This window comes from Grampus griseus (genome assembly GCF_964374135.1).
Source record: "Grampus griseus genome assembly, chromosome: 15".
NCBI classification, from domain to species: domain Eukaryota; kingdom Metazoa; phylum Chordata; class Mammalia; order Artiodactyla; family Delphinidae; genus Grampus; species Grampus griseus.
This window is the reverse complement of record NC_139009.1, coordinates 4,785,523-4,857,611: the sequence shown is the minus strand read 5'-3', so window position 1 is coordinate 4,857,611 and position 72,089 is coordinate 4,785,523.

Below are 72,089 nucleotides of genomic sequence, written 5' to 3'. Positions count from 1 at the left end.
AAAAGAAACAGACCTATGGAGTTTGTCTTCACTGTTGAAGAATGATTAGTGAAGATTAGTTCTATCATATTCTAAATGTCATATACATAAAGATTTTGCATGACATATTTATCCCAGGACTTTAGGACTGGAAATGATTTCTCTCTCCTGTGAAATAGAATGCATTTTTTAATTAAATAGTGAGTGTTACATAATTCATGACATTTGATTATTTGCCGTGGTTGATAGGAAGCTCAATACTCCTTTTCTATCTTTATCATCTTTTCTTCACCCCTTATTTTCCCTTATTTTTTTTTGTTTTCCTTCTCTTTCTCCTTCTCACATAGTGTTGTTGCCTTTAGGAGTTTTAATCATAAATGTTCTTTTTTTTTTTTTTTGTGGTACGCGGACCTCTCACTGTTGTGGCCTCTCCCGTTGTGGAACACAGGCTCCGGACACGCAGGCCCAGCGGCCATGGCTCATGGGCCCAGCCGCTCAGCGGCATGTGGGATCTTCCCGGACCAGGGCACGAACCCGTGTCCCCTGCATTGGCAGGTGGACTCTCAACCACTGTGCCACCAGGGAAGCCCTGTTCTTTTATTGTAAGTAGCCTTTGTGAAAATCAGGTATAACCAAGTCAGATCATGTATAAATAAGGAATAAAAATAAGTGAAAGTAACTTCAAGATTTATGAAACTAGGGAAAGGAAACTGGTGTATTGGCTTTTTGTCACCTATAGTAATTGTGTGGGGTTCCAAAGCTTGGCATAAATCTGAAAAAAATTACCAAGTCTTCCTATTAAAAAAAAAATTTTTTTTGAAACTGCACTCCATCTCTGCCTATGTGTGGGAGGGTCAGGGGTTGATATGACTCTTTAATCCAGGACTGACATACCAGAAAGTGGATTAGAGGAAGGGCTTTTTGTTTACATATTTTGTTACTATGATGTGGAGAGACTCAAAACCCAAAAATAAATGTTATTTTATTTTATTGAAACCTATTTCCAAGGAACTTCCAGGTCGCTCTACACAGTTTTACAAGTTTATTCTATGGGGTAAAAAAAACAAAATAAAATAAATAAACAAAAACCATCAAAATTTCCTTTCACATGCTTGCTGCCATATTCTCTTGTGATAAGTCCTGAAACCCCATGCTATTGTTTCTTGGGTATTTTTTAAGCACAGGAGTCCCATTTGCACAGAGATCTAAAATGCTCACCATCAGGGCTGAGCGATTCCTCACCTGAGCTCTCCTCTGTCTGGGTTCACTCAGGAAAGATGGAAGGAGGAAGTAGCTGTGTGACCTGAGAGACTTGCCATGTCACAGTATCGGTTCCAGCCTCTCAGCTCCCTCATTCTGGGCCCTGGGGGAATGACAGGTCGACCTGCCACACCTGTGCTCAGGTGGAGCTCCATAATGCCTTAAAGGGCCTCTCACCAGTCATCCAACTTTGTGCCCCTCTCCAGGGAGGCCCAGACACTGAGGAGAGAGCACCTTATCTTGGGCTCATCACTTTGAAACAAGAGAGCCTATGTCAAACAAATAACCCCCAGGGATGACTATTCATACATGTCCACAATTGCTCTGAGTTTGGCAGCATTTCCAGGGTTAGGCTTGCTAGGACAATCCTGTGCCCACCGGCTTCAACCTTCCTCTGCAAAACCAGAACAAGATGTAATGGGGGTAAGATTTGTGAACTCTTTTCTCTTTTCTGAGGTACTTTTTATTCCAAGTATATTTCCTTCTCTGAGATTCACAACTCATGGAATGAGTGGCTCTCACTAATTTACGGGAGTGAAGGAGACAGCCTAGAACAAAAGTTCATTGGAAGACAGTCTTCGTTCCCCAAAAAGGGGGAGGGGAGTTGTTCTAAATTACAAAAACTGTTTTTAATATGACAAGGGCAGAGCTATGAGGTATGAGCAAAGAAAAGCTTTTCCATCAAAGGGGGAAATATTAAAAGTATAGGCCATAGGTAAGAATGGTAAGATTTGCCATATGTAAGACTTGGTAAGAGGGAAGATTCCTCACTCCAGGGAAGAAAGTTTGTGATGTGACAGTGCATTTGCTCGGGGGCTGAAACATACAGACCACTAGAAACAGCCTCATTTTGTGGGGGAAGGAGGCCTGGATCTCTGAGGCACAAATGGAAGAAGAAAAAATGGAAACATAACAAAGAAGAATGTGCTCTATCTCCTTAAGGATGCTTCTCTTCCACGATTGGCTGTCATTTTTCTTTTGAGCTCTTAACCTACCTTGCCCTGAAGCTGGAGAAAAGGAGTGCTCCTGAAACTCTGTGGTGCTTACCTTGTCTGTACAACACTTTGGAATGCAGACAGTCCTCATATACCTTGAGCTTTCCATTCTGCTTTTCCCTGCCCTGTGAGACGTGACCAGAAGGTGTTTCATAGGACACCTCTACAATCCTATCTTCTCATGACTTTTTTTGGTCTTGTTCTTGTTAGTTTCTTTTGTTCTTGTTAGTTTCTTTTGTTCTTGTAATTAAGCCACAGAACTAAAAATAATCCAAAAGAGTGGAAAACATTTAAGAGTTGTACTAGTTTGCTAAGCCTGCTGTAACAAAGTATAACAAAGTACACAAACTGGCTTAACTAACAGAAACTTATTACCTCACAGCTCTGGAGGCCAGAAGTCCAGGCAGGGCTTGTTCCTTCTGAGGACCACGAGGGAGAATCTGGACCATACCTCCTCCCAGCATCCAGAGGTTTGCTGACAATCCTTGGTGTTTCTTGGCTTGTAGAGCATCACCCCGATCTCTGCCTAATGTTCACATGATGTTTTTCCTATGTGTGTATCTGTGTCCAAAATGCCCTTTTTCTAAGGACATCAGTTATATTGGATTAGGGGCCCCGTATGACCTCATCTTAACTAATTGCATCTACAATAACCTTATTTCTTAATAAGGTCACAGTCAGAGATCATGGAGATTAGTACTTTAACAGATGAATTTTGGAGGAACACAATTCAGCTCATTAACAGTTGTTTTGGCTTATTTTTAACTTTAGTGTAGATTACAAGAAAATACAAGTAAAAGAAAATTTTGGTCCTGATATTAAAGGAACATTAGGAAAGGTGCACAATTAAAAGAAAATTTGGCTTACAGCCTGTCTGTAAGGAACAGAAGATGAATTCATCACTCTCCTGACCTTCCGTGGCTCACTAAAATCAGGACGTTGAAGCAGCAGATCCCCAGTCACCCCAAATGAGGTCCAGTGATAGGTTACTCTTTTCTGTATTTTATAATAACCTTGTTCTTATTGCTTTTATTCTTAGAGCTCCATTTTCCACATTCAACTATGAGAACATGTGAAAGAACAGGTATTTCCTCCTTCTCAGTAGCAGAAGCTTCAAAAGGGAGATTTACTTTGCATCTTTGACAGATACAGTGAAATATATCTCTCAAAAAATTAAAGGGATATTCTCTTTTTTCTGTACTCAGGACCAATAAAGAAAGCAGGGGAACCCTTATTTACATAAAACATAATAAACTTCATTTGTGGCACAGATAATTTTATTGCCTTTCTTGATATTTCACAAAAGTTAGAGTAGAAACAGCCAGCACCAAAAATTCAAGAACATTTTCAATTTGTGAAACCCTGTAGCCTCTAAACAAAGCCTTCCAGGAAAAATATTAAAAGTCTGTTCTCTTCCACGATAGCTATATTCCCAAATATATGTTTTAAAAAATAAATCTCAGAAGGCAATTCTATTTTATTACCAAAGCATTTCTTATGTATCCATCTGAGGAGATGCAAGTAATATTTACTACATGGTCCTCTGCAGACGGCGAAGTTCTATACAGAAGAGATAAATATTCCCTGCCTTGTAGAAGTGTACATTTTCTGTGTGTTCAAACTTTGATAGATAACCTCCAAGCCAGGCCTTAGACACCGACATGTGCTTGATAGAACTAAACAGTCACTCTTATTGTGACCAAGGTCATGTTCCAGGGAATCTGTGGATCTCAAGCAATTACTGGGTCTGGAGAAAGAAGAGGAAGGGGATCAGGAGACAAAGTGATGATCCCATCTCTGCGGCTTCCACCTCTGATACACCCACTTCTCTTCTCTGAGTTGACTCTTCCAAAAGAGAAACAGCAACACCCATCATGTTTAAGGCCATTCCATGTTTACAGTTGTCTGCATGGTGAGGCTGGCTCTAATTTTTAACTTGTTTTTAGCAAACCACTTCCTTATATTTTCCATAGATTGAACCACAATCCTGTTAAGAATTAGATTCAACAGTTTTCTGTTTGCTGATTCATTTTTAAGGGAAACAGACTAAGGATATTTCTTACACTTAAGACATCATAGTTTAGGAGGAAATAGACTTTCAAAGTGACTTTTCTGTTTTATTTTTCTCTTAAATATGTGAGTGGCAGCATTAAATTGCTAACGAACACCATGCCTAGTCAGATTTATCTAGCGGCAAAATCCCTTAAGATGCCTCATCCTGTAAACATCTCAGAAAGAAAAATCCAATCACAAGTCAAAGTAATGTGTCCAAGGGGTGCCGTGATTCCCCTAGATTCTAAGGTCAACAGTGTTCTCCTCTCCGACTCTTTCCCTTCCGTCAGCGGGAATTACAGTCTACGGGAAAAGACTGGCAATCCTTCGATCTCAGTGCTACAAAATCAGTAGCTTTGGAAACAGTTTCCTCACTTGAGTATCACAAAAAGCTCCCCAACTGACAAATCTTCCAAGTTCATCTCCAAGCAGATAGCACGACGATGCTTGAATCAGCACTTTGCTTGGCATTTGAATAGACTTAAAAATAGGTGGATCAAGGAAAGGGGAAGCAGATTCAAAAATGCAGAACCTGATAAACACCACTGGGGGAAATTAAAGCTAGAAGAAGAGAACAATAGTTGTTTTGCTCTGGTCACCTCATCATTCCCTCAAAAGGGAAATGGAAATGTGTTTATGAGAATCCATCCTCTGGGACAAAAATCCCTGGACAAAGCCATGAGATTCCCAAGGGATAGTAAGTTCCAGTCAGTTTCCTGAATCAGTTCCACTTCTCCCCTGAAGGTAACATTCTTCATTTTACAGTCTACAAATAGCAGTTTCTAAATAAACATTACATGAAGGGATGGGGGAATGGACAATTGATACATGAGTTAATTTGAGACTATCTCTGAGGTTGATGTATAGTAATTTTACAGTAGCATAGGAAGAAAACAGACATAAAATCCTCTTTAAACAAAATGCATTTGAAAGAAATTAAAGCACTAGTGAATATAAGAGAAGCTGAACTATTCTGTGGATTACATTTGTCTTTTAATCCACTTTGTCCTCTACATGAAATGTAGCATACAGACATCTGCCAATATTTTAAAGGCTTCTTCTGGTGCCTGAATTATAGTTTTAAATTAGACCCTAGAGCTGCGTTCTAATGCATTACTTTCATTTACTAAAGCATGCATACAGTCTCATTCTGCTCCCACAGCATCCTTTATTTAATCAGTCTGAGAGCAGTACAGACCATCTCCATCTCCACGTGAATCTCTGCCAGACACTACTGACTTTCACATGTCACCTCCCTGGCAATACATGACCTCCTTGAAGGAAGAGAACATAGAGACATAACTGAACAAAAGATGGGTGAGGGGAAGAAAAAAAAACTTTTGATAATCAGCAGAACGTATGCAAATCTTACTCTCTGCAAATCTGACTCTCTGCATCTGATGTGATGCACATCATAGAAATCGCCACAGTAAACTCCCTTAACCTTCCTTTGTAAAGGTCAACACAGTGATTGATAGGTTTGACACAAAATTGAAGGTCGAGGGTAAGAAAAGCAATCTATGATTTGTTACTTTTACAAAGGGAAAGGTATTATATGTGCTCTCATGGCAATAGCAGCAACGACAGCGGACGTTCCTTTTGAACCTGTTTTTTTTTTTTAATAGTTGGTTTGGGTCTTGGCTTTGGTGTGTAGACGGAAGACAAATTGGACAACCAGGAAGAGATTGGAATCTCCCAAAGGGCAGAGATGCAGAGCTTTGGGAGGCAAAGCCATCACAGGGTAGTGGATTTGAACTCAGGAGGACTCTACTATCTCAGTAGATGTTAATTGTTCCTCCTCAAGCATGGATGGTGTGAATTACATGGACAGTGGGGGATGGCAGGACTGGGTTCCATTCCTGATGCAGCTACTTGTTAACTGTGGGACGCTGGAAATGAATGGACACTCACTGATCCTCAGTTCCCTCATCACTGAATTCTATACAGGAGTAGAGACCACATCTCCTTCATAGGCTCTGTAAAAATTAGATGAAGTAGTGATTTAAAAACATTTGACAGGGTAGTTTTGTATTTGGTATTTGATAAATGTTAGCTCCTCACTTGGGAAGTCCTAGAGTATGCTGAAGCAGCAAACCATTCCAATTCTCTGGTTCAGAACAACAGGAATTTGTCTCTTTCTTCTGCTACATGTGCTAAGAGGGTTGTCAGGGTTTAGGGAGGTGAAGATGAGATTCCCCTTTCAGAGCACTCTTTAGTCATTGCAGCAGAGTGAAGAAACATGAGAAGATTGCACAAAAAACTTACTATCTCAGGCAAGAAATGACATACATCAACCACTTTTGCTCACATTTTATGGGTGAGATATAATCCTTTGACCCTGCCTAGCAGCCAGGAGGTCAGGACGTGTTGGGGGAAGACGGAATATTTGATGATCATTCTCTCAGCCATGGATGATTTTTTCTCATGAAGAACTCCTTCCCATACTATTTATAAAAAGTATTTTTAAGATTGCCTTAAAAGCAAAAAAAGTACATTTAATAAATAATATATGACATTTTTCATAATATAGGTATTGTCAGCACACCACCACCTACCAGTTTATCATCAAATAAAGAATTTGACTAAACTGTGTCACCATAATTTCAGTCAAAAGTAAAGAAATATCAGCTCCTTCCTCACCTACAATACGACTCAGTTTTTATCTACTTTGGCTGTTCAATGGATACCAAAAATCTGATTTCCATTAGTCTTCCTGAAAACATGAAAATAGCCCTCATACCTCCTTTGCCAATTTTTGTCAATCCAAGGGTTTCAGGGAGTCTGGGTTGGAAAGCATGCCATTAACCACATAGTGACCCCAGCCCCCTGATAAGTCTGACCCCCTTTTCTGACTTGGTCTTCACCTCAACATCTGTAAAATAAGGTATTTATACTGCATATTCTAGGGACTGTTCAACCTCTAATATCAGAGCATTCTACAGTTATTTTTATTTTTTTTTGCGGTACGCGGGCCTCTCACTGCTGTGGCCTCTCCCATTGCGGAACACAGGATCCGGATGCACAGGCTCAGCGGCCATGGCTCATGGGCACAGCTGCTCCGTGGCATGTGGGATCCTCCTGGACCGGGGCACGAACCCGTGTCCCCTGCATCGGCAGGCGGACTGTCAACCACTGCGCCACCAGGGAAGCCCTACAGTTGTTTTTAATAAGAATTTCTGTCTGAAACGTATAATGCTGATGGAATTTCCTCTGGCTTTCACCAAATGTGTTTGATTCCATAGGGACCCAAGAGATCTATCACCTGCTTCCTGCCAGATTAACCACTTCTGATACCTATGATGTGTCAAGCAGTGACCATTCAGATGAAAAGATGTTTACAAATAACTTCAAAAACAGCGCTCAATACCACTGACAATACATACTGCTATTCTTTGCTGTTCACAAACTTGAACACTTGAAGTCATGTCTTGGCTTCTCTTTGGGACACTCTTCTGTCTCTTAAATAAAACTCCATGCCTTAAATGCTTTCTGGTTATCATAAGAGGAAATCATGCAATTTGCCCAAGGAATTCGGAGCCTACATTGAGTCAACCAACATTTCCTAAGATTTCACTGTTGCAGGCCTCCTGTTAACACAGGGATAAGGAGGTAAATAAGATAAATCTTCTCAAGGAGCACACTGTCTACTCTGAGGAAGAAAAATTGATGAAAACAATTACTATACAGCATGAGAAATATAAAGATGGAGGAAGAAAAGAGTGATGTGTGTTCTTTGGAATCAGGAAGTTTTATGTTACCCTGGGGCATAGGTGCTGTGGTTCCTGAGCAATAAGAGTGAAGGAGTATGGGATGACAATTAATTCAGCATCATCCTGTCCCCTGTAATCAATCATGTCATTGACACCTGGTCACATTTCAGGGCGTGGAAAGGAATCTCGCAGTGATTAAACACATTCCCCTTAAAATCACTATTAAGCAGATATGTAGGATATTTCGAATAAAATATGTGTCACAAATGCTAATTTTCCCAAGAAATAATTCAGAGATTCTTGGGTAGGGGGGATGGATATCTTGACTTTCAAACTGTCTTCTTCTCTTCCTTTGCTAACTTATGTATTTTTCTTCCTTATGTTCCCCCCTTGTGATTTTGCAGATTTCTTTCTTCATTCCATTACCTTTGCTTTAATCTGCCTATTCCTATAGTCTTTCTTTTTCCTTAGATGAATTTCCTCTCAAAGGCTCTCCTTAGATCACCTTGCATTCTAAATATCATCTAAATATATCAAGTGAGTTTTACCCTGATATTGCAAAGAATCGTGAATGAAAGTTAGCAGGCATTTCTCTGCTTGCTATGAGCTTTTTTGAAACACAAATTCATTTATTAGGGGCAGGGGCTATTGCACCAGACATAATATGTATCCCTGGAATGTCGATCCAGGTGCCAGAGAATTGCAGGCCAGTAGGAAAATGGTGTAATCTGTGATTCCATCTGGCCCATGAATTTCCAGTGGCCTTGCTTATAGATTGTCAGAACTGTTCATTAAGTTTGTTGTGAAACCAAAGGCTTAATATCTGTAATTTAGAGGGTTCAATAGGCAGTTAAATTGAGTGAAACTATTTTTGAATGACTACTCCAGTTTCAGAGAAATAGCCGACATTGCAGCTCAGAAGAGCTACATTTGAGGCAGCACCAGGAATTTAAAATTATTTATAGGCCCTTTAGAAAAAGGCTTTGCTATGCTAACTTGAGAAACTTTTTTTCTCCTTTTATTTTTTTTTTTAAACAAAAGCTAGAATGCTGACAAAAGGAAACATTTCTAATGCAGACTGGTTATTAGCCTCAGCCACCTAACTTTAAATGTTTCAAAGGTGGGTTGTGTTTTCTGTTTTTGTCTTTCCCTGTTCAATCTGTGGTTATCTTAAAATGTACACGCCATGCTGAAATGTGTTTGCATGTAATGTGCAATAATACAGTGCACTTGTCTTATGTTCTGGCATGCGGCTATGATGTGCTGAATGGGTGGTAAAAATGGAATTCCTAATATGGAGGTCCTACTGTGTCACTTACAAGCAATCCCTTGGACATTTTATCAGTAATGGACATAGTTATCCACACCTGAAACAAAAGAGAAGATTCCTGAACTCAAAATTTGGCACAAACAGCAGATGAGAATATGACATTTGTCCAGGTGCTTAACACGAAAAGAAGATGCAGATGTCAGGGTGATACCCAAGAACACATGGGTGTGGACGCGTGCCATCCTGAGGGGGAGGCATGGAGAGCAGCGGGTCCTCACGGGTGCTGGGGTCACTGGCTGCCTGGCACTCAGAGGGCTTCCCAAGAGGCTCAAACACATTTCTACAATGTGCACAGGGGCACCAGGATCTCATTTTTAAAGGCTAGATAGATTTTTATGTACTAATACCAGGAGGATTCTGATTATAGTAAACATTGCTAGTTCCCTCCCCAAAATCCATCTCTCCTTCTCCCTCACAGACCCAACACGAGTTTTCTTCAGAGTGGCTGTGTGCCAGGATAAAGGTATAAAAAATTACATTTTACCTTTCTTTCAACTTAGGCGACACACTTATGGCAAAGGAGATGTACGTATAAGTGAGCTGGGAATTTCTGGGAAAGTTTTACTTTCCTGGAATAGATGCCACCACCTTTTTCTTGTCACTTTCATCATCTTCCTTCCTGGAATGAGGGCATGAGCTGGAGATAGAGCATTCCTTTTGCCATCAAGAGGCAATCAGGAAGATAAAAGCCACAAATAATGATGATAGTGCAGAAGCAAGAAGGAGCCTGGGACATTAATGGCATTGTAGACTTTCTATTGTGACAGAAAGATGTGAAGCCAGCACCGCTAATTGTGGTGCAAAGAGTCTCAGTTAGATTTCAGATTCAAATGCCTTCTTAGGAATTATAAGAGTATGCAGTTTCTGTGGAGCATCTCCAGCACAAAATTCAAGTAAACAAGCAAATGAATAAACTGAAGGCAAAATACAAAAAAAAAAACTGTAACCAAAATGTTCAAAATGTTAAGTGTAAGTAATCAATCATTTCTGATAAGTGAAGAGATATAAATTAGTGTTTAAGCTATAATTACAAAGGAACACCATTCTGTGATTATTATTTATTCTGGTGTATTAAATTTTGACCAGATATTGCTGTTTGGTAACTAATACAGAAAATAATGAAATGAATTTAAACTTTGTCCTGCAGTGAATGCCTTTTTGCAATTGTATAAGAAAATGAACCTTGAGATATTTTCATATTTTCTAAGCACTCATACAATTTTACTTTTGCATTCTTTTTCACAGATGCCTGCATTTATAGAAATCATTTTCAGTAATTATCTGATCACTCAAGTTCATTATGTCCTAACCTATCACCTCCTCATTGAGTTTCTTCAATTCCCACCCATCACTCAAATGACTGATCTAAAAGAACACAAGTAGAGTTAAAAGAAATGCTTTTCTTGAGCAAGACACTGTCACAATATTTCTGTAAAAAATTTATAAGATAGTTTGGGAACCAGGACATGTACAAATGAAAAAGTAAACTAGTAATACACCATGGTACATGCTAAAAGTATGCTGATAATAACACGGGATTTGAAAGGAGTCAAAGATTTCTGTGCTTGAGTTGGAATTTTCAATAAAGGGCTATTTAAACAAGGCCTGTAGGGGTGAGGGGAGTGACTGAATAGAAGAGACTGTTCTCTAGGGAGAAGGAAACAGTGTCAGCAAAGAGAGTGTAACAGGGAACAACCAATTTTGACTCCATGTTGGACCTGTTTCTTTGACTTAAATGTTGCTTTTCATTGTTTTTGTTATTATAATCATACATAATAGCCTGCCTTAGGGAACCCTGCCCCTCTGCCTGAATGTTAAACTAAAGTGCCTTTGCTCAGGTCACAGGGAGACAATCTGACCCTGCCCACCTGTGAATGGCTGCAGAAAAGAAGAAGTTAACACATCACCTCCCTGATGCTGGCCAAGCCAGGCAAAACCAATAGCCTTTTTACTTTACTTCCTCACCTCCTCCCGCTCCCTGTTCTATAAAAGAAACTGGCATCCAGACCCCAATAAGATAGTTTTTTGGGGACCCTAGTCTGCCATCTTCTCAGTCTGCTGGCTTTCCAAATAAAGTCGATATTCTTGCCTCAAAACCTCATCTCCTGATTTATTGGCGTCTCCTGATTTATTGGCCTGTCGTTCGGCTAGCAGAGCGTGGTTGGACTCAGTAACAAGAGGGCACAGGTTGGACACAGGTGGATCTCCACAAATCATCTGTTTGACTGCAGCACAAAGGGCACGGACTGGAGAAGTGGAAGGAGTAGAAGAGCTTTGATGGACTCAGATTATAATGGTCCTTGGATAGTATACTTAGGAGAATGGACTCTGTCCTATAAATGGTGAGGAGCTTATGTTTGTATAGGATTGCCTCTGATTTTACAAGAACATAACTTGCTTTTCATCCTTAAGGAAAGTAAAAGTTTATACGTAAAATGCACACAGTCTTAATGAGATTACTATATTACAGACACCTGGGTGTCAGGGAAGACATTTTGGGGTCCTGGTTACCCCCAGTAATAATGAGAGTGATATCATTCCACTGTCACTGCAGTAGTCTCAGAGGGACTGAGTAGAGAGTCAGGACTTCCACCATCACCTGAAAGAACGAGGCCCACTCCCCACCCCATGGCAGTGGAGGCCACTTTGGGAAGAGCAGCAATGTGCCCTCCTCTTTCCACCCAGGGTTGTATCACAGAGACCTACTGGAGAATGAACTCTCATTCTCACCCAGTGCTAACAAGGAAGCCCCCCTTACTGGATATCAACTGAGGCTAAGTATAGCCTGGACTTCCACATCCACCCGACAGTGGTAGGGCACAGCCCTTTTCACCAAACAAGATTCTGTAAAAGGAGGCCTGCTAAAACCTAACACGTAACTAAGATCCAGAGTTTTAAACTGTAATGCCCAAAATGTCCAGGCTTCAATAGAAAATCATTTTTCATCCTATGAAGTAGGAAGATCTCAAATTGAATGAGAAAAGACAATCATAAGACACTAAAACCAAGATGATGCAGATGTTAGAACGATCTGACAAGTATTTTAAAGCAATTATCATGAAAATGCTTCACCAAGTAATTATGAATACAGTTAAAATGAACACAAATGTGGACAATCTCAGCAAATAAATAGATGCTATAAAGAAGAACTAAATGGAAATTATAGAGCTAAAAAAAATTTCAGTAGCCAAAATAAAAAACTCAATAGATGGGTTATAAGAACACACTAGGGAGGACAGAAGAATCAATAAACTTAAAGATAGACAACACAAATTGCCCAATTCTAACAACAGAGAAAAAAGTAGACTAAAAAAAAAAAAAGGAACACATATCAGGAATATGTAGGACTCTAACAGAAAATCACATATTCATGGAACTAAAAGAGTATTCAAATAAATAGTGACTGAAAAATTCCCAAATATAGAAATAAACATAAATCTACAGTTGCAAGAAGTTGGACAAACCACAAATAAGATAAACCTATAGAAATCCACAACAAAACACACAATAATTAGGCTTTTGGAAACTGAAAACGAAGGAAAAAAATCTTTGAAATTGACGGGGAGAGATGACACATGACCTACATGGAAAAAACAATTCCAGTGAGAGTGGATTTCTCAGCATGAACTGTGGAGGCCAGGAGGAAATGGCACAGAATATTTCAAGTGCTGAGAGAAAGAACTGCCAACTCAGAATTCTATATTCAATGAAAACATCCTTCAGAAATGAAGGAAAAGAGAAGACATTCTCAGATAAAGGAAACTCAGAGAACTTATCACCAGCAGATCTGCTCTAAAAGAATGGCTGCAAGAAATTCCCTAACAAATAGAAAACATGTGATAAAAGAAGTTATCTTGGAGCATCAGAAAGAAATAACATGGAAAGACCAAATATATTGGTAAATGTAATAGAATTCCTTCTCCTCTGAAATTTTCTAAATTATGTATGTAAAGGAAATATTTATGACAATTATTATAAAGGGGAGATGGTAAATGGAGTTTAAGGGATGTAAGAGTTCTACACTTTCCTCAGACTGGTAAAATGTTAGCACTAGTAGACTGTGACAAGTTATAATATGGTTATACTTAGAGCGACCATTAAGAACTATACAAACTTTTATAAACTGAAGCACACTACAAAATGAAATTCTAAAATATGTTCAAAATGAAATTCTAAAATATGTTCAAGTAACTCACAGGAAGGCAGAATAAAGAATATGGAGATGTGAAAAATAGAGGGAAGAAACAGCAAAACAAACAAATCAAAAATCATTTAATTTAAATGTAAATGGTCCAAAAATACCATTTAAAAGACAGAGAATGGAAAAATAGTTTAAAAAAATTGAACTAACAAAACACAACAAAATCATGACCTAACAACATGCTGTCTGTAGGAAACTCTCTTTAAATACAATGATGTAGCTATGTTAAATGCAAAAGGATGAAAAATGATATACCAGGCAAGTATTAATCAAAAGAAATCAGGAGTGGTTTCATTAATATAAGATGAAATAGACATTAAAGCAAATTATCAGATATAGAGAGAGACGTTTTGTAATGATAAAAAAGTGTTATGAAATGCATGTTTGTGTTTGCTCCAAAATTCATATGTTGAAACTCTAATCCCCAATGTCATGGTATTTGGAGAAGATGACTTTGAGTGGTAATTAGTTCATGAGGGTGGATCCCTCAAGACAGGATTAGTGATTTTATCAGAATAGAAAAGTGAACTTACTTCTCTCTTCTCTCCACCATATGAAGGGGCAGATAGATGTTATCTGCAAACCAAGAAGAGCGCTCTCATCAGGAGAATAGTTGAGTGCCTTGATTTTGGACTTCCCAGCATCTGGAACTGTGAGAAATAAATTTCCATTGTTTAAGCCACCAACTCTGTGCAAAATAACTCTATTTGCAAAATAATGTGAATGTAACTGAAAATCAACAATTCAAAAATTATAGTGGGACATTTCAACACTCCTCACTAAATAATTGATAGAAAAACTAAACAGAAAATCAACAAGGATATAGACAATTCAAAAACATGATCAACCACCAGAATCAAATTAAGATGTTATGAACATTCCACCCAACTATAGAAGAATAAACATTCTTTTCAAGTGCCCACAGAGCATATAAAAAGATAGAAAATATGATAGGCCATCCATAAAATAAATCTGAATAAATTTAAAATAATTGAAGTCACATATGGGTTCTCTGACTATAATCAAACTGAAGTAGAGATCAATAACAGTAATACAACAGGAGAATCTCCATATGCTCAGGAATTAAACAACACTCTAATAAATAATTTATATGGCAAAGGGGAAGCTTCAAGGGAGATAAAATAATGCAATAAGCTGAATGAAAATGAAAATATAGCATATGGAAATTTGTGGGATACAGCTAAAGCAAGCCTGAGAGGAAAAATTATAGCACTAAAAACTTCTATTAGAAAAGAGAATGTCTTAAATCAATAATCTAAGATCCCACTTCTAAAAACTAAAAAAAGAAGGGCAAATAAACTCAAAGCAAGAAGAAAGAAGGAAGGAATAAAAATAAAATTAGAATCAATGAAAGTGAAAACAGAAACATAATACAGAAAACAGATATGCAAAACTGAAACACAGAGAAAATTTATGGGGAAACAAAACTGGTTCCTTAAAAAGATCAATAAAATTGATTTGTCTCCAGCTAGGCTGACAAAGAAAAGAGAGAAGACACAAATTACTACCATCAGGAATAAAACATAGGATATCACTACAGACCCTGTACACATCAAAAAGATAAAAAGGGAATATTACTGTCAACTTTACACAAATAAATTTGATAAATTAAATGAAATATACAAATTTTGAAAACTGTAAACTATCCCAACTTTTTCAATATGAGACCAATAATTTGAATGGTTCTGTGACTATTAATGAAAATTAATACATAAATTAAAATATTCCAAACAAGCAATTTCTAGGTCCAGATGGTCTCACTGCAGAATTCTAATGGAAGTTTAAAAAATTAACACAAATTCTACACAAAATAGACAAGGAGGGAATACTTCCCACTCATTCTACAAAGCCAGTATTAACCCAATGCCAAAACCAGGCTCAGACTGCACCAAAAAGAAAACTACAGAACAATATCCCTCATGAATACAGATGCAAAAATTCTTAACAAAATATTAACAAATATATTCTACAGTATGTGAAAAGAATTAGGTATATAGATGGATTGGTAGGCTTAACAGTAAAGTTATCAATTTTCCCCAAGTTGACATATAGGTTTAGTGCAATTCCTATTGTAATCCTAGTAAGATTACTTATAAGATAGACATGATTAATCTAAAGTTTGTATGGAAAAACAAAGGAATTAGAATAAACAATTTTGAAAAAAAGAAGAGAAAATTGGGAGGAAGTGCTCTTCCAATTTCAAGATTCATGATACAGTTACACTAATCAGGACTGTGTAGTATTTATGGAGGGTAGACATAAAGATCGTTGGAGCAGAATAGAGTACATAAAAATAGCCCCACACAAGTACAGCCAACTAAATTTTGACAAGGGTGCAAAAGTAATTCGATGAAGGAAAAATATTCTTTCAGTGAATGGTGCTGGAGCAACTGGATATCTATGGGCAAAGAAAACAAACAAACAAACCCTTGATTTAAACCTTTTTATACAGAATGGGTCATCATTAAATGTTAAATGTAGAACTGTAAATCTTTTAGCAGAAAACACAGGAGAATGTCTTCAGGACCTGGGCTTGGTGAAGTATTCATGGATGTGACATCAAATGCATAACCCATAACAGAGAAAATAAATAAATTGACCACAGTAAGATTAAAAGTATTTGTTCTGTGAAAGACCCTATGAAAAGGATAAAAAGGCAAATTGCAGACTGGGAGAAAATATGTGCTAACCATATCTGACAACGGCATCATATTTAGACCATATTAAGAGCTCAAAACCTAACAGAAGAAAAAAATACAATTCAATTTGAAAATGGGCAAAAGACATGAGGATACCTGTCAGTGATAGCAAGCAATAACGTTAAAAGATATTCAACATCTTTTGCACAGCACTAGCCATTAGGGAAATGAAAACTAATACCAGAAGAGATATCCCTACACACCTATTAGAACACATAAAATAAAAATTAGTGACAATACCAAATGCTGGTAAGGATATAGAGAAATGGAATCTCTCATATCGCTGGTAAGTATATAACATGATGCAGCCACTCTGAAGACAGTTTGCCTTTTTATTTTATTTTTTAAGAAAACTAAACATGTACTTACCATTTGAACAAGTAGTATTTTGGATATTTATTGAGACGTAAAAACATGTCAGCATAAAAACCTGAATGTGATTGTTCATAGCAGCTTTATTTGTAATAGCCAAAACTGGGAAACAATCCAAAGCTCTTGAATAATAGCTAGATGGTTACCAAAGTGCTTTCTCCATACAGTGGAATATTATCCAGCAAGAAAAAGGAAGTGACTATTTACACGCATTAAGTTGAATGGATCTCAAGTGCAGTATGCTCAGTGATAAAAATCAATCTCTGTGTGAGAAAAGGTCACATACTGTGTGATTGCATTTATATTCTCAAAATGATAAACTTATAGAGATGGAAAACAGATTAGTCCTTGCCAGGATTTAGAGGCTGTGTATGTGGTAGAAGGGGCTTAAGGGATAGGACTATAAAAAGGTATCATGAGGGAAATCTCTGTGGTGATGGAATAGTTCTGAATCTTGACTGGGCTGGTGATCATACAAATCTACACATGTGAATAAAATGGCATAGACCTATACAGACACATTGTACCAATATCAAATCTTACGTCGGATACTGTACTAAAATTATGCAATATTTGCAAATTATATGCAAATATATGCAAATAACCATTGGGAGAAATCATTAGGTGAAGTGTACACAGGATCTCTCTGTACTAAGTTTTGCAGCTTCCTGTGAATCTATAAATATTAAAAAAAAAAAAAGCTTGTGAAGGGAGTAGGACAGCTGGCTCATGAACAATAGAATGGATGCATTGATATGTTCTAATTCAGGACACAGAACCCTATCCTCTTACAGACAGTCTGACATAGATGCACAGACTGGTGAGCTCATTGTGACTTGACCTGAATGGAGCATGGACCTTCACGCTTGGGTGCTTTAGAACCACGGCCAGATGCACAGCTCTGACTGCTGAGTCTTTCTGATGACCTGAGAGGTGCCTGTGGGTTGAGAGCTGCTGTCAACATATGACTCCATGCTGCCTGGTCTGATGCCACCTGGGCTGCCATGGCATCCATCATCTGTATGGTTTAGCTGGGATTTGACTCAGATTTCTCATTTCTCTTCAATTTAGTTCAATACATAGACATTGAACATTGACTACTCTCCATCAAGCACTGTATAAGGCACCTAATAGCCCGCAGCCACTTGCAGAAGCAGTACACTTATTAATGGGGGACCCTGACTCTGGTTCCACCACCTCAGATTTGATGTCCTCCGATGTTGTTGGCATTTGGTCAAACATCAATCTATTCCTTACCAAACCAAACAAAAACAAAAAAGTTAACTGAATTTGCTTTAAGATCTGAAACAAGCCACAGCTCATAAAACGTTTCTGTTCATCTTTGACTTTAGCACAAGTGACATTCCTCATGAAATACAGAATGAAAAACCACAAAAAATGCACGTAATTTTGACCTAATTATAGTTCAGAAAATCCTAAAGAAACTCTTCAAAATAAGGGATCAAACTATATGCAAGATGTTAATCATCAGTAGTAGAATATAAAACATAAACTACATATCCACAAAAAGAATTGTTACAAGAATTATGGCACATTCCCAGTTATGGAAACTATGTAACAATATACTAAAACATTGAATGAAAAAATGAGGAAAATTTTGTATACAATATAATTGTATATATGTGTATATGTATATTTTTTTTGAGTGGGAAAAAGACTGGAAGAAATATATGAAATTTTAATGGGTTTTGTGTAACAGTAGTGGAATAATGAGCCTCCCAACAGTCTTTTCCTTTTTCTACTCTCTTTTATTTTCTATTATTATTCATGAAACCAACACACAATATAGTAATGCAATTTTTAAACATAGCAGATAAAATTAAGTCTCTTGATTACCATCCCTAAATTTATTCCCACTTCTTGACAGATGCACAAACACACATAGACACACATCCTAGAGGCAACTTCTTTCAACAGTTTGGTATGCTTGTTCTTGAAGTCCCTTTTGAGTGCATTTATAACACATATTATATGTTTACATAAATGACACCATGTTATGTAGATTGTTTTGTTACTCGATTTCTGTACTTGACACTGACACTCTATGTCAATATATATCTTTATGTTGAGATCTGCCTCATTATTTTAGTTGTCAGATCATATCCTCTTCTAGATCTTTTAACCATCTCTCCACTGTTGGACATTCAACTGCTTCAGTTGTTTTGCTGGGACAATATTCTACAGTGGACACTCAAGTCTAAGTATAAATCTCTGTGGTTCACAACTGTCATGTAATGTGGTTACATTAATTTTATAATGAAAAACACACTTTAAAACAAAATTATTTGATTATATTAACAAAAAGGAAATCAATCATGCATTCCATAAAGCATTAGAGGGGAAAATGTACTTTGGATGGGAAATTCTAATTATTGTATACTAGATGTGAATCCAACTGACTCTCAAGTGTTTTCAGTATCATTTAAATATATTTTAATTTGAATTTTAGGACAATGTCTTCTGCAAAGACAATGCATTCATCTCAGGAACTTTCAGTAGTAAAATTAACCCAGAGATATGGTTTTGCCAAGAAATTTAAAAATATATATATTATTTTCCTCTTTAGATTCTAGTAATGGTGATTTTTCTTATTTGTCTATAGTTTTGGATATGTTACTCTATTGTATTTGTAGAGACAGAGAAATCTATCTAATTGTTGGTCATCAAAAAGACTATATTTCAACCTTCTAAGCTCCAGGCATATTAAGATTTCTAGAGCTGAAGTAATTTTATAATTAATCTTGCCTTTTCATCTACTGACCCAACTGTAGGAGACATTTCCCAACAAAGATTAATAATCATTTGGAGAAATTTTAAATTATTCTTTTATCTAATGGACACAAAAATGACTTTAGTGATAAATGTGTTTAATATAAAAGAAAAGAAATTGGAAAATAGGTATGTTCTATCATAAATTATCTATAAATTAATGCACACTCAGTGCCTTCCTGGTTAAGACATCTACAAGACTATTACATGAGTCTATAACATGAATAAACAGACATTTATTGAAATAAGATAGTTCAGAACTAGCTAACTAATAAAATATGAAAATCTGAGCCTAAACTTACAGAGAATGATATTATTTGGCTTACAATATAAGCCAGGTAAAAAGATGAAAGTAAAGGCAAGTTATGAATTGCACAAAATCCGTAATAGATCATTTTCCATCCCAAGTTCTAGTGCATTGCTTATGCTCTCATCAAATCATGCCTGGATGATGACAATGACCCTTGGAGGGATCTCATTACCCCTGCTCTTAGGCATTCAAAATCTACACATAATGGTAAATTTGTTCACGTGACCTACATAGGATGCAATTCTCAACATCTGCTCAAATCACAGCAGACGTGTGCCAGGGCTTTCAGCAGAAACTGCAGAACCCTTAAGAGGACCACCAGCTCCTTGAGAATCCACGTTGTCCCAGCTCCTGGCCACACTTCTTCCTCTTGCCTGCCGCCATGCAAGTTATGCACCCCAAACCTGGATCTGCTTGTAGCTTTCCACCTTCTATGTTCCCTCTCCCTTTGATTTCACTTAAGCCCTCTCCAGCTCAAATGTCCTTTTCTTGCTGCCTCAGCCTGGTGAGTATTCTCTCCAGCCTTTAAGACTCAGTCACTGCCTCCAGGAAGCCTTCCCTGACCTTGATCTCCAGGCTGGGTTAAGTGCTCACCACAGTGATTACTTGTGCATAGCCTACAGCACTGTGTTTACAACACTGCTTTGTAGTACATATGTGTCTGACACCTGTGATTATAATTCCATGTATTTAAACCCTATAATAAGTGTCTGGCATCCAGTTATAATTCAAAAAAAATGTTTTTAATTAACTCATAATGAATGAAAGAGCTGGCTACACATAGATGCTAGAGCTTTTTTCACCGTTTTTGGTGTTTTCCAAAGGTTACGAGTCTTTTCAGACCTGGCTCAGATTGTCCGTGCTCTCTGGTACCTCCAAGGCTATTTTAGTCCATAAACATGGAACTTCTCTTTTCTGAATTTGCTTTCTTCTTTGAGTCTGAGCCAATTTAGCAGCTATCCACCAGAGCCAGTTCATGCTTTAGGAACTGTGCACACTGTTTCTTAAACTATTGGTAGCTTGAAATGAGCCATCATAGGAGTATTTACACCATGGAAATTGGCAAAACCTACAAATGAGGGGTTTTTGGTTTTGGGGAAGCAGATGTTACACTTGCCAGCTCAGCACTCTGTGTGTGTGTGTGCATGTGTGTGTGTGTATATACACACGTGTATAATTTTACTTTTACTTTATATGTATTTTCCCACACTAACAATACTGTAAGTCCTAAATGACAGGAAATGTATATTTTCTGTTTATATAAAATAAACTATGTGCTTACTTATTTCTAGAATATGTTTTACCTACATCTAAAATATGTTGTCTGGCTAAAATATTGGCTTCAAAAATCTAGATGTAAAATAAAAACAAGAATATGTGATAGCAAGAGAAAATACATGTCACAGACATTCAAATTCACATAACTACTGTGATTAAATATTAAGGATTAAATATTAAGGATTAGATATTAGCTCTGTGCCTCAAAACAGCCAAAAGAGAAAATGGCATTTTCCATCTCACTTTATTATCTGCTACCAAATAGTGACTAAAAGGGTAATGCAGACTGACATTGAGCAAAAGCATACTAAAAAGTTATTTTTAATTAATGCTGGACAGGCAGAGTATTTTCACTCAGTCTTCACAACCACAGAGGTAATTCCGATTGCCATCTTGCAATCAGGAAGGCCCTGAAGCTTAGAGAGGTTACGTGCCTTTTGTCAGGTTCACACAGGTTAGTCCGTGTGTAAGTCACTATGAGTGGTTTCCATGACTCTGATCCATTGTTCCCAGTCATTATGTTGTACTCACTACCTTGGCTACTATGACAATGTCATCATGAACATTTTATAAACCAGACAAAAATGCCTTCTGTATAGTGATTATTTACAAAAAACACCCTAAAAAAGTATCATGAGTTTCATAGGCAACTCAGGGAAGACAGTCCTGCCAGGACTCTCTAATGAGGTCCATGTGCACAGCGGTCCTGGGGTTTAACCTCATAGGAGGACAAGATGGCAGAGCTCTGAAGCCATCATTCACGGGTCCCTCCTCACACGAACTTCAAATGCTAATTGCTCAGCTTGACTTTTGGCACCAAGGTGAGAGTCAGTCAGTTCAAGGTTAAAGTTTGGGTGGCATAAGTTTCAGTTAAAAAATGAAACACAAACAAACATTTTATGTACAGGCCAAATGTACTCATGGTAAGAGTGTTTCAGTGTAATGCATAATTTGAACCTAATAAGGTTTCATTTGGATTGGACTTGATTGCTTTTGAGTCTCTCACTGCTTTCCTGCATACAACAAGTAGTAGAATGGCCCAAGCTTATGAACACCAAGTTTTGTGCTGGCTCTTCAGAGCTCTTGCTCAAATGATTAACAGATACCTACATGTAGTGGATTGAACACAAACGCTAAGTTCCCCCTATTGATCCTGTCCCATACAAGGTGCTGAGCAAACAAGATTCAGTCCCTGTTCCTCAGGACTCAAGTCTCATCAGAGAGAGAACCGCAAAAGAAAATAAGCTGCAGAGTGGAAAGGACTATGGCAGGTCCATATTCAGGATGCTCTGGCAGCCCAGGGTGTTAATGTGGTGGGGTGGGGACAGGGCAGGTATCCTATGGAGATAATGGAAGACTTTGGTGAGCTCTCACTGAAGATGGATCCAGAAACTAACTTCGACTTGTTTGTCGTTTTCCTGAACATAAATATTTTTCTGATGATTGATAATCACGTGAACTGGATGAAACAGGTTGTACAACAATAAACCTAATTCTTATAATATAATAAAAGGTACAAAATGATGTGTGCATTAAAAAGGTGCAGGGAAATATTTATGGTCTTCCTGTGTAGTCTACATGATCCCAGAGGGAACTGAGGAAGCTTCCTGGAGGAGTTGGCATTTGAGGACGGTCTAAAGAATATCATATCAGTGCATGCAAGAAACTCGAGAGCCAGGGTAATGTTGTGTCATAAAATAATGTTTAAAGATGAATAACTGGAATGATAAGCATGGAATTAAGATAAAGGCATAGATGCAAAGACCAGGAATGAATATGATGAGCACAGTGCTCTCAAGTGTTCCACACTAAGGATGTCAAGAATATCTGTTTCCGAGTTACACAACTTGGAGTCCTTATGTTATGTACAATTTGTGATTCATGTTCTCTGCTACCAACTCCAAATCTCCTGTCCCAAATTCCAAATGATAGACATTCTTGCCACTCTTCTTTTAAAGCATCACATATACCACCTTATTACTATGTCTAAAGTGATCGTGTAACTGGTTTGTGTAACTGGTTGTTACCTCTGAATATCCTGGGCTCAAAGATGATGCTTGAATGTTTCCAGAGCCAAACACAGTGCCTGGCACCTAAAGGGCACTTGGTAAGTTTTTGTGGTTTGGATGCTATAGAATGGTTCTTATTAGGTTTATTAAAATTCATAAAATTACTTGCAGATGTCCATCACCACACCCTTATTGAACCACTAGGGATTCAGGATGTGGCCCAGAACCACACATGAAGGTTCCTTGACTAAACTAAGTGACTGCATGAGAGAAGCAGTCTTTCATGCTTAGCAGGGATTGGACCAACAAGCCAGTTGCCATGTGGTGTGACTCAAACTACAAAGGACGTTTGGGAGTGTCTGGATGCTCCCTTGTCTTCACAATGGGTGTGGGTATGTCAAGGTAGGCATCCACCACGGCAGAGTCAGGTGCTCTGACCCTAGGGGTCGTAGGAGAAGGGTTACCACTATGTGCTAGGAGCATCGAGCAGAAATCACCTACTGATTCCGAGCCAGGAGGTTCCTCCTTCCTGAGTCCTCCCCCCAAATCACTTACACCTGGATGTCACTAAGCCCAGCTCCACTCTTCATGCACTTTTCCTGCCCTTCTTCCTGGAACTCGCAGGGCGTGCTGGCATCGGGCCTGCCTTTAGGCACCCTAAATAAGCTGGGATGGGTCCTTTTGACAATCACCCAGGCCAAACTGGCACCTGCGATCTGAGTCACTGCCTCTTCACTGTTTATTAAGTGGTGACGGTGACAGCTGAATAGTGAAGAGGAAGGGCCCCTTCTCTGTGTGTTCCGGCAACGTAATGCTCCAGTGAAAAGGCGAGAGCATCATTAACATGGGTGGTGGAGCTGAGGGAGGAGGGGCCGCCGTCATCACAGGCCAGAGGACGAGCACAGGAAATGATGCACAGTGGGGTGGCCTCTATAGGGGCTACTTCATCCGGGGCATTAAGAGGACAGGGCCAAAGGCAGGTGTGGCTTTCTTCAGTTCTGCGTGGAGTCAGACATGTCTGGCTCCTAGGGACCAATTTCTGGATGTCAGGAAAATATCAATACCTGTGCATGCACACACACACACACACACACACACACACACTTTTGAACAGCACATATGTTTGTGCTGCAACCAATGCCAAGTTCTCAATGTAAAAACACTTGTAAAAGAAGAGGGCTACGGCAGGTGCCTGGGGATTTAGACGCTGAAGATCTGACATCAAGCCTGGAGTCCTTAACTTTGCACTATGAAATTTTATCTTGGATAAATCTCTTGGATCCTCTGTGTGCAAGTTTTTTTGCACACAAAATAATAACCCCTGCCTTTGAGGATGGTTGTAAAGATCAATGAGCTAATTCAGGCTTTCTCAGCCTCAGCACACTTGACATTTTGAGCTAAATAATTCTTTGTCTTTGCATTGTGGGGTGTCTAGCAGAACAGTCGGCAGGGAGGCGAAAGGTAACAGTGAGGAGGGAGTGATATTTACACATCATCTAAGTGGGCATACTGTACATTAATAAACCAGTGGCCAGTTTCAAAGTTATGGGACAGGAAATTAGATTAATCCAGCATGAGACATTTTGGCTGTATACTACTGTGAAAACGCCATATTAAATTAAACAAATTCTGTTCCTTTCTTCTTAGTAAAGGGGAGGGAAAAAAAGAAAATGAGTAACACATTAAACTGCCAGGATATTAATTATACAGAGCTACATATTAAATGTTATGCTTCTAAGGAGCTAATTTTCTTCACAATGTTATTATTATTTGTTACTTGTATAGCACCGTTGATGTAAACATACTGTTTTATAAATTCCCCCATAAAGTTTATTGCTCTTCTGTGAGTGTGCCATATAATTATGCATTTACCTTCTAATAAGCAACGTGAGAAGCACAACTCACTCACAGCAAAACCCCATTGCATTCTCATCTATCAGACTTTCTAAAAATCTCTGGGCAGCCACTACAGTCGGTTGTGCTGTGCTAGAAACAGAATCAATATCATCTGAGTAAATAAGAATCTTAAGAAAAATCTATTTTTGTTAATTTTTTTTCTGTTTTAAGGAAACAGGCCACTCTTTCTCAGAAAGAGTTTCACACCGTGGGGTATTTTTTGGAGGAGGGTATTTTTGGTTTTTTGTTTGCTCCTCTGCGGGGCTGATCTATCCCTGTCAAGTCTGCAAGGCAAGTTGTGTGTGGGTGGGAAGACAAACCACACTGAACGTTCTCGGCGCCAGAGTTAGGTCACCTTAAATACCACATGGCAAGTTTCTTCACAAGGGAAAAAATGCAACAAAAAGGAACACACACAAATAATTGAAATGAAATGTGAACTACGGTTTTCTAAAAGCTTAGATTCTTCAGCTCAAATCACTCATGTCAGCAATAGCCCTGCCTTCCCCCTGTCAGCCCTGGGCAGTTGGAAGATCGGGGGCTAGATGTAGGGTGCACTCTGGGGCCAGCAGCTGGACTCCCTCTGATGAAAGAGCCATTGATCCACCTTATGTGATTGGCCTTAGACCTTTCCTAGCTCAGCTACATTAGCAGAAAGATCCTTGGGGAGTGCAATTTCATCACCACATTGGTCAAAAATATTAGCAACTTTGTGGATTCTTCCTTCATGTTCTTTGCATGGTTTGGAGCTTTAAGCACCTAAGAGCCTGGAAATGTTTCTTTAAAAAATGCATCAGTTGTGTGTATTAAACATAGCAGCAGGCAAGAAATCATCTTCCACTTGCATCAATAGGATTGTAATCCTCAAATTTGACTAGAAAGGTAGCTCCACTTATTTATTTGCCAACTAAAGAATCTCTCACCATCTGTCTCTACAAAGATTGAGTCATTAGCCACTGCAGTCACTGACCTTAACATACCCTGAAAGGAGTTCAGGGTGGATATCAGGAATGAGGCACTCTGTGCCCTGGGGAAAAAAAAAATGGCAGAACAGGCCTTCAGATAGTTAGATATTTTCAGGAGTAAATTTTATGAACCCTATTTCTTTCATCTTCCCATACCTAGAAAAACACTAAAGTCATTAATGGACACATCTTTTCCTTGTGACTAATAGCAACCTTCTACCCAGATGTGTGCTTGATTGCATGTACAGTACCACCTTTACCAAAATCACATATACACTGACATCTCCCCTTATCTCTTTGGAGCAGTTCCTCAGAGCTATCTGAGAGGCTGTCTCTCAGGCTATAGTCCTCAGAAAGTCCTCAAATAAAACTGAACTCACAGCTCTCATGTTGTGTGTGTGTGTGTGTGTGTGTGTGTGTGTGTGTGTGTCTGTGTTTCCCAGTCCACCTATTAAAGAAAATGGCTCCAAATGCAAATGACACATCTCTGGGGTTGCAGAATCTGACGATATTATGCAGCAGGTGAACTTGTCAGTTGGATAAGATTATAAGACCTGAGAACCTTCTCCCAAATGGTTTCTTTGCAAATTCCAAAGAGTAGAAGCCCATCATAATGGGTATTATTGACCTTAAAAAAAATGGTGAATTGAAATAGGAAAACACAAAGAGATTTTCTTTTAACAATCCCCATCAAAAAAGATTTTTAAAGTATCTTCCTCTTTTTCTAATCAAGATGTCTCTAGAGATATCTTAGTCTGGAGAAAGACTTTAGAAAACTCTAAAACACTTTGTCCATATAATAGAATTCATCTAAAATATGTTTAAAATGCTCTATGTATCAATGATTTCACCTAATTCTCTTTCTAACAGTAGGTCTATTTTATACATGGTTCAATCCAGTCCTGATGGGAATGGTCAGTAATTCTCAGCCAAGTAGAGGAATAAGTCAGAATATGGTGTAGGGAGCATGATGCTTAGGTAAGAGGCACATTTCATTCCTCCCTCTCCTTGGGCAGTGAGCTGCAAATGGGGAAAAGGCCTGGAATACTGTTATTCTCTAAGGCAGATGTCTCACTCAGAGATGTAACTTCAGAGTGGGTTTTTAATAGTTTGGAATAAACACTTCAGGAACTTACCAAAAGCCTAATCACCTCAGATAGAAATTGAGATAATTTGATACTTGATATTGTGAGAGGTACATTTTTAAGGAAAATAATGTAAGACAGAAAGTTTATCTAAGTACTATGGGATAATAACTTAGATCAGAAATTGAAACATTTTACAGTAAAGTGATTTAAATAGAAAGGAAAGCTAATTCATTGCTGGTAATTTTTTGCCTCATGTAAGGAAAGCAGCAAATTCAAGTCATATGAGAATCACCAGATGCTCCTTTGATTGAGACCGTTACCTTACCAGTGAAAATGACATGTGTGAGGGTTCTGTCCTCGTGCTTTGGGGGCTCATCACACAACGCGTAGTCCTTTTGACATCATGATATCCAAGATCCAGCCTCTTTATAGCATAAAATTTGCTTAAGAAATTAACTGTGTTTTTATGAAATAACTAAACAATAGAAGCCAGATCCTCACATGCCTTCCCTGTTCTCATCAACTCGAGATGATGTATTGTGCTAATTGTTACCTTGTAGAATCAAATGTTTGGCATTGGGCTTCCCTGGTGGCGCAGTGGTTGAGAATCTGCTTGCTAATGCAGGGGACACGGGTTTGAGCCCGGGCCTGGGAGGATCCCACATGCCGCGGAGCAACTAAGCCCATGCGCCACGACTACTGAGCCTGCGCGTCTGGAGCCTGTGCTCCGCAACAAGAGAGGCCGTGATAGTGAGAGGCCCGCGCACCGCGATGAAGAGTGGCCCCTGCTTGCCACAACTAGAGAACGCCCTCACACAGAAACGAAGACGCAACACGCAAAAATTAATTAATTAATAAACTCCTACCCCCAACATCAAAAAAAAAAAAAATGTTTGGCATTTTCTAGGTTACTCCCCAGTTAAAGTCTCCTGGCCTATTGAAGGAGTATTTGTTAGCACATAGAGGGTGAGGAGTGCTGAGATAAGGTTGCTAAAGGAATACAGCAGGGGCACCTGATCCAGACTCAAGAGGCTGCAGTAGGCTTCTTAGAGAAAGTGATTTTAATCTTAAGTAAGAGTTAGTTTGGTGAAAGTGAGTTGAAGAAGCAGAGCTTCAGGCAGATGGGTTAGCAGGTGGGAAGGACTGGAGTCAAAGAGGATCTAGAACATTCTAGGACCTTAATGAACTTCAGTGGGTCTAGTTCAGATTAATGGGTGGTGATGGGGTAGGAGGAGAGTCAGGATGCTTCATGATGGGTGAGTCCAGAGAGTTGATTAGGAGCCAATGCTGACGTATAACGACCTTGTCATAGCTGTCACGTGTCATATTTCTCTTTTACCCTTGGAGGGCTCATGTAGAGTAATGGAGGAATCCAAAGAAAGGAAAGTGGATCCTTGTTCCATGAAGACCACCTTTGCCTCCACAGTGACCTCTGTTCCATGACCTCCCTGCAGAGGTCCACATGCCTTTCACGCTTGGGACACAGGCGGTCTTAAAGGAAGAAATTTTAATTAACAAACTTAATAACTGAAAGGACGTAACCTTAAAAAGAAGAAAAATGCTTGATTGTTTCTGACTTAAATCTAGAGATTAATGTTTGATTGATAACATTAACACATCACTACAAGAGTTTGTTTTTTAACCTTATACATATTTTTCATTTTAAAAATCAAACCATGTGTCCAAAATGTTTGGAGAATTGTGATGAGAAAAAAAACTCTCATTCTTCACTCCACTAGCCCAACTCAGCAAGCATATAGCAGTATTCAGTGAATTTCCTTTGAGCTTTTTCCCCTTATGAGTGGGTATTACACCACATTTGTACTCATATTGAATACAGTTGTAACCGTAATTTTTCACATAACATTACATCATAGATACTTTTCGTATTAATAGAGGGATTCCATAACCATCATTTAAAATTAAAAAGGTAATGTTTTATCAAAATATACACCATAATTTATCTAACTATTCTCCCATTCTTTAGATTATGATCACCATTTTGTTATTATAAATCATCTATTTATGTGAACTTTTCTCAGCGGTTTCAAATTGTTCCTTTGGGATTGATTCCTAGACTTGGAATTTCTATTCAATGCATATCAGTACACTTACGTCTCTTTGTTCGTATTACCAAAATATTTTCCAAATGGATTAGACCAATTTACACTCAGACCAACTACTCCAGAAAAGGAGCTTTCTGGGAAAAGTGCAGAGACTTCTCATCCACACTCCCCATTCTACTTTGTGTCATCATTCCTGGCTGAGAGAAGACCCTTGAGTGATGCAGATGCTACGATTGTCAAGGAAGGGACACATTGGGGCATATTTTGCTTCTGGGCACATTTTCACCTTTAGGTAGTGTCATCCACCAACTCTCCATGGCATCTCTGTGCATCTCAGATTGTTTCCAAGAACATTTACATAGCAGTCTTGGAAGTTAGTGTCTGCCTCCAAAGCAAAGGGCGGACTTTCTGACCAGGATAACAAAGCTCATGTGTCCCTCAGGGGCAAAGGTGGGCAGGTTTGCTAGAAGCCCACTTATATGATTGGGGCTTCCCACACTCAGTGTTTCAAGTCTGTGCACAGACTTGTGTGTGCATGGCGTGCATCTGGACCCACCTCCACATGACCTCATTGGCCTTGGGGGACAACAGGATCCATGCAGAACCAATGTGGACAAGAAGCTCATGTGGCCTGTGGTGTCGTGGATAATAAGTTCTCAATCCTTGTGGGATCACACTTGCCTCATCACTGAACCTTCAGAAGGGTGGTAAGTCAGCCCAGCAGTCGCAGTGGGCCCTGCTGCACTGGACAAATCATGGAAGGATGGCGCACCAATGTCTGTGCAAAAGAGGTTCCACATAAGGACAGGGAGAATGGTCTGGTTTTGGGGGAGAACTATAGCACCTATTACCTGTTTTATTAATTTCCTGGGGGCCTATATAGCAACAATTCCCATTGCTTAAAATAGAGCTTAAGAGTTAAGGGCTGAAGCTCTGGAATCAAACATACTTAGATTCAACTGCCCATTTCATCATTCAGCCCTGCCTGACCCTGAGCATTTTACTCTCCTATGCAAGCCTCAGTTTCCCAAGTATGAAATGGGAGTAATGAGAATCTCATAGATGAGGTGCTATATTAAAGTTCACGGCATGTGGACCGGCTCACTATATACGCTGAAAGTCTATTAACAATTATATTTTGCTGCTCGAATACAAGATTTGAACAGCTTTTCAGTCTCTAAAGACTGTTAATATTAATTAGAACCAGATAATTTGGTATGCAGAAAAATCTTAGTTGGTAATTAACCCAGTTCTGTAATTTTACTGAGGAAAACCTGGACTCCAGGCCATGAGCTGTCTTCTGCTGCACTGGATACAGAGTTATCACCAGGCAGACCAGGCCCCAGGCCTGTCCACATCAGCTCCGTTATCTCCCTGTTGGAACTTTAATTTCCCTATATGGTCATCACACCCGAGTACAGTGTAGGTAGGAAGCAAGGAAAGGAAAGATAAAGTCAAATAAAACCTAAAGAAGCCAAGGATTGCAACAGACCCACTCTTAAAATGAGGCAGACATGAAATAGCTTTAAGTACTCTTGAAAGAATTTTTATGATGGAAAATTAAAACTGCACATTCTACGTGTTGAATTAAATAGCTTACTCAGAAGGGAGGTTCTCAGGTTCTCATTCTGAGACAATTTACTTTTCTTAATACAAATAAAACTAAATTCAGAAGTTGCCTACTAAAATCACCTAAGACAGCATGAAAAGTGGCAATAGGGTGGAAGGTATAGTGGCAAGCACAAACATCCCATAAAAAGAAGACATACTAACTCAGAAAGTAAAATACTATTAACTCGTAAATGTTCAGTAATGTAGTAGAACACATCTCAGGAATGGCTTATATGTTGTTATATATATAAGAATTACACTGTTGTGCAAGTTATATAAGCTCATGACTAGGAAAGTCTTATGTAAGCTCTAAGTCCTACAGAAATGGAAACTAATATTAATCAATAATGTAAAGTAATATAATTAATATTTTATATAATATCGCATGAACATTTCATTAGTCAGGATAGAATATGCTGCAGTAACAACCCCTACCTCTTAGGAGGTTAATGCAGTGAAGGTTTGCATTCCTCAGTCATGAAAATTCTGCTCTCAGTTTGGCAGTTCTCCAGGGTAATTATCCTCCATGTTGTAATTCAACAATTCTTGTTGCTTTGTTCTAGTGGTTCCACCACTTCGATGTGAGGCCTCCTTGGTCACCTTTTTGGGCAGGACAGTTTAAAGTTTGTGGCCAGTCTTTTATCTTTTGGTTCAGAATTAGCACACATTGCTTACATCCACAGCCCAGAGACAAGAACTAGCTGGTCAAGGAGACCAGGAAATACAGAAACCAACTGAGTGCTTGGGAAGCCCCACTCTCTCTGCCATGGTCCTAAGAAAAATCAATCAGTTCTGTTCAGTAATGATTTCTAATAAGGCATCTACCTGTGTAATGCATCTAGAAAGAGCTTCATGTAAAAGTTGCTTAGAATTTTGATGAAAAGTGTTGCTTAGGAAGATAGAGTCTCAATTATCCCCAAAATTCAAATATTTAAAATGTGTCATTACAAAGAGTGAAGCAAGATTTTACTGTGTTTTGAAAGTTGGATGAGATCACATAGACTAGTTAAATAAACACAGAACATTTTTTCACTGGAACATTGTGCACCCAATACACGTAATGATCTAATATGGCTAATATGGTAAAAGGAATTTGCGGCAACATGTGCATAGACTGATTCCATTTCCATACATACATGCACCCATACACATGTACTCAGACTACATCAGCCAGGATCACTTGCAGTTAGGTTGTGCCTGTGTAACTGAGTTCCAGCCAATAAAGCGTGGGTAGAATCGCTGTACACCATGATACAATTTCTAAGTTTGGCCCATGAAAATCTCCCTTTGCCATCCTCCATACCCTTTTCCTTTACTGGCTGTCATAATAGAGAACCCCTCCCCTGCCACCTGCAACCTTGGAAATCATATATGGTGGCTGATGGAACCCCCCAAGTTGGAAAGCAAGTTGCAACCTTAATTGTAAAGGAGCCACCACCGAACAGGAACGTCTGATTTATACTTTACCTGAGCAAGAAATAGACTCCTATCATGTTTTGAGCCTTTTTGCATATTAGGTTTTCTTGTTATATAGCTATCTTACTCTACCTGAAAGAAGTTAAGTCAAAGTTTGTAGTTGTACCACAGAGGAGAGACACTGATAGTAGTGGTGAAAGAAATGCTGTACTTAGTGCCTTTTCAATTTAAAACTTAAAATGAAAGATTAAAAACAAAATAAAATTGATGTGATATGCCTGCCTTCCTGTCCTCATTTCATTCTGCTAAATATTTAACTCTAAAAGAAAAACAAACAAAAATCCATTGAATTGAACAACACACATGCCAATCATGTGACTAATAGAGTTACTTAAGGTCTTGGAGCCTCAGCTTTGTCACCTGTATTCAAGGTCATTTGACTTAGTGACCACTGTAGTGTTTTTCACATAGAATATTTTAATTATAAGTTTTTATATAAGCATATTGAGGTATGATGAGCAAGCTTACCAACATGGAAGTCTTGAGAAAGAAAAATTTCAGTGCTCATTAATGGAGTATTATTTGAAATTAGGTGGCAATGCTATGTTTCTTTAATTTAGAGTTAGAGGGTGATTAAAAAAATTGTATTTGGGGGCTTTGAAAATACGTAAGTGTCTGTGTTTGTGCAATACAGGTAAGCAGAGACTCTAGTGATTAAAAAAAGAAAAGAGAACTAAAGGATGTAAAAACAAACCACGAGTGTGAATTTTTTCTAAAAATATTAATAAAGAAAAATAGGAAAAGCAGTTGCCTGACCACAGTGTAACAGTACACACACATACACACACACACACTCTCTCTCTCTCTCTCTCAAAACTCTCATTCATTCTCTTTGGTGAAATGATGTGGGACTCCAGAATTATTCTTACTGTAACAATCTCCTTTGTTTATCATTGCCTATTGAGAAAACTTCTCTCACTTCCTACAAATCGATAATCCCATTGATGCTGTTGAACCATGCTGAGCTGGGTTGAAACTCCGATGAGAGGAAATGTTACAAAACCAACACTCCAATCCGTTTTCCAACCCTCTCCTCACGAGTGGCTGTGCAAATAATCCCTTGCCCAGAAGAGCGTTTATTCCAGGGAATAGACACAAAAGGAGTGCTATGATATGTGTACTCACCCTGTGCCCGTTCTCCTTCTAATATCGAGAGTCCCACAGTGTGTTTTCCCAATCATGGTCCTGCCTGAGCATTCTCCCCTTTACCTTCAGGATAGCCCTTCTCTTTCTCTCACCTACTGTTTTGTGCCAAGATGGGTATATGACAGAAGGTAGAAAATCAAAGACTCCTAGTGTGAGGACTCTAACACTAAAAGACGTACACTGTATTGAAAGCCAACTACGGAAACAATAGGCCAAGGACATTTCTTACATTCCTGCTCCTCAAGTTCAAGTATATGAAATGGTATTTCTACCTATTTCCCAGACCCTTCTCCATGCCTACCACAGAGGCTGGCATGGAGCGGGATCTCAATAATAATATAATATTTAAGAAAATAATAAATAAATACATTTTCTTCCACTAATTATGTAACCCTTTCTACTTCCAAGAATTAGAGGGTATTTCCTTTAAGCATCAACACAGTTTTTTTGGCACTCAGCAAAACTGAAGTGCAGACATGACAATATACAGTTCACAGGAAGTGGATATTTCACACTACGGTTAGTCTTTTTGGAGTTCCTGATTGACAACTCATAGGACTTTAAAAACCATAAGAATGCTGTAACCAAGAGCTCATGGCTGGCTGATTGGGCTTCTGGGATTAAAGCAACAGGAAATAATCAAACCTCTTACTCCTGCTGCCAGAGTATTTAATAAATTGGTTTGACTTTTGATTCTTGATGGTCCATGACTTTGAAAGGGGGAAGAAATGAGGACTCAGTAAGATTATGTAAAGCAGAATCACCTATATTTAGTGATAGGGTGAGTTTTCTGTTGTCCTTTACTTTGAACATGCTTGTCTGTCATTCTGGAAAGTTTTCCTAAACCACATTCTGAAACCATTTGATGAAAAAGAAATTCAGAAATCATTGTCTTCTTTGCCAATCTATCCTTTCCTTATCATTGTACATTTATGCTAGACAGGACGACCCCACTTTTAGAGACGTCATTATTACAGTCACCACCATCATCACCATCATCACCATGTCTTCATTTACTGAGCAACTACTATGTGCCTGGACCTCAGAACATTACCCATATTGCTTGACTGCTGCACATAAATCTTATGAGCCATGTGCTGATATTCCCATATTTTGGGTGAGGAAACCAAGGATCAAAGAGTTAGATTAATTTCTAAAAGTCATATATTTAGTAAGTTAAAAAACCGAGATTAAAACCCAAGTCTGTAAAACTATAGATCCCATGGCTTACATGTTACTCAGCTTCACTTTATCTAATTTTACACTTCTAGCAGTTAATCGTGGGGATAGAAGAAAAGATTTAATTTATAAAAACACTTTTTGTCTAAAAATAAATACCTGTCAACCTCTATTTGTCAAAAGAGAGAAAACACAAATGAAAACTGCCAAAAACAGAAGTGACAGTAAAGAGAAAAAGGCAAGACGTGGAGCTGAGCTGAGAGTTTCATGCAAAGACCTGCCCTTTAGCTCAGGAGAGCCATCCACAGGTCTGGTCTGTGCTCCAGATAGGCAAGGCCCTACTTGAAGTTTTGTGCCCAAATCCCACCTGATTATGTTTCAGCCTTAGTTGTTTTTTTTTTTTTTTTAACATCTTTATTGGAGTATAATTGCTTTACAATGGTGTGTTAGTTTCTGCTTTATACAAGGTGAATCAGCTATACATATACATATATCCTCTCCCTCTTGCGTCTCTCTCCCACTCTCCCTAGCCCACCCCTCTAGGGGGGTCACAAAGCACAGAGCTAATCTCCCTATACTATGTGGCTGCTTCCCACTAGCTATCTATTTTACGTTTGGTAGTGTATATATGTCCATGCCACTCTCTCACTTTGTCACAGCTTACCCTTCCCCATCCCTGTATCCTCAGTCCATTCTCTAGTAGGTCTGCATCTTTACTCCTGTCTTGCCCCTAGGTTCTTCTGACCATTTATATATATATTTTTTAGATTCCATATATATGTGTTAGCATATGGTATTTGTTTTTCTCTTTCTGACTTACTTCACTCTGTATGACAGTCTCTAGGTCCATCCACTTCACTACAAATAATTCAGTTTCATTCCTTTTTATGGCTGAGTAATATTCCATTGTATATATGTGCCACATCTTCTTTATCCATTCATCTCTTGATGAACACTTAGGTTGCTTCCATGTCCTGGCTATTGTAAATAGAGCTGCAATGAACACTGTGGTACATGACTCTTTTTGAATTATGGTTTTCTCAGGGTATATGCTCAGTAGTGGGATTGCTGGGTCACACGGTAGTTCTATTTTTAGTTTTTGAAAGACCGTCCATACTGTTCTCCATAGTGGCTGTATCAATTTACATTCCCACCAACAGTGCAAGAGGGTTCCCTTTTCTCCACACCCTATCCAGCATTTATTGTTTCTAGATTTTTTGATGATGGCCATTCTGACTGGTGTGAGGTGATACCTCATTGTAGTTTTGATTTGCATTTCTCTAATGATTAGTGATGCTGAGTATTCTTTCATGTGATTCTTGGCAATCTGTATGTCTTCTTTGGAGAAATGTCTATTTAGGTCTTCAGCCCATTTTTGGATTGTGTTGTTTGTTTTTTTGATATTGAGCTGCATGAACAGCTTGTAAATTTTGGAGATTAATCCTCTGTCAGTTGCTTCATTTGCAACTATTTTCTCCCATTCTGAGGGTTGTCTTTTGGTCTTGTTTATGGTTTCCTTTGCTGTGCAAAATCTTTGAATTTTCATTAGGTCCCATTTGTTTATTTTTGTTTTTATTTGCATTTCTCTAGGAGGTGGGTCAAAAAGGATCTTGCTGTGATTTATGTCATAGAGTGTTCTGCCTATGTTTTCCTCTAAGAGTTTGATGGTGTCTGGCCTTACATTTAAGTCTTTAATCCATTTTGAGTTCATTTTTGTGTAGGGTGTTAGGGAGTGTTCTAATTTCATTATTTTACATGTAGCTGTCCAGTTTTCCCAGGATCACTTATTGAAGAGGCTGTCTTTTCTCCACTGTATCTTCTTGCCTCCTTTAACAAAGATAAGGTGACCATATCTGTGTGGGTTTACCTCTGGGCTTTCTATCCTGTTCCATTGATCTATATTTCCATTTTTGTGCTATTACCATACTGTCTTGATTACTGTAGCTTTGTAGTATAGTCTGAAGTCAGGGAGCCTGATTCCTCCAGCTCCGTTTTTCTTTCTCACAATTGCTTTGGCTATTTGGGGTCTTTTATGCTTCCATACAAATTGTGAAATTTTTTGTTCTAGTTCTGTGAAAAATGCCAGTGGTAGTTTGATAGGGATTGCATTGAATCTATATATTGCTTTGGGTAATAGAGTCATTTTCACAATGTTAATTCTTCCAATCCAAAAACATGGTATATTTCTCCATCTATTTGTATCACCTTTAATTTCTTTCATCAGTGTCTTATAATTTTCTGCATACAGGTCTTTTGTCTCCTTAGGTAGGTTTATTCCTGGATATTTTATTCTTTTTGTTGCAATGGTAAATGGGAGTGTTTCCTTAATTTCTCTTTCAGATTTTTCTTCATTAGTGTATAAGAATGCAAGATATTTCTGTGCATTAATTTTGTATCCTGCTACCTTACCGAATTCATGGATTAGCTCTAGTAGTTTTCTGGTAGCACCTTTAGGATTCTCTATGTATAGTATCATGTCATCTGCAAACAGTGACAGCTTTACTCCTTTTCCAATTTGGATTCCTTTTATTTCTTTTTCTTCTCTGATTGCTGTGGCTAAAACTTCCAAAACTATGTTAAATAATAGTGGTAAGAGTGGGCAACCTTGTCTTGTTCTTGATCTTAGTGGAACTGGTTTCAGTTTTTCACCATTGAGGACAATGTTGGCTGTGGGTTTGTCATATATGGCCTTTATTATGTTGAGGAATGTTCCCTCTATGCCTACTTTCTGGAGGGTTTTTATCATAAATCGGTGTTGAATTTTGTCAAAAGCTTTCTCTGCATCTATTGAGATGATCATACAGTTTTTCTCCTTCAGTTTGTTAATATGGTGTATCATGTTGATTGATTTGTGTATATTGAAGAATCCTTGCATTTCTGGGATAAACCCGACTTGATCATAGGTTATGATCCTTTTAATGTGCTGTTGGATTCTGTTTGCTAGTATTTTGTTGAGGATTTTTGCAACTATGTTCATCATTGATATTGGCCTGTAGTTGTCTTTCTTTGTGCCATGTTTGTTTGGTTTTCTTGTCACAGTGATGGTGGCCTTGTAGAATGAGTTTGGGAGTGTTCCTCCTTCTGCTATGTTTTGGAAGAGTTTAAGAAGGATAGGTGTTAGCTCTTCTCTAAATGTTTGATAGAATTCGCCTGTGAAGCCATCTGGTCCTGGGCTTTTGTTTGTTGGAAGATTTTTAACCACAGATTCAATTTCAGTGCTTGTGATTGGTCTGTTCATATTTTCTATTTCTCCCTGGTTCAGTCTCCAAAGGTTGTGCATTTATAAGAATTTGTCCATTTCCTCCAGGTTGTCCATTTTATTGGCATAGAGTTGCTTGTAGTAATCTCTAATGATCCTTTGTATTTCTGCAGTGTCAGTTGTTACCTCTCCTTTTTCATTTCTAATTCTACTGATTTGAGTCTTCTCCCTTTCTTCTTGATAAGTCTGGCTAATGGTTTATCAATTTTGTTTATCTTCTCAAAGAACCAGTTTTTAGTTTCATTGATCTTTTGCTATTGTTTCCTTCATTTCTTTTCATTTCTTTCTGATCTGATCTTTATGATTTCTTTCCTTCGGCTAACTTTGGGGGTTTTTTTGTTCTTCTTTCTCTAATTGCTTTAAGTGTAAGGTTAGGTTGTTTATTTGAGATGTTTCTTGTTTCTTAAGGTAGGATTGTATTGCTATACACTTCCGTCCTAGAACTGATTTTACTGTATCCCATAGGTTTTGGGTCCGTGTGTTTTCATTGTCATATGTTTCTAGGTATTTTTTGTTTTCTTATTTGATTTCTTCAGTGAGCTCTTGGTTATTAAATAGTGTGCTATTTAGCCTCTATGTGTTTGTATTTCTTACAGATATTTTCCTATAATTGGTATCTAGTCTCATAGCATTGAGGTTGGAAAAAGTACTTCATACGGTTTCAATTTTCCTATATTTACCAAGGCTTGATTTGTGACCCAAGATATGATCTATCCTGGAGAATGTTCCATGAGCACTTGAGAAAAATGTGTATTCTGTTATTTTTGGATGGAATGTCCTATAAATATAAATTAAGTCCATCTTGTTTAATGTATCATTTAAAGCTTGTGTTTCCTTATTTATTTTCATTTTGGGTGATCTGTCCATTGGTGAAAGTGGGGTGCTAAAGTCTCCTAATATGAATATGTTACTGTCGATTTCCCCTCTTACGGCTGTTAGTATTTGCCTTATGTATTGAGGTGCTCCTATATTGGGTGCATAAATGTTTACTATTGTTATATCTTCTTCTTGGAATGATCCCTTGATCATTATGTAGTTTCTTTCTTTGTCTCTTGTAATAGTCTTTGTTTTAAAGTCTATTATGTCTGATATGAGCATTGCTACTCCAGCTTTCTTTTGATTTCCATTTGCATGGAATATCTTTTTCCATCCCCTCACTTTCAGTCTGTATGTGTCCCTAGGTCTGAAGTGGGTCTCTTGTAGACAGCATATATATGGGTCTTGTTTTTGTATCCATTCAGCCAGTCTATGTCTTTTGCTTGGAGCATTTAATCCATTTACATTTAAGGTAATTATCGATATGTGTGTCCCTATTCCCATTTTCTTAATTGTTTTGGGTTTGTTATTGTAGGTCTTTTCCTTCTCTTGTGTTTCCTGCCTAGAGAAGTTCCTTTAGCATTTGTTGTAAAGCTGGTTTGGTGGTGCTGCATTCTCTTAGCTTTTGCTTGAAGTAAAGCTTTTAATTTCTCCATCAAATCTGAATGAGATCCTTGCTGGGTAGAATAATCTTGGTTGTAGGTTTATCTCCTTCATCACTTTAAATATGTCCTGCCACTCCCTTCTAGCTTGCAGAGTTTCTGCTGAAAGTTCAGCTATTAACATTATGGGGATTCCCTTATTGTTATTTTTCCCTTGCTGTTTTTAATATTTGTTCTTTGTATTTAATTTTTGATAATTTGATTAATATGTGTCTTGGTGTGTTTCTCCTTTGATTTATCCTATATGGGACTCTCTGTGCTTCCTGGACTTGATTAACTATTTCCTTTCCAATATTAGGGAAGTTTTCAACTATAATCTCTTCAAATATTTTCTCAGTCCCTTTCTTTTCTCTTCTTCCTCTGGGACCCCTATAATTCGAATGTTGGTGCATTTAACATTGTCCCAGAAGTCTCTGAGACTGTCCTCAATTATTTTCATTCTTTTTTCTTTATTCTTCTCTGCAGTAGTTATTTACACTACTTTTTTCTTCCAGGTCACTTTTCCGTTCTTCTGCTATTGATCCCTTCTTGAGAATTTTTAATATCATTTATTGTGTTGTTCATCACTGTTTGTTTGCTCTTTAGTTCTTCTAGGTCCTTTTTAAACATTTCTTGTATTTTCTCCATTCTATTTCCAAGATTTTGGATCATCTTTACTATCATTACTCTGAATTCTTTTTCAGGTAGACTGCCTATTTCCTCTTCATTTGTTAGGTCTGGTGGGTTTTTGTCTTGCTCCTTTATCGGCTGTGTGTTTCTCTGTCTTCTCATTTTGCTTAACTTACTGTGTTTGGGGTCTCCTTTTCACAGGCTATGGCTTCATAGTTTCTGTTGTTTTTGGTGTCTGTCCTCAGTGGCTAAAGTTGGTTCAGTGGGTTGTGTAGGCTTCCTGGTGGAGGGGACTAGTGTCTGTGTTCTGGTGGATGAGGCTGGATCTTGTCTTTCTTGTGGGCAGGTCCATGTCTGGTGGTGTGTTTTGGGGTGTCTGTGACCTTATTATGATTTTAGGCAGCCTCTGTGCTAATGGATGGGGTTGTCCTCCTGTCTTGCTGGTTGTTTGGCATAGGGTGTCCTGCACTGTAGCTTGCTGGTCATTGAGTGGAGCTGGGTCTTGGCATTGAGATGGAGATCTCTGGGAGATTTTCGCCATTTGATATTACGAGGAACTGGGAGGTGTCTTATGGACCAGTGTCCTGAACTTGGCTCTCCCACCTCGGTGTCAGCCTCAGTTTTTGATCTGCTGTTAACTTGTGTGGGTTGAGTGAGGGATTGCCTGCCTCCCAGAAAAACCTGAAATCCAGGTAGCGTGTTTTGGAGCAATCTCTTCCATGTCTTGAACATCATATTTCATGTGGAATGCTTCTGGACAACTCTCACTGAGCAGTTCTGGCTTCATTCACTTCCTTACCTTTGGACAGTGGCTCTCTATTAGTATAAAAGTGAGTAGTCATTTTATTCATTGCTGGGTTGCAGGGAAAGTCATAGCAGGAGCCCCAGAGCACCTTCTCCTATCTCTAAATGAGCACTGGGTAGCCAAGAGATGCTACTAGAATTCAGATAGTCATTCTGAAGCTGAAAGCCTAGCAAGGGCAAGGCATTTTTCTTCCTTCCAACCACGTACAGCAATACTCAAAACAAACCAAGAATTGTTTTCATTCTAGCAACTACTTTTCTAGGTTTGTTCGAAGACCTAAATCAAGCAAGGCCAGGCTTTCATAACTGGCAGTGGTTTGGGCTGAAACTGAAAACTATGATTCAGATGATGCAACCCTACTGAAAGTTTTATGTATGTGTGTTCTGTAATGAAGCAAACATAAAATTGAAATCATGAAATGACTAGTGTTCGCTGCCTTTCCATTTTCCAAGTAGTTATTTGACTGCTTCTGGAGTTTAGCAGCTTACTTCTGCTAAATCTTTAAAAGAGAAATTTATGAAGACGAAAAATAGAAACATTTCTAAGTTGCACTGAAAGTACAAGCTGCTAAAAAGATGCAAAGGTGTAAAATGATGCTGGAATAAACACTGTTCTTCTTTTTATTAGGGTCTTTTGGATATATAAATAAAATGTTAAAGCAACGTTGGAGACATCTTCTTAATTTCAGAAACTCTCCATAGCATAAGAAACACATTTTATTTATATTTTTCATGAGTTGGATCATTATCAAACAGTATCTATTTCAGACTGACACTTGAGAGAGGTTGACAAACTATGGAGAGGGCCAAATTCGGCCCCACAAGCGTTTTGCTAAATAAAGTTTTATTGGAGCAAAACCACACCCATTTTTATGTCTTTATCTATGGATGTTTTCATGCTACAAAAGCAGAGTTGAGCAGAGGCAAGAAACTGTATGGCCTGCAGACATAATAAAATATTTACTATCTGTCCTTTACAGAAAATGTTTGATGACCCTGCCTTTGAAACAGTAGACATATGGTAACTGGAGTCAGCTTATACAGATTTCTGAAACAGAACTAAATCCAAACCTGCATATTCTGAACTGCTGTTACTCTCATATACAACCCATTTGTAGCTGCTAAAAACATTCCTTTATCATTTTCTTTACATCTTAAAAAGGGCACGAAATAAAAACTAGCATAACAGAAGACTTGTATGTAATAGAATCTCCTATGGACCTCAGAAAATTTTTGAAAAGCAAACACAATTCAAGTAGTGTTTGTCCCTTTTCTATTGGCAAAATGTGAAGCATGGACCCAACCTCTGCTCCCCGGCCAGCTACATCAAGGATCTGTATGAGAGAGTGCCAGGGGAAAGAAACATAAAGGCAGAGGTTCTCAAGCATGCCTTCACTTTAGAAATACCTGGGGAGACCAAGCAGCTGCTAATGCCAATTCCCACTGTAGACCAACCGAATCAGAGGGTCTGGCTCTGAGGCCAGGGCAGCAGAATTGTTTAATTTCCCCAGGTGATTCTACTGTGCAAATGGCATGGAGAACCCCTGAGTTCCAGTAATGAACGAATCTGTTGGTAACTAGGAAGGCTTTACGTTTTTTGGCCTTTCCTTTCAATCCGTAAATTGAGAGGAATGAAATTTGTAAATTGAGAGGGATGAAATTTGTAAATTGAAAGGGAAGTTCTCTGAGGTCATTCCTATCTGTGATTTTCAGTTCAATTCAATTCAATTAATTTCCCCAGAAGAGGAAACATGGGAATTGTGACTCACTTTGTTACCAAGAAACATGAAGAATGGATAGAGAAGAATGGGAGTGGGTCCATTGCCCATGGAACTTGGGAAAGAAGACTTGATGATGGGTGTATTGCCATTTGAGGGCTCAATCCTCCAGGCAGGAGAGAAGCATTACTGGTCTCTCCAAGCCCTCTCAGTTCTGGGTCACTTCCATGTACTAGAGGATAATTGAGTCTCACACCAGGCAGAGAGAAGGGGGCAGTATTGCCAATGAGAACATGTTCAAATTCTGGTTCCACCACCTATTAGCTGTGAGATGTGGGGTTTATTTATTTTTTCTAGGCATCAGTTTCCTCATCGGCAACATAGGGTAATAATCATCTCTATTCTAGTATCAATGAGAGGATGAAGCAAAATAACGCATATTTAAGTCTTAGCACAGTTCTGGTCACAGTGTAGGCTAAAAAAGTGGTATATTATTATTATAAGCATATTACACTGCTGTTATGGTGATGATGCTTTGGCAATTGCCAAGGGAATCAAAGGTCCTGGTTACCAATGAATTTACAATCTGTTGTTACATAAGACACCTAAAATAGCTGATTTTATTAATATTTATTGTGCTTTAGAACAGCAAGATGGGAAGGCATCTTTTTATGTAAAACCATTCAGGGATTACAATAACAGCAGAAGATAACATACATATACCAGTGTGCAAGCCTGCTCCCATTCCCTCCCCCTCGGCAGAATGCACAGCATTCCATGTGCATGTCATACTGCTATTATGCAAATGTGTTCCCAAAAGCAATGTATGGTATTGTTTTGAGTGTTTTTAAACTTCATATAAATGGTATCATGTTACATGTATGATGGTGAAACCTGCTGTTTTTGCTGAAGGATATGTTTTTTTGAGATTTATTCATATTAATTCATGCAACTCAATGCTATCTATTTTAACTGGTAAATTCTATACTGCTTTATGATTTTGGCCACTATTTATCTTCCTTGTGTTGATGGATGTTTGGTTGTTTCCATTATTCTGTATTTTTTAAAAAAGAAATACTGCAATGTCCATTTATACACATATTTTCTTGTGTACAAGGGTGAGGGTTTCTGAGGAGGTGCTAAGGCATAGACTATGCATATTTTTAACTTCTCAGTCTCCTTTCCTGGTTCTTTCTCAGCTCTTAGATTTCTAAATGATCACATGCCCAGAGCCCAGCCCTCAAACTTCTCCTCCTCTCTATATGCCCTCAATTATTAGGGTATGTCATCTGGTATTACTCTTGAAATATCGCCCAAGATTTCTATATCCAGTCTGGACATAAGCCCTAAACTCTACACTCAAAAGGGCCATATCATGGACATTGTAAGTGCTCACTAATATGTCCCTCTTCCAGGCTCACACACTGTGTTTCTCATTAACACTTTCATTGAGATGGGAGAACATGACTACTTCTTGACGAGAAAATAAGAAATATGTCACATGTCTTAGGTTTCCCTAAGAAATTGAGTCACAGAGGTTTGAGGAAGGAGGTTATTGGGGCCAGGCCTGCAGGGACTCACCTGTAAGGGAGTGAGGGGAGAAGAATTGGGAAGAGGGAAAAATTGACTGTGGCGCAATTACAACAGAGCCTCAGCTGATCCCATGAGAGGTCCTGGACCTGGATGGCCAGTCAGAGTCATTCTAAACTGAGTCAAGTGCATCTTCTTTGTTCCCCCATGTCAACTGTTACTGGAAGTGGGCTGCCTCTAGGGAGAGGGCATTTCCTTAGGCTAGATGAATCTCTTTCTAGTAGACAATTCATGAGGAGGGACTTGGGGTGATCCATCAGCATCCAACTCTGTAACACCAGGGATATGATTACTTCAGACCTCACAGGGAATTTGGGGCAATCCACCACTGCAACCACTGCACACTCACAAGTAGAGGTGGTAGTAAGACCCCACCCACTTTTCCCATCCTGCTCTTCCCTTCAGCAATGAGTGTGAAGACCCTGAATACAAGTGGCAGAGTCACATCACTAAATCGTGACACAAAAAGCAGTTGTCCTGGAGAACTGTCCAATCTATGATAGACATGGTATCAGTGTGAAATAAATTTTGATTTAAACCATTGAGACTTGTTTTTGTTACCACAGCATAAGCCTGGCCCCAAATGACTACTTCAATATCGAGAATTAATATGTGTAAAACCAGGTTCCTGATCCCTCACCTCCTTCAAACTTACTCCTTTCTTTAGTCTTCAGGATTTAGTAAATGGAAATTCCATTCTTTGAGTTTATAAACTAAAATATCACCTACCACACTGAGACTATTACAAATCCAGTTAGCTCCTCCTTCAGAATAAAGTCAGAAGTTAATCATATCTCCCACTTCCAGCATTACCTCTGGTCCAAAAGGATTACCTCCTTTCTCTCCCAGATTATTGCCATAGCTTCCTAATTGATTGCTTGCTTCTGTACTGACCACCCTCTATTTTTAGCAAAGAAGACAGGGTAATCCTGTAAGACAAATTACACTCTGCTCAGAACCCTCCAGTATTTCCCATCTCACTCAGAGTCAAAGCCAAACATTCCAAGGAGCTACATGGCATTATGTGATCTGGCCCCATGTATGTCCTAAATCTCATTAGGTGTTGTACTTCCTTTGGCTCCTGCTGCTTCACTACCTTACTTGCTGTTATCAGCACACCAGGAATGTTTACCACTCAGATCATTCACACTCACTGTCCTCCCAAGCTGGAATGATCTCCCCCAGTGATCCACTGGTTCCCTTATTTCCTCCAGGGCTCTACTCAGAGGTGAGGCTTTCTCTAACCGCCATATATATATATATCTTTATTGGAGTATAATTGCTTTACAATGGTGTGTTAGTTTCTGCTTCATAACAAAGTGAATCAGCTATACATATACATATATCCCCATATCTCCTCCCTCTTGCAATCTCCCTCCCACCCTCCCTATCCCACCTCTCTAGGTGGTCACAAAGCACTGAGCTGATCTCACCATATATATTTTTAATACATAAATCAATTTATGATGCTTTATAGCTCTCTAGATCATTTATCATCATCATATAAATTATAAACATATTTTAAAATAAAAGATTAGTTCCACAAGTGTAGCACTTTCTGTGTTACTCATTGCTGTATCTGCTATACCTAGACTAGCCACTCTCTTGCTAAGTAGATATTTGTTGAATAAATATATGAAGTCCTTCATTAGTACTAATAGTTTATAGATTATATTGAATTTTCTACGTAGAACATATTTGCATTTAAGAGCAATTTTATTTCTTACTTGAATCTTAGTAACTCTCATTTCTTTCCTTTTTTGTTTTCATATTGCAATGGCTAAGACCTTCATTAAACTCTTCAGAATCTTTTACCAGGAAAGGGAAAGATGAATTTTATCACTGTTTTTATGCATCTATGGAAATGATTATGCGGTTTCCTAATAATTAGTGGGATTTCTGATGTTTAACCATCCTTAGATCCTTATAATAACCTGCTTTGAAACCTATGTCAGAATTCAGAGCTCGAGAGACATGGACCCCATATTCTGATAGAAAGAGGCCTGAGACCATCCCTTAGAGAGAGCTGTTTTCATATCACAGACTGTTCCACTGACAGGTATGGTGTTTTTTAAAGCTTTATCAGGCAAAGTCAGGGCTTTCAGGAGCCCAAAATATATTGTGAATCAGCAAAACAGACTCTTGGCGGAGGGTGGCACATGGGAGAGCTCACCTTAAAATATAGGGGTGAGGGATTAATCAGGATCAACGGATTGTTGCTCTATGAAAATGAAAACCCAACTTTGCCAGATCATCCGATATTTTGTCAGGCAGACTGGAAATCTGGGCTTTTACAATGTGAACTAACTTCTAAATTAAATTAGTATAAATGTATAAAATAAGATCTCATATGGTCTAAGCATAACATGACTCTAGGCTAACTTAGGGCTATTAATTTGAGATCTGAGTGTGCCAGCAAGAGTGCATGTCCTCTATTTTTAATAAACATTTTAGCTCTTTTAGCTCATTTTCTTATTTCTAACTTGTGGATGATAACAACTGCCTCACTGGTTGTGGTGAGTAAATAAGTTTCAGAAGCATGAAAGAAATGTTGAAATAAAAGAAAGTCCATTATGGTTCCCAGCCTGTGAATGCCTCATACCGAATGAGAAGGGGGAGGAGACAATTTAGTTCAAATCCGTCATCCCTTGAAGAAACTAACTGTGAGAACAGCTCATGAGATAGATCAATGCAAGTAGCAAGTATAAGGAATAGGAGCTTGAATATATTTCCTTCCTACTGTCCAGTCCGACCCAAATACTACTGACCATAAAAAAATGGAGACGATAAATCTCTCCTTGCAGGGAATTCCTTAGTGGTCCAGTGGTTAGGACTCCACGCTTCCACTGCTGGGGGCCCAGGTTCTATCCTTAGTTAGGGAACTAAGATCTCACAAGCTGCATGGCATGGCCAAAAGAAAAAAAAATGATGTTGAAAGGATGCTCAACATCACTAAGCTCAGAGAAATGCAAATCCAAACTACAGTGAGGTATCACCTCACACCAGTCAGAATGTCCATCATCAAAAAATCTACAAACAATAAACGCTGGAGAGGGTGTGGAGAAAAGAGAACCCTCTTGCACTGTTGGTGGGAATGTAAATTGATGCAGCCACTGTGGAGAACAGTATGGACGGTCCTTAAAAAACTAAAACTAGAACTACCATATGACCCAGCAATCCCACTCCTGGGCATATACCCTTAGAAAACCATAATTCAAAAAGAGTCATGTACCACAGTGTTCATTGCAGCTCTATTTACAATAGCCAGGACATGGAAGCAACCTAAGTGTCCATCAACAGATGAATGGATAAAGAAGATGTGGCACATATATACAATGGAATATTACTCAGCCATAAAAGGAAATGAAATTGACTTATTTGTAGCAAGGTGGATGGACCTAGAGTGTGTCATACAGAGTGAAATAAGTCTGAAAGAGAAAAACAAATACCATATGCTAACACATATATATGGAATCTTAAAAAAAAAAAAAAGAAAAGGTTCTCAAGAACCTAGGGATAGGACAGGAATAAAGACACAGACATAGAGAACGGACTTGAGGACACAGGGAAGGGGAAGGGTAATCTGGGACGAAGTGAGAGAGTGGCATGGACATATATACACTACCAAATGTAAAATAGATAGCTAGTGGGAAGCAGCCACATAGCACAGGACGATCAGCTCGGTGCTTTGTGACCACCCAGAGGGGTGGGATACGGAGTGTGGGAGGGAGATGCAAGAGGGAGAGGATATATATATACATGTATAGTTTATTCATTTTGTTATACAGCAGAAACTAGCACAACATTGTAAAGCAATTATACTCCAATAAAGATGTTAAATAAACAAAACCAAAAACCTCTCCTTGCAGGAAATTCCCTGGTGGTTCAGTGGTTAGGATGCCATGCTTCCACTGCTGGGAGTTCGATCCCTAGTTGGGGAACTAAGATCTCACAAGCTGCATGGCATGGCCAAAAAAAAAAAGAAGAAAAAAAGAAAAACAGAAAAAAAAGAAAAAAAAAGAAAGAACGAAAACAACAAAAAACTCTCCTTACTGGGTGGCTGAGTGGCTTACACCAGATACTTGACATGGAAGCTTGGATTATAGTTCTGGGTATGGTGTGAGTGCTGCCCCTTTCTGTCCCTTTTGGTCCCTTTTATTCCTCCGTGTCTACAAGGGTAGGCACTGCAGGGCACCCAAAGATGAATGGTACCAGGGTCCAGTCCTCAGGGAGATCCTAGACTAGGAGGGGGATATCTCAAGCCACATGAAGGACATTGCACTAGATGATGCAGTGGGGGGACTGTGACTGCCTGGCTCCTGACCGACCATGGCCCTGCCAGCGCTTGGCCACTATTAGCAGGTCTCTGTGCCTTAGTTCTGCATGTAAAACAATGATTTGTAGCAAGCCCAGTGTCAAGGGGACTAGGAGATGAACACGCTGAAAGGCACTGACACTTAGTGAGAACTCAGTGATGATGAATCCTTGCTATTCTTATTAAAGACAAGCAAAACACCATGGTGAGGCACCTTGGATATCCAAAGAGAAGATGTTTGGGAGGCAGGGCTATGTAAACCAGGGCTCTAAAGATGGTTGAGATTCAGCAGGCAGGGATAGTTGTATGACGCAGAAAGTTGTAAAAACAGGAACCAGGCTGAACAAAGGCACTGGGCTGGGAACGCACAGGAGATGGGTGGGGAGATGCTGGGTTACTCCAGAAGTCATCCAGCTGCAGACAGAATCAGGACATCCACCCAGGTTTGTCCTGGTTCATTTGTCACCCTCATAATTCCACTGTATTTCTCCGTTGTATACAGAATTCTGGCTTTAAGCTTTATGTCAGAGGTCCTATTCCTTAGAGTTGAATCAGAGAGGAGACATGAGTTGGGACACCTGAGGGCACCAAGATGGACCTGGCTGAGCTGGGAGCCATGGAGGGCACACCTGCGGTGATGTCAGTCCTGCGTTCACCTGCCCGAGCGAGCGGAAGGCCTCTGAGGATGCTCTGCAGGCTGGGAGAAGGGGTGCATCTGCGTCAGCCCACAAATGAGGCAGTGAGAGGCCGCTGATTAAAATGCAGAGCCCTGCGAGAGGGTGAGGCGCCACAGCTGGACAGCAGCTTCTCCCAGTCATTTGAGAAAGCCTCTCTCACAGCTGGAGAGAAAATAGCCCCGGTGCCACTGGCCGACCATTGTGGAAAGCAAAGAGTCCTTCTTCTGGCGGAAGCAGAAGTTCACCCAGCTGTCAAGTATTTGAAATGTAAAAACCCCAGGGCTCCTGGGGGAGGGGAGAAGACAGAGGCCACGTCAGAGGAAATGCAAGCTGCTCTGGGGGTTGAGGAAACCGTGGGCAGAGGAGTTCACTTTGAGCAATCAATAAGGCTTTCAGAGAGCAGGGGAGAAAAAACAGTTCCGGAGAGAGGGCAGAGAAAGAGGGCCAGCCGTACTCTGGGCCAGGAACTGCTACTGTCACTCCCTCGGGCCTGGCAGGGCGCAGGTCCGCCTGGGGATGCTGTAGTCTCTCTTGGATCCTTAGCTCTGGGAGAGGAGAATGAACTGAGGTCAATTAAAATATGGTGCCAGGGTATCTTACTCCTTCCGTCCCATGTCCTGCAGAAAGATGAAGAACCCAGGCACCAGGACCCCTTACCACCTGCCTGTTTTGTGTCCCTGCACCGGCCCTGGGGTCCAAGCCTCCCCACCCTTCCCTGTTTCTGGGAATGCACTTCTTCCTCCCCTACCTTCTCCTTGCTCTCTGGGCATCCCCGAAGCGAGTTCAGTATCCTCTGTCTGTCCTGTTTTCTGATTCCCACCCCCAGGTCCCCCACATGGAATTAAGTCATCCTTCAGTCTTTCTTCCCATAAACCTCTGCAATGGCTCTTATCACTTAACAACTATATATTAATGACCTGGCATTTGTCAGACCCTGTGCCATCTGCTAGGAATACATGGGGAGCATGCACCACCTTTGTCCTAGGGAGTTTCCAGTCCAGAAGTGTAGACAGACAGGGGAGTGATAAATGTGGTTAAATGATAAATTCTCCAATCCAGTTCCTCTAATCCCTAAGAGCATGTGACACAGGACACTGTGGCCAAGCAGGACAGTACCTATAGGATAGTGGAGAAAATAGAAATGCAACTGCTTTCCTATCAGCCCCAGCACCCTGAGCCGTTAAAAGTGCCTATAAAACCCAGGCTTACCTGCAGTCCCCAACTTACTGTATTGTTGCATTGTTCACTTACCTGTCTGTCTGCATGTCCCCACTGTAATAATAGAGTGTACCATTTGTGGGTCCCCTCTGCCCTTAAACCTACTTGGTGGACTAGTTCTTCTTTTGTTCCTAGACGAAATTTAACACAAGCTTCATTACGTTTTGGGGGTCACTTTTAAGTGAAAAAAAATCAGGTTCCTTGATGTCACAAAAACCATGTAACGGTTAAGTCATGGCTGTGTCCATTCCCACATCGTAACCAACCATAGAAGTGAGTAAAGTTGAGGTGTCACCCCTAGCTAGACCTGCAGGCTGCCACCTGCCTTCTTGTGCTGCTAACTCTAATTCCTGGCTTCTTCAAGGTTGGGGAGTTTGGGAAGGGAGAGGGGAGTTGATGAAAGTTCTTACCTGCATTTACTCTGAAGCTGGTGTCCACACGCTGTGGCCCAGCAAGTGCTTGAGGCTGACCCTTTCTCCCCAGGGGCTTTTGTGGGTCATCACAGTCTCTCCTTACCTTGGAGGATTCATACCTCCAGTTCTCTTGATATGGGAAATGTAGCCCTATTTTTATCAATCAGAATCCAGACAGGAAAGCAGAAACACAGTAGTTATTTTAACAGAGAGAATTTAATCTAGGGAATGGATTAGACAGGAATCAGGCAACATGAAAGTAAAAAAGGAAATTGGAGTCCTACAGTGGCTGTCAGTGTAGGAGGTCTGGGAATGAAGGAAAGAGGTCAGGACTCTGAGAACATGGAAGCTTGGAGGAGGACCCTGCCAGAGCTGGAGCCCAACTCTCTAAGGAGGAGCCACTCGGTGTTACTAATGGTTCAAGAGCTTGAAGGAAGTGCCAGGAGTTGGGACTCAGACCTTGAAAGAGGGAGTGCTGCTTAGGGAGACAGAATGGTGAGGCTGGTTCTAGAAATGTGGACAAAGCCAGAGACTGAAATAAAGAGCTCCTCAATAGGCACTGCAGGGGAAGAAGCAGAATTGCTTGCAAGCTGCTGACATGAAAGGTGTGCAAAGAGAAAGATGGTGCCCCCTCCCTCCTCCTGCCTTGCAGTCTCCCTCTGCTAGCACCTTAGGCAGAAGGGGTCAGGGAACCCTGGCAAAGAAGAAAGGTGGTTTGGAGCCCCAGTCCTGATGTCACAGAGCTAATTACAGAAAGCGGGGGTGAGGAGATGAGAGACAGAAGCTTAGCAATCAGTATTCCATCCCAATGGACACTTAACTTCCTTCCTCTGAACCTAGGCATCAGCGTACTCTTGGATCAAGGTCTCTTGCCCCTCTAAGGAGCTCACGTTGACAGCAGTTAGTCACACACATCTGTTCTTGGCTCAGGGCTCATGCCTTGTCTGTTGGGAATAATCACACACCCTTCACCCAAATGGTCAAGCTCCGCAGCAGCGCTCACCGTGGTAATGCCTCACCTTTCCTCACCCTTAGCATCTTTCAGGAGAGAGCCAGATGCTAGCTCACCATGTTTACCAAAATACAAACTACAGATATCCAGGCTTCCGAGTGATTTTTTTTCAGCACCTATACTTTGAATTGAGATAGGAGGGAAAGTCCCTCATTCCCCAAGGTACTCAAAACTCACACTAGAAAAATCTCTCCCCCGCCACCTCCAGCTTCTTCCAGACCCTTCATATCATCAGATGGGTGGGGATGATGAGGGGTGATGAGTCACACCCTTGGTTTTCTCTTCTTTCTGAAATCCAGCCTCAAGTGATTGCACCTCATCCTGGAATATGACATCTGTCTATCTGATAGTGCCTCAATTGAAATTTCCACTTTAACACTCTGTTAAATTTTAATTAACAAATTCAATTCAGAGGAAAGCATCGTATGCTATATAAAAATGTCATTTGTACATTCACTGCACTACCATATATGAAGCAATATCAAGATAACAAGAGGAAGAGACATCAACCTTTACCATGATTTATGCACAAACTAAAGGGAAGATAGGAATACATAGAAATAATTAGAATGAAGGATGCAAAAATTAAAAGGGCTGTGAAGATGCATGCACCAATGGAGAAACACTGGAGTTGGGTTTTCAACAAGAGATTGGCCACTTAGAGAAAGAACTGAAGACTTTCTAGGCAGGAGCAGCAGTGCCTGCACAGGCTTGGGGTTTATAAAATAGAAGAATGCCTTAAAGACAAGTAAGACTCAATATAGCGATTAGGCTGCCACAGCCACAGGTGCTAGGAGCTTGGATCTGCTTCCACGGCCAATGGAGAAGCATCTAAGTTTAGATCAAGGGTGGTGGTGCTGTTTCATTTGGGTTTGTTTCTTTAAATGAGGACAGAGCAACTTGAATTTGAGACACTGGTTAGGAGATTGATATGGAGGTTGATGTTACAACAGTGGACATTTTTTAAAATATGCATTTCTGAACTAAGGCGGTGAGAAGACCTCAGATGGGATCTTGTGAGGACTTTAGAGACTAATTCAGGTCTTGGTGACACTGGACTTGATATCTGAGGGACAGAAAAGGCAAAAATCACCCAGATATTTTATATTTGGAAACTGGCTTTCTGGCCCCGCCTTTGACTAAGGATTAGGGAAATGGGGAGGAGGTGATGATGGGTCTGTGGTACCTGTGGATGTCCAGCATCACTGTTGTGAGAAGTCAGGACGGATGTCGGGAAAGAGCTTGAGGCTGAAAGGAGAGCCCGGGAGTTATTGCCTTCAGATTTCAGTTTGAATTGCTCTCGATTTTGTGGCACAAAACCATGGGAAAACTGGATATTCGAAAATGACCATTGAAATCGCTGATACATAAAATATACACATAATTAGGCATGTGTTTACTTGAAATAAAACTCCATCGATGATAAAGAAACTCTATAATACTTTGCCCAAATGAACATTTAAAAGACCACTGAGAAAGACTGATCCTTTTTAAGACATCTCACCTTTTTTTTCCACCCTCCTAAGGAACATGTTATTTACAACCACAGAAAAATGCATTCCAAACCCAAATTTTGTTGCAATGCAGTGACATCTAGTGTTCAATTTGACAAATATCAAGAGACAATTCCCCAGGGAAACCTTGAAGAGCATTTCCAGTTGAAATTCTGACCTGAGTTTTAAAGGAAAACTTAGAGGAAGAGCGAAATCTCCTTATCTGTCTTACTTCCAGCAGGTGGTGAAGCTCCATCCGTGTACGGACGCGCAAGCACATGTGCACATCAAAGTCAGAGGCTGTGCTTTTAAACTAGAACCATGAGTATTCCCCATCTGATGAAGGTCTTTCTGAGATTTTAACTTAATTATAATATAATTATTAGAACTTGGATGATCAGTTTGATTTCATGATAGTCATTAAAATATTTCATATAAACATAATTATGCCAAAATTTCTTTTCATCCTGAAATTGCAAGTGCGGTTTGCAGGTATATTATAAATGGCTAGATTCAGAAGGACACAGACAAGAAATGTGCCTGCTGGTCTTAGGGCATTTTCACAAGCAGAACAGCATTCCGGGGGTCTTTGTCTTGAAGGCATGCGTGCTTCGTTGCAGGTCATGTGACCTATGCTCTTGTCCAGTGCTATCATTAATCTTCATTGGGACCCAGAGCAAGTCACCTGAGCCTGTGAGCTGCGTCTGTCATGAAGATCGAAACAGAATAACGTTTCTCACATGTTTATCCTGAGACTCAATGAGGTGCTTGTTTTTCTTTTAACACACAACTTTTTAGTCTGCTTCTTAGTTGATGGGCTCGGGTTGCTTCCAACTTTTGATTCTGATCGTATTACAATGAATATCCATTTTTATACAATCTTTAAAGATTACTTTCCATTTAGTAGTTACAAAATATACATGAACCCCAATGTTCTTAGCAGCATTATTTACAATTGCCAAGATATGGAAACAACTTGTGTCCATCAACAGATGCATGGATAAAGAAGATGTGAGATATATATATATATATATATATGTGTGTGTGTGTGTGTGTGTGTGTGTACACACACACACACACACACACACACACACACATATTGGAATACTCCTCGGCCATGAATAAAGAACAAAAGTTTGCCACTTGCAGCAACATGGATAGACTCAGAGGGTATTATGCTAAGTGAAATAAGTCAGAGAAAGACAAATACTGTATGATATCACTTATATATGGAATCTAAAAAAAAAAGAAACTAATGAATATAGCAAAAAAGAGCAGACTCACAGATATAGAGAACAAACTAGTGACCAGTGTAGGGAGGAGGGGCAATATAGGGGTGGGGGAGTGAGAGGGGCATACTATCAGGTGTAAGACGGGCTCAAGGGTGTACTGTACAACAGGGGAAATAGAGCCAATGTTTTGTAATAACTGAATTGAAGGTGCTTATTTTAATTGTCAACCTTCACTACTCTTTTGAGATATGTGCTATATCTCAAATATATAAGGAAGTATATATAGAGAAATATATATAATAAATAAATAAAGTCAAGCTTAGAGAGAGAAAAGTTCAGGAGGTTGTCAGCTCGTACGTGAAGACCTGGGGGTGTAAGTCAGTGCTGCCAGGCTCCACACCACCTCTGTTCTTTGCAAACCCCATAGCCGCCAGTTACACTGAGCGTCAGTAAATACAAGGTGCAGTAAAACATCATTAACTAGACCCTACAAGCTTCTTCACGGAAAGTGTAATTAATAATGTTTTATATATCTATCTACATCTACATCTCTTTATACATCTCTATCCATCCTCAAGAAAATATTGACTCAATATTGCAGTGACTCCCAGGAAGAGGATATTGATGTTATGAGGCCAACGCTAAAATGAATGGGTTTTGTAGTCTCCAAAACAGAGATGTTAATCCTAAGAACTTTATTGAACAGGGGAGTATTGTTTTTTTCATGAATCTGGATAAAATTTTGCAGCTTATTTATCTTAGCAGCATATTGGGAGGTTACTATACTCAAAACTAATGCTGGGAATAAGGTTTAAGTTGAATGAAGTGAAATAAAATGAAGGCATGCCTAGTATGTATCCAATACTGTCACTGGGATTCTAACCCGTGTCATGTTTCACCTCCCAGCAACAAAGTTGTCATTCTTCTCCCACCACTTCACATTAGTAAAGTATTGTTTTCTTTTTAAGTTTGTATTAATAATATCCAACATTTATTACCATGAAGGGGAACAACATACACTGCTGCTGAGGGTGAAAAGGGGACAGCTTTGAGTAGACATTGGACATTATCTCTCAAGTCTGGAAATCTACATACCTACCTAACAATTCAACTTTTTTTTTTTGATTAATTAAATAACATTTATTTTTGGCTGCGTTGGGTCTTCATTGCTGTGCACGGGCTTTCTCTAGTTGTGGCGAGCGGGGGCTACTCTTCCTAGCAGTGCGCAGTCTTCTCATTGTGGTGGCTTTTTTTGTTGCGGAGCATGGGCTTTAGGTACGCGGGCTTCAGTAGTTGTGGCTCATGGTCTCTAGAGTGCAGGCTCAGTAGTTGTGGCCCACAGGCTTAGTTGCTCCGTGGCATGTGAGATCTTCCCAGATCAGGGCTCGAACCCGTGTCCCCTGCATTGGCAGGCAGATTCTTAACCACTGCACCACCAGCAAAGTCCCACAATTCAACTTTTTATTCTACAATTTTTTTCCAATGTGTGCAAGTAAAACTGCATGTATTTTTCTCACTGTTTACTGAAGTATTTAAAAGACATTGGCCCTTGACGGCAACACAATAGCCCATCAAAAGATGTTCTGAAATATTGATACTTCATAGTCCATCCATGTGACACTATGTAATTCTCATAAAATTATATATTTGTGTGCACTAGCATATACAGAGCTATAAGACAAATATTAAGTGAAAAACTACAAGTTGTAAACCTAGATCAATAGTATGTTGAAAGCATATGCATACGTTTGTTAACCACAGTTATATAGTGTTTACTATCTTCCAGACAATATCCACTCAATTAATTCTCCTAATAGCTCCATAAGGAAGGTGCTGCTATTAATCTCTAGACAAGGAAACTGAGACATGGAAATGCTGAGTAACTTGACAAAGTTACACATCCACCTCTCTCTCTCTCTCTTTTTCTGTCTCTGTCTCCACATAAGCATGCAATGGTGTCTCCAGAGGTATAAACTTTTAGTAAATGAATTGGTTAACTTAAGACAGTGAGAAGAGTTGAGGTCATAGAAGGAGCCATTTACCCCTCTTATACTTAGGTGCTGCCTATTTTCTGACAAGTGTATTTTTACGTATGACTAGGATAATAATCAAAGATGGATTAAAAATGAGTATGGGATACGGGGTCTCAACTGAGGAGTGTCTCAGGCTCTTCAGCAGCTTTTGGCGATAGAGATCGTATGCCCCTCTCCCTAAATTTGGGCTGGAAACCAGGCCAGCGTTTGAATCCCTGGACATAGCGTGCTGACTTTGCCATTTGCCCGCAGGGCAGACAAAGTATTTAGGGCTTCCTTCTGATAATTGATCAGACCATGAATCTCTTTCCATGGTTTCCCTTCAGCTGTCTTTTCTCTTGTCTGTACCTAAAGCTAGGTTTGGACAAGGAGATTTTAAGGAAGGTAATCCTGTTACTACTTTCCCAACCTGGCTGATAACAGAATTCACTTGGAAAGGATTTTTTCTAAAAAAAAAAAAAAAATACACATTCCCTATTAATTTTTCATTCAAATTCAGCACACAGAAGATGGGGTCATGGAATCTATTTTTGGAAAGTTCCCCAGGTGATCCTGTTGCCAAATTTAGGAAGCAGGTGATGATGCCCTGGGCCACATGTGAGTGGCAAGGCTATTGCACACAGAAGCAGGAAGTTTTCAAAAACACATGAGGGGCTGGTTCATGGCCCATGAGGTCAGTTGGCCACAAGGAAAATAACTGTGATGTGAACACACACAGGACAACTCCCAGACTCCCAAGGGAATGACCTGGCAAAAGAGAGCTTACCTCCAGGGACATGGGGATCCAGTTGTCATTTGAACTAGCCATAGAACCCTCCAGGAGGTATGAAACACTTGCTATCTGGGATCCCTTCGTTTTGAATTTAGGAAGATGCATGGAAGGAGAACTTTCTTTTCCTTACTCTGGTAATGAGTCAACGTCCTTGTTTGTGATTCTTCTGGATGGAGGCCCAGTGGACTTCTTGCATTTTTACCCTCACACAGGAGCCCAAAATTAGCTGAAGCAGGATTTTACCTGAACGAGACCCAGGTTTATCCTCTGGAATTCTTCCTACTGTCAATGAATAATTGACAGTCCTTGTGCTGTCAATGGCTAATGCATAGCCAGGTCACTGTGTGGTGAGCTCAGAAGGGATCAGCTCTTGTTAAACCATCTCAAGCCAGAAATTGGCATCTGATCCTCATCTCAGTGCCTTTCAGTGCATCTGACTTGGACCATGTTCCTCTCAGATCCCTAACCAAACACTTAGAAGTGGCAGGCGCTAAAGAAATAACTCAAAGACAAAGTGATCATCAGATGCAAGCTATTATATAGAGAATGGATAAACAACAAGGTCCTACTGTAGAGCACAGGGAACTATATTCAATACCCTGTAATAAACCATAATGTAAAAGAATATGAAAAATAATGCATATATATATATATGTATATATGAATAACCTTGCTGTACAGCAGAAATTAACACAACATTGTAAATCAGCTATACTTCAATATTTTTTTTAAAAGCTATAAAAAAAGCATTATTAAACTGAAGCTTCACCCCCAAAGAGGGTGTTGAGGTTTTAATCACCTCAGTGAAGTTTCCTGGTTTTTATGCACCCATAGGTTCTGGGTTCTGCGTTCAGGTGTCTCATTTCCCTGCCCCCAAGGAGATCGTATACATGGAAGAGAGACATGGAAGGGGAGGACAGGAGAGGAGAACAGTAGGGGTGTGTGGGCAGTGTCATGAATCCCCCCAGTGCCGTAAGGCTCTGTGCTCCCAAACGGAGTCTCTGTGGTCTGTTTGGATACCTGTTAAGACCCTGCTACAAAGTCATCTTCCTTAGCAAGAGAGCTTTAGTCTTCTAGATAGCATTGGTCCATAGGAAATGGCCCTATTCGTGAACATCTGATTGCTGAGAGGGGTTCTCATTTACAGACCACTAACAAGATTAAAGTGCAAATTTAAAAAGTGCTTAGCCTAGATGTTTAAGCAGCACCAGCCTTGCAAGTTTCTAACTGCTGTTTCTGTGACTTTGTAATTGCTGTTTCTGCTAACAGGAGCCATTTCCTTCTCTTGCATTGAAATGGATCAGATAAATCACATTAGGTAGGTTTACAGAAGCAGGCAATGACAGGTTCCTCAGAACTGAAAGCTAAATAACCTGCTAGGGTCTGCCTTTCTTTCATCATGCACTCTATCTTCAAACTGAATACCTATTTAGAGCTGCTGATAACACCCCAGGCATGCTCCTAACCCTTGTCCTCAGACATAATGGAAGGTTCCACCAATGCCATGGAATTTAAATATTTTTGATATAGTCTATTAAAAAGAGGGATTGTAGCTAATTCAAATTCAGCAACTTCTAATAAAAAAAATTAAAATGTCCATGAAATCACATGCCGCATTTGCAAAGGACACCGGGTAGAAATCACACAAGGATGTTCTCTGTTCTGTCACTAAATTATCTCTTCTGGGCAGGCAGAACTGATAAGAGAACTCATTTTACACACACCTCAAGAACAGAACAGGAGACGATCTCATGATCTCCCAAAATAGAAGGGAAGTTCAAATTTCTGAGGGATAAAAGCTCCGGTATACTTTATGAACAACATTAAAAATTCTCCTTTAAACAGAGGCAGAGGCTCCCTTGCAGCCCTGGGTGCAGGTTACCCTGTTTGTACTGATATAAAGCTGCACTCTCTTGTCAAGGTAAATGCCACACTCCACTGGGCACCATCCTTTCATGACATGAATAAGGTGAAATTGTGCAAGAAACCAAAATGAGTGTAAGATGATTTTACGTAGTATAGTCTTTTGTAACATGGTATTTCAGAGTATTTTACCTATGTTACTTGATTAAGTGCTATAAAAATCTTACTTTATTCTTCTCCATAGGTTGAGGTCAAATTTAATAATAAGCAAATGGAAAAGTTACTACTTTTAATATTCCATAATTCATTATCTCATTGGATCTGAAAATACAAAGTAGAGGGAAATGAAGAAAAATAGCTAGAAAAATTATCAGAGAATTTTGATAAGTATAAAATAGAAATGGATAAAGGGCACAGACTGAAGAAGGAAACTATCAATGTCTACAGAGTATGAAAAGTTAGAAATCTGTAAATGAAAAGTCAAAATCTGTTAATAGAAAAATAGATAGTTGAATAAAGGCAAAAAAAAATCTATGCTGAAAGGTCCCATAAAGTGAAGAAAAATGACTACAGCACAGGAAGATGGGGTAGCATATTCTGTTCCTGACTTTGCCTCTCACTAGCTCTGTGGCCTGCAAAGATCTTTTCAATCTTCTGATCTTCACCTTTCTCAGTTATAAAATTGAAGTCATAATATGTACCTCATGAGCTTATTAAATGAGATATGTACAACATCTTGTTCACTGTCTCACATTTTGTGATAAAAGCTGCATCCTGTAAAGTCATAGTGGATGTAATGTGGTAGGTGAGCCAATGACAAGAGTGGTTGTAACTTTTAAGTAATGCTCATTATTGTTAACTGGGTTGACAGATTCCTTAATTACATTACTATTGTAATTATACAAAATCATGATTATAAAATCATTAAAACATAAATTGATACCAGTGATTATAATGCCCATTAAATAAGAGAAACTATAGGAAGTAAAATCTTGTCTTTGAATAGTTTCTAAAGGTACATTACAGAGCTCAGTTTAAAAATCATTGAAAGGGTTTTGGAGACAAACTTCTTCCATTCAACTGTTGATTCTTTCACTTATTTACTGAAGTGAAGTAGAGTCACTTCATTGTAGAGAGCAGAGCCTGGTGGGAGAGGAAAAATGCAGATACTTAAAATAAAAGGCTGTAAGTGCTCTAATCAAATGATACAAGGTAGGGCTTCCCTGGTGGTGCAGTGGTTGGGAGTCCGCCTGCCGATGCAGGGGACACGAGTTCATGCCCCGGTCCGGGAAGATCCCACATGCTGCGGAGGAGCTGGGCCCGTGAGCCATGGCCGCTGAGCCTGTGCATCCTGAGCCTGTGCTCTGCAACGGGAGAGGCCAAAACAGTGAGAGGCCCGCGCACCACAAAAAAAAAAAAAAAGAAAATATCAGTGGTTTACGAGAGTTTGTGGGGAGAGAGAGAGAAATAGACAGAGCACAGAGAATTTTTAGGAGAGTGAAACTATGCAGTATGGTACTGTAGTGGTGGATTCATGTCATTATACATTTGTCCAAACCCATAAAATGCATGACACCAAGAGTGAGCCCCAACGTAAACTATGGACTTTGGGTAATAATGAGGCATCAATGTATGCATCAGTTGTAACAGATGTCCCACTCCGGTCGGGGAGGTGTTGATAATGGGGGAGGGTGGGCGCATACAGGGCAGGAGATATATGGGAAATCTCTGTACCTTTTGCTCCATTTTGCTGTGAACCTAAAGCTGTCAAAAAAATAATAAAGCCTATTAAGAAAGAAAAGAATGGATCAGAGTAGGAGGAAACTGACTGACGGCAGCTGTAATTGGACGGCTATGAGATAATACATGCACATGAGAGAACAGAGGCCTTAAAACTCTACAGTGAAGCAGAGAGTAGGGACAAACAGTATTGAGATAGGCAATATATCTGACATAGACTGATAGGATTTAGACATGGAGTATGGAGTGTGGAATATGGAAAGGAGCATGATTCCTGGGACTCTGGGACTCTTGTTTGGAAACCTGAGAAGTTTTAACCAGCATCAACTCAGAGAGGCACTATGAACAGGGAGTAAGATTGGGCCAGTTGAGGAAGACAGTATAACATCAAAGTTCTTAATGTTCTTCATTGTGCTGGTGAGCATGCTGACGTTTTCAAGTACATTATCTTATTTAATTCTCAATTGAACTCAGCACATGAGAATTAAACTTCTCAATTAAGCATGCCCATATCCATTTTTCAGAAAAAGAATTATGGTTAGTAAGGTTAAATAACTTTTCCAAAGCTGTCCTGTGCTCTAGGACACACTCCAACACCAGCCCATAGGCTGGAAGTACCATTTGAAAGTTTTTTTCGTTTGTTGATTGATCTTTCATTGGGAGAAAAGTCTTTCTCTGCTGTTCCAAAATCTGGGAAAACTGATTCTGCCTACAGAGGGACTAAAGTGTCAATGAGTGTCCCAGATTCAAATGTGTGGTCCATTCCTTGCCTGCCAGGGACGGGGTATAAGGGAGGCTGCTCACTGACCACTGGGTCTGCCTGACTGACCCCAGGAAACCTCTGCTCAGTCCTACTGGGAGAATATTTAGTCCAAACAATCAGTACAATAATCTATCAGCATGAGCATCACACCAAACATTACATCCATTAGAAGCAAAATGGATGTAAATCTGGGAAAGGATGAGAAACAAGGGGAAAGAGAAAAAAGATCAGTGATCTGGGACTCAACACCAAAGATGCTGAAAGCATAAACAGAGCAAGTTCCAGACCTCTCTGAGCTTCTGCTGTATCACCTCTCAACATCACCATCATCACCACCACCACCACCACTACACAATCATCATCATTATTATCATCACCATGCTGACAGGGGTCATGGCTGCTATACTCCAACTCAGGACCCAGAATTTTGCCTCTACCTTTTCCTGGTCACTGTTTCTTTCATCCTTGCTCTTAATTAAGGTAAAATGTGTAAGAAAGGCATCTATGACTCTCACACTTGGAAGCCCTTTCTGCCCAGCAGTGGGCATTGCATTGTTAATTGTCAAATGCCAATTGTATAGAAGAGAAAACATCTCTCACTTTGGATAGCAATGATTATGACAAGTCTCACTTTAAAAAGGAGTGACTTTGTACTGATCCTCTCCCCATCAACAGCAGACCCCAAGCTGATGATATGCCCTCAGCCATGTTTCCAGGCAGTAGAGAGCCTATTCCTTTCCCTGCAGTAGAAATGTAGCAAAAACGGGGAAAAAAGAGCAACACAGAACTTCTACTTTCATAATTAAAAATAGATCGATCCCCAAACACCAATCCTGAGCATGAGTTATGAGAAAATGAAGAAAATATTAAAACCAAAATGCTCAGATATCTGCTTGGCAGGAACTGGATGGACAACCATTTGACAAACACCGTGCAGACTGGGTCTGGCGTACTCATGACTACTTTTTAGGCTAAGGTAACTTCACGTTGCGTTATGGTGTGAAAAATACCAACCTGTCTCCAGTCTCTGTTATACTCAACCATCCTTTTTCTATAGCTTCCTGCTATTTTGCAGTGAGAGGGACTTGCAGAAATAGTCAGGACTTTCTATCCTGGTATTAGGGAAACTGGGATTTGGAGAGTTGTCATTCTCATGAACTTTCCAGCGATATACAGCCTCAAGATGACTGTCCTGAGAGCATATCTCCTGATGAGTAATCCACAAGAGACTGCTGAACTAGAGTTCAGTATTTGAATACGGTGCCTGAAGTTTACAAAAATATCTGAAGAATTCTTTGAAAAATCCAGTAGGGGATACCGCAACACTAATGCAAGTCCAACTTTTTGTACCAGATCTCCCAACAAACATGGAAGAAAGAACAAAAGGTACCCAAGCCAGGTGACCTTCGTTTATGAGGAAACATGAGTTTGATTCATTTCTGTTTTTAATGATTCACATTTACAATAATCATACTAACATATATTTTAGTAGTATATTAATTTTCAAAAGGTTTTACATACATTATCTCAAATGTGAATGTTTATTACTTCATTAGACATGAAATACCTGCATTAAAAGTCTTATACATTAATATTTAGTGAACTAATCATTGGTTTATTTCACTTCTTCATTAAGGGCACTGTGGGTCTTCAACTGAGTGTTAGCTTATAAGAAATGCATGCTGGACACAGAGTTCAGAGATCTTATGATCACACACTTCCTGTTACTGGAAGTGCTGCTTTAGGTAGGTCATGACCCTGTCTCTGGTACTCAGTTTCCTCACTGCATAGAACGAAGGGGCTGACAATGACCCAGCAGGTTTGCCACGTGGGGAACCTCAGCCTCAGCCATGAACTGAGGCTCCATTAGCCGAAGACAACGCAAGCTGCCGTGGCATCAGCCGTACAGGTGGCCCGTGTCCTGGGAAGAGCAGGTGCAAAGACATTTCTCCTCCCCGCCCGCCTTTGGCAGTGTGGACGTCCACACACTCAGTGACACAGCGGTGAGTCTAGCAGTGCACCCTTGAGCTGGTTAGGCCCTCCGCTCCCTGAGTCTTCATTTCCCATCTGCCAGGTGGAGATAAGAACCTCTCCCAGAGCAGAGCGGCACAGGCAATAAGTGAGATAATTGTAAATCCAGGGCACAGGAGCTGGCCCCCAGCGCAAGCTCTGAGAATGGAAATTCTTCCATTCCAGGTTCCAGGGAGCAGAAAGCAAGAAAATATAACAATAAAGAAGAAGAAGAAGAAGAAGGGAAAGATGGATTGCCGTTCTTTAAATAAAATCAGGGAGAGAGGTGTGAGAAAAATGGAGAAATGCAGAGAGTATGAGAGAGGAATAGATACAGGCACTTGGAATAGTGTTGAAAGATTCTCATAAGTAAAAGCTTCTTTTAAAATATTGGAGTTCCTCCATCTGGGAAGCGAAGAGAAAAAAAAAATTAAATTAAAGCATTTGAAAGTATATTATAGTTTTATCTCTTTGGCTCTGCGATTTCAGAAATAATATAATATAATCCTGTGGAAAACAGGCTGCCAGAACGTTTTGTATAGTGGCACCCCGACAGAACGGGACTGAATGATGTCAAAAAAGCTTATATAACAGTTTTGTTTTATTCATTTACATAAATCACATTTACCGTAGGTGTTTTATTCAAAATAAAGTTTGGGAAAAATAAATTGAACAGATGAACCTAGGCAAACCTGGTGATTTTTTCATGAGTAGTGTTTGATGATAAAGGGATAAAAGCATAATGTGGTATCATTTCACCGAGGCACAATATGGATCACCCATATGGAGCAGAAGTTGATAATACTGCAAAGAAGCAAAAATAAACAGAACAGATGTACTTGTAAAATCAAGTCTGCACCCACCCCTGAGTACCTGCCTTGCACTGGAGAAGTTTCTACAAAAAATCAAAACTAGTGTCAAGTCACCTTCCCACAGGGACTCTTGGGATGAAAAGATGAAGAGATGAAGCTTACGTGACCAAGGAGACAGGATGAGGTTTCCTGAAGCACGTGGGTTGCCACAGCGGAGGCTGAACCTGGACGTGGGGCTCCCGCAACACAGACCCCTTGACAGTGGCTCCTGTGCTGGCGTTGGAAACATGGGCTCGACTCCCGGCTCTCCCCTTACAAGATGAGTCGGTGGAAAATCCCTCAATCCCTAAGCTCCGGTTCCGCAGAGGTGACCTCACAGTGGCGGTACCTACTTCCTAGGGATGTCATGAGGCTTAACCGAGGAAATACACAGAGGAAAAGAGATGTAAAGCATAGAGCACCACCGAAGCAGAATTCTGCCAGAAGTGATTGTGTTCAGGGCCTTTTCTAAGTGACACACCAGAGGACGTGGGATGTGCAGTGACCTCATTTTCTCAATGAGGTAAGACGTTTGGGAACCCCAAGTTCACTGTTTGATAAAGATTCAATAGAGGATCATAATATGCCTGAGAGCTCAACTCATAATATTAATATGCTCAGCTTCTACCATCAATACGTGCACAGGGAACTGCCTTATCTCCAAGGCGGTTGTTCACCCACGGTTTCATCTGATCCAGCCAAGCCCCGTGAGGTCTACAGGGCAGGAAATAATCCCCATTCAACACACAGGTAGACTGTGGCTCACAGAGGATGTGGGATAGCTAGGACCCGACCCATCTGTGTCACGACACCGTGCCACTGTCACCCACACGTTCACAGACCCTGTGATTGCAGGAGAAGATTCTATGTCTCCTCAGCCATGAACTGTTAGGCCTGTGTCTGAGGATGGAGGGACTTGAGAACAAACGAGGCCCCAGTACTTGGTGTTTGGCTGGGAGTTTATGAAGCCACATTTGTGATGTGTAAAGCATAGAGTGCTTACAAACTGTAAAGTGTTAACGTGCCTAGAAAAGTGTTATCTTTCATCACCAGTTTCCAATGGGACAGTAGAGGCACATCCAGTGCCAACAAGAAGGACTCCTCGCAGACCTCCCCTAGGACGCAAGAGCATCACTTCCTGTCCTCTGCTCTGTCTCGGACCACGCTCTCTCGGGACCGGGGCTTTGTCTCCCTGCCAATCTTGTGAGAAAGTGCCCCACTTCATTTAAAGCCCAGATTCTTTCTGCTCGGGTTACCTGAGTCCCTTTGCGTAAGTCCCTTTGCATATTTTACAGAAGGTGTTTGGAAATTCTTTTCCCGTAGTGCATATTTCAAGGAGGAGTAGGCAGATGTGCTTTCCACAGCCCAGAGACACAACTTAAAGAAGCTGAGGACCAAGGGAAAATGGAAAACAGAAGGGAAATTCTCACCTTTGCCCATAGTAAATGTGGTCATGTGGCCAACAGCTGGAAGGCACCATATCTGGCCCCTGGTCTAATCAAGTGGCCACCCATCTGCTTGGTTCCCAAAGCGGCGAGGAAAAAATAGCACCCCACGTCCCACACGCTCCAGCTGTCCTCGGCGTCCAGCGCTCAGTGATTTTTTTTTCTAAAAATAAAATGAAATAAAATCATCACTTTTCCAATCAAGAGAGCACTTGTTTAAGGAACGATTATGCGAGACAGGAGCCATTGTCCCAAAGCTACCTGTAGATTTGGCAAAGCAAAGGAAGTCATGCTTTCCTTTGAGGTGGGCGCCCTTTGCAAGGAGAGCTGTAAAGTCTGCCAGCATCGGAATCCCCGCTGGTAAGTGCACATCTGGAGGAAGGGATTTGACATCTGAATCCCACCGGGCCACCGTGCTTAAGTACTGAGCACTGTTAGCCCCTGGGAATTAGTACAACCTGGGTCACACTTCAGATTTTGTGATTTCTAATCAGATTGCCAGAGCATCCCCCTGTAGAATGTGGACATATGTCAATATCCAAGAATAGAACTGGCAGATACTCGCAGACATGCAGCCTTGGGGTGTGCCAGCATTATCTTCAGTCACATTCTCTTTTAGGGGAAGCACACATCAAAGCAAACACTTCCCTGTGGACTTCAAGTTTTAGAGCAGAAATTCCAAAAGAGAGGCTGCCATTGAAAGAGGAGGAAGGAGTCTGATTCCCCATCGCGGCAAGAAGAGCCTGCCCTCCTGCACCTCACAGGCCTTGGCACCGCCCCCTGTGACCTGCCATGGAGTGATGCTCCTATTATAGAGCCAGTAACCCCCCTGCACTTATTTACTCTTGTCACTTACCCCTTCCTTTAAATTCTGTAGCGCTTTGCACACACCTCTCCTGGCAACTGTTGGATTGCACTGAAATTACAGGAAATGCATTGGTCTCCTCTCCTTCACTAGATCATCCATTTTTTTAAATTTATGTAAGAAACATTTATATAGCGTTTGTCATGTGCCAGTCACTCTTCAAAGTGGCTTACATGAATTAGCTCATTTAATCCTCCTAATAGCCCTGTGATTTAGTGAGGGTTGCTGTGGCCACTCCACAGATGTAGTAACTGAGGCGTGAAGAGGGAAGCACCTTGGTCAGCGTTGCTCAGCAAGCAGGTGGCAGAACCAGGACCCGCACTCAGGCTGCCCTGCTCCAGAGTTCAGAGTCTTCACCACTGGACAAGCATCTTGAGGGCAGGGGGACCGGCCTATGTCTTTTACTTTATCCATCATCTATCCCTTACCAATTCAATGCATCCTTATTGATCAACTGCTGATGGCAATATCATTTTAGAGATATATGTGCACACTCTTGATGATGTGTACATGTATGTTAACACAGGAGATCACTATGAGAGTGGTTCCAGAAAGGACACCTCATGTCAATCCGTAATTTAGGCATAGCAAGAAATGGCACCAAACACTGTGGAATAAGTGAGGCAGACATTATTAAACCCATTTAACTGATGAACAAACTGAGTTCTGTGAATTAGACTTATGTGAATTAGACTTATCAAAAACTCTGGTAACTGAGTGATTGCACAAAATTGTATTCTAGGAAGGTAAAATTTCACATGTAATTTCCTGGCTCAAGAGAAAACAAAAGCAGTCCGTATTTAATTTATGTCATGGAGGACCTCGATAGGTTCAAGAATCTCTGTCCAGAAAGCTCCTGAAAGTAGAAAACTCAGAAGAATAAAACAGAAACAAACCACAAATCTAAAGATTGGTGAACTAGCGGCATTGTGGCCACTAAGGTTTAGCTAGAAGCAGCTATTCTGTATAATTTCAATACTTTTGGAGCCTAAAACCTCTGATATTCCATTACCATAAAAAAAAATCCATTTTTTGAAGGTAGATCTTTTCTTCTTATATATGCAAGACACATTATTCCATTAAATTTGAGGACGGAGTACAAAAAAAAAGCACTTCAGCTAATTCACCTGACAATGCTGTTCATATTCATGATGCCATTTGTTGTTGTTGTTTTGTTTCCTAATAATAAAGGAGGAGACTTATGGCTGTTGGGCTGATATGTATTTGGGGGACCCCTCCCCATTTCACCCACACACCACCAGGGTGAACAGGAGAAAGAGAAGGAAGGGCAGGGCCCACAACAAAGTTTCATAATCTTGAATGCAAGGGGGCAGGAGAGGAAAGGAAGAAAAGGAGGAAATACAAATCCTATCATGCACACAATGGAGTGGGGATGGTATGAGAATGGGACAGACATGAAGCTGAAGCGTGGGGTGGGCCCTGGGGGCGGGGGCAGAGCAACGCCCCGCATTCCTTTCTCTCTTTGATGCTCTTTCCATAAATGTTAATAGGACATTTACTATAATGGCAAATATGATTGTCGTTCATGTTTGACCAACCCTCAGTATGTGCTTCCACGTGCAGTTTGACTTGATGGGGCAGGTGTAGCCATCCTGGCTGGTGTAGCCTGAGCATCGCATTGGAATCCTACTGTGCCCCAAATCCCCTTGGCCAACTGTGGACTGTGCACAGGGGACAGTCATTTACTCTCCAGGAAGTCGTAACCCCAGTTAAAATATTGATTTAGTCCTAAATATTCCAATTCCCTGAATGAGGTGGATGATAAAGGTTAATGCATTTTCTGCAGGGCTTCCTTCCAGGAGGGTTGATCACATTCCTGGTGAAGAGAGGCCAGGTCATGCCTGGCTGTGGCCAGCTCATCCCCAGGGATCCTTTGGGAACATGTGTATCCCAAGTTCATCCCAGGAAGGGGGGGAGATTTCGAGGGAATCCTTGGTATCCACACCCTCCTGCTCTGTTCTACTCCAGCCCCAGGACAGAGACTATGTATGGAGCTGGCCCTCCTTTGTCGGTGCAATCAGGTGAAGGCTGGGCCGCCTTTTATTTTTTTGGCCAGGCCACGCGGCATGCGGGATCTTCCCTGACCAGAGATCGAACCTGGGCCCCTGCAGCAGAAGCACAGAGTCTTAACCACTGGACCACCAGGTAAGTCCATGGGCCCTCTTTGGTTTTAACCTCTCTCTCTCTATCTCTGTTTCCCTGTCTCTCTTTGTCTCTCTTCCTTTCTCTCTCTGTCTATCTATGTCTTTCTCTTTCTCTGTCTCTCTGTCTCTTTGTCTCTGTGACACTGCCTTTCCAATCAACCTTGGGACACTATGGTGAGGATGTAAGGATTACTTCAGAGGCCTGTGTTCATCTAAAAGGCTCCTATGATATTTTCAGACCCAATATTTTATCACTCTATGATTTTATTTTTCCTTTGCAAATATTTTCACAAACACCCAAATCTAAAATTGCTCAAATCTCCATTACCAAGAGACTGCTAAAAAAGAAAAAAAAGAAAAAATGCACCATGAACATTAAAAACTAGTTCCTTTAAAAACGTTTAAGAATAAATGAATGTTTTACAGAATACAGGATGAATCTTATTTCTTCTTTTACTTATTAATCCGGAAGAGGGGGTGTGCATGTCATTTCCAAGTTTGCAGACAATGCTAAAAATGCTATTGAACAGAAAGACGTCAAGCTGACAGGCATAGACGGCAGCAAAAAGATTCCTCAGGCTGGCTGAGTGGGCGGGAAGTGGCAGCTGAGTTTCAGTGTGGGCAAGTGTGAGCAGATGCATCCTGAGGAGAACCAGTTATAACATGCTTCCCTCCCAGGGATCAGAGGCCTGGCACAGGAAAGGCAACTTCCAGTCATCCGTGTTAGTATCCTATATAATAATCTACAAAAAATCTGTGTGTGTGTTGGCAAATATGCGTATGTATCTGCATCCACATACATTAAATAATCCCCCGGAATTTCACATGTACGTTGTATGTGAATCAGGTTAACAACTTGGCTATGTTACATGGCTATTTCATGATGAAATGATTAGATATTCTTCTTGACCTCAGCAACTCATCATCTTCAAGGGAAGGCACACGTGTAACCCGGGTAGTAGAGTGGTCCTTGCGCTGCTTTACCCCAAAATGCTAACTCCTACGCAGCATCAAACACTCTTTAGAAAGTAAACAGAGAATAGTAGAATATTGTGTAGGGCAGGACTTTGAAACTCACCATTGCATTTACCTGAAGGATGTTGTTGAAAATATTAACCGTTATATTACACGGTGTCCTCTTTATGATTTTAGTATTGTATAGAGATTGTTTCTCCGGGATAGAAATAAGAGAACATTTTGCTTTATTTATTTTTGTGGATCTGTGAATTTTATAATTGCTCTTTTTTTCTTCTCTGTGTTAATTTCCAGGAAGCAAAAGTCAATTTCACAACCCACATGCAGCAAGTTCAGGAAAGCTGACAGAAAACAGGGAAGATGATTTATCATTGATTGTATGAGCTTGGTCAACTGTAGTTTGAAGCAAACACACACCATACGGTCTACAGCAGATGTGACAAGCCACGGACACTTCTCGTCCAAGGACAGTGGTCACACATAATACAATGCACTGTGGCATGGAACACATTGTGCGATTCAATCTGTCCCTATCCTGAACATTTTCTCTGAGTTTTCAGCCCTGCTCCAGTCCGTTCTCCAGTGTAACTGCAACTTGGGTTTCCTAGTTTCCATCTGCAAGACTCTACGACATATGGTCCTTCTCACCTTGTGGCTTTTCCCACTCTCGGCTGCCAAGCTGGCTCAGCCACACAGGAGGGGACGTTTGTGCAGGTGAGACTAGCAAGAGATTCTTTATGTTTCTCAAGTTGTCCCTGTAAATTAAATCATGTCACATGATTAATGTTTCATTGGAGGCCAGTTTAATCTCTTAAATAACAATTTGACACAATTTGTGATATCGTTCAAAGAAAACATTTGTCCCTGGGATATGGAGCTAGACAATCTGGGAACAAACACTCATTTCTATACTAGGTACAGACTAGTTGTTAGTTACACTATCCGTAGGTCATCACAAGAATCTCCCTGAGCCTGGTATGTGTTTGCTGCAGGGAACGTGCCCCTCTGAAGAAGAGGCCTTTCAGGGAAATGAGATTCAAGGGGACAACATCAATAAACTTCTATAACTTTCTCTCTATTTGACCATCCATCACTAACATTTTCCCACTTAACATCGGATATTCAAAATGATTTTCCAAATGAGCTTTGTATATATTTATCCTTGACATTTTCTCACTGGAGTAGATAAGTTCTTTTACCAGTGTATAATAAGTCAGTGTCCAACACTTTATCTATGCATTAAAGGTTGGTGTAAAAGAAACGAATTTGAGTTCAATCACCTTGAATGTTTTGCTTGACCATCTCCAGTTTTCCAGAGGCAAGCAATTCGATTATCACACTTGATATGTAAAAAAGATGAGAGGGACATTTGGGGTTTAAAATGTGTAAAGTGAAGAATTTTCAAAAAAAAAATAGTATGTATATTATTGCACAATGTAATTCAAAGACAAAAAAAGTGCTTGGATTTTGCCTAATCAAAACATTTTAGAGTTAAGGAAAGTAAGTGACATGCCTAAGTCACACAACTACTTGATGGCCAAACTGGGGCTTCCAGATCAGAAGTCCTACAAGTTAGTTACTCTTGCTGGAACAGAATGCTCTCCTTGAGAGCAGCTCAGAGATAAAACTTTTGAATGTAAGCTTAATTATTAACTACAGTGAAACATTTCCATAGCGAGGAGTGTTCCTGCTTTTTAAGCTACAGACTCATTGCACTAGTTTCTTGTCTCTGGGCAGGTCACTGCACACTGTTCTTGCCTGGTTCCAACAGTCAGCAAAATTGGAAGGGAAAAAAATATGAGAAATTTGAAAATGTGAGCAAGTGGCCTTGACTAGCATCTCTTGAAGGAAAAGGAAGGTAGTGCCTTTCTCCTGGAATGCAGACTGCATTCCAAACATAACAGCGTTCTCATGGGAGATCACTGAGAGGACCTGATAGATAGCTTCCCCTTCTGAACAGCTGAGCGGGGAGTGAGAGGAGCAGGGTGTACGTGGGCCAGCGGATGTAACATCTCATGGCTCATGATCTTCTTAAGTGAATCATTTGCTACAGCAGTGCTTTATTTTACATATTTTTTTCATGAAATCTGTAGGTTTACATTTATTTTCTCTCATGACATTTGTTCTGCCACATTAAACAATTCTATACTATTTGAATATTTTCACTTTAAAATATGTCTGGGGGGTAATAAAGCTGAGAAAACACATTTACAAATGAGAACCGTCTAGTCTATGCTGATTCCTCACTGGGTCCATTTAAGCACGCCTCCCCCAGAGCCGTTTCCTTAAATACAGAAGTACTAACATTTTGTGCAACATTAATAAAATAACGGGGGCTTTGTAAGTAAACAAAAAG